Raw genomic sequence first — 72,089 nt, 5'->3', positions numbered from 1 at the left:
ATTCTGTTCCATTGATCTGTGTGTCTGTTTTAGTGCCAGCACCATGCTGTTTTGGTTACTATGGCTTTGTAGTATATTTGGAAACCAGGGAGTGTGATACCTCCAACTTTGTTCTTGTTTCTCAGGAATCCTCTGGCTATTTGGGGTCTTTTGTTGTTCCATATAAATTTTAGGGTCCTTTGTTCTATTTCTGTCTGATATACTTTTTATATCTCATATTTTGGTACTTATGTGCATAGTGAGACCTCTCAAAAAATTTTTGTGACAATTGATAGTACCAGAGGGTAGTTGTAGCATATATACACTGATGCTTAATAAACTTATAGAGCATTGTATAAATATACTGCAATTTATCCATTCTCTGTCAATGATTATTTGGGTTAATAATTGAGGTTACAGAATCTTGTCCAAGTCTCATAAAGCACATGTGCAAGACTTTCTCTATGGTATATTTCTAGATATAGAATGATGGGGTTTTGGAATTATAGAATGTTTAACCACTCAGGCAGCTGTGATGTTATGCAATTGTTGCTGATTATTTTTGACAAATGCCCTGAGAGAAAGGTTGATTGTACTGGGTGTGTCCTCAGCCAGATCAAACAAAGACAAGCCTTGTGACTGGGGATTTTCTAGGGAATTTCAGGCAAGTTAAAAAATTCTTTGGAAATAGGGCTTTGAAAGAGCTCTAACCTGTTCCAATTCAAGTGGCTGCTACATTGCTTGTTTTTACTGTAATTGTGAGCTGTTGGCTTTCAAGGCTACTATGTAAGTGTTCTTAGTGAGATTCAGCTATTTTTTTGAATATATGCTCTCTAGATTGTTGTAAGCTTTGGTTAATTTCAAGAGTTATGAAAAAGTTTATTCTGACATTTTTTTTCCAGTGTTCTTATTGTTTTTATGGAAGAGGATATTTTGGAAGCCCTTACTTCTCCATCCAAGCTGATATCACTCTGGAAATTCTTAATTTTGCTGTAGGCAAATTAATCAGCCTTTTAGTCTGCAATGCCATGTTTAAGAAGTCCTTTCCTATCACAAATCATAAGAATAGTCTTGTATATTTTCTCAAAATATTCAAAATTTTAGTTTTTAAATATCTGCCTTTTAGATATTTTATATATTTAGATATTTTTAGATAGATATTTTTAACTAAACTTTTAGTTATATCTGTTTATTCATTCTTGATATTTGCGCTTTCTCTCCTTTTTCTTGATCAATACCACTAGAAGATTTTCATTTTTATTATTATTTTTCAAAACCAAATCTAGAATTTGTTAATCAATTTTTTGTACCCTTTATTTCTATGTCACTATTTTCACTTACATATATTATCTCCTTCCTTTTACTTTCCTTAAGTTTAGTATGATGACATTTTTCTAAATTCTAAAGTTAGATGCTAAGTTCATTACTATTCAGCTTTTCTTTTTTCAATATAGACCTCTAAGCTACACATTTCACTTAAATCACTCTTTCACTGTCACCTGTAAGTTTTAATATGTAGTATTTTTAGTGTCTTTTGAATGAATGACATGATAATTTTTTTTTTATAAAAAGCGGAGATGCCACTAGCTTACGTGGCATCTTTTTGTGAATCAGAAAAAGACTGCTCTTTGTCAAGACCCTTTATTTCTACCTGATGGAAAATTATTGTAACAAATACGCAAATCTACAATGTCTATTATGCTAATGGAATCTTCTCTATAGAGCCCCCGTGTAGTGTGCAACCTGCACAACAGCATACAGCAGCTTCTGCTTAAAAACGTGATAAAAATTTTCTAAACGTATTATGTTTTTAACGTTTTTCCTTTTGTTATTTATTTCTTACTTAATTACATTGAGTTAGAGAAATGACAACAATTATTTGAAACATTTTAAAAGCCCTATGAAAGGGGTGATTAAGCACATGTATGTGGTGATGGATTGTAATTAGTCTTTGGGTGGTGAACATGATGTAATCTACACAGAAATCGAATATAATGATGGACACCTGAAATTTATATAATGTTCTAAACCAATGTTACCACAATAAAATAAATAAATAAATAAAAGCCCTAGTATGTGGCAAATTTTTATAAATGTACCATGTGTGTTTTAGTGAATCAGGATTCTTAATTGTGAGTGCATAGTTCTATATTGATGTATAATATTAAGCTTATTAATTGTGTTGCCCTAATATTATCTATTTCTTTTTACCATATATTTTATTTTCTGTTCTATCAGTAATTGATAAATGTATGTTGAAATTTGCCACTTGGTGAATTTATTTCTTCCTATAGTTTTATCAATTTTTGCTTTATTTTTTTTAAAGTAATCTCATAAGGAAACAAGTTCAGAAATTTTATATTGTCATCATGAATTGAATATTTCATAATGAAATATTCTGCCCCTATAATTTTTTTCCCCTTCAAGTATATTTTGTCTCCAAAGTAGTTATCTTAGCTTCCTTTTGTTAATTGTTTGCCTGGTATATCTTTTTCTCTCGATTTTTACATGTCTTTAAGTTTTAGATTGAGTTTTAGTTAAAGAGTAAATGGCTGACTCTCTTTATATCTTCCTTTCTTTTTAAAGCATAATCTAGCAGTCTTTCCATCCTATAACTGGTGACTTTAGGGCCGTTACACGTATTGTGATATTGATATGTTTGGACTCGTTTCTACAGTCTTTTCATTCTGTGCTTATTGTTTATATCTATGCATTTTTACTCTTTTTTTGATAGACTACATTTTATGGACATTAATTTTCTTACTCTATATTTATTTCACAGTTCTGGTTTACAAGATTTTAGCTATCTGTCTCTCTCTTTCTCTCTTTTTAGTGATAATCCTTAAATTTCACAGTGCCTATCTAACAAAGTGTAAAGTGTCTTAGCCTCCCTCCTGAACGTGATAAAGGTCTTGAAATATTTTAAGTCCTATTACCATTCTTGAGTTACACGGTATTGTTGTCAAGAATTATAATTCTTTTTAACCACCCCCACAAATTAGAACATTATTATTATTATATACAATATTTAGATTAATCTTCATGTTTTCCTCTCACTCCATTACTTTCTGTATCCCATACCTTGTGTCTGGAGTAATTTTTCTTTTTCCTACGGTACATCCATTAGAGCAGTGGTTCTCAAAAAGTGATTGGGAGACTCCTGGGGGTTCTTTTGACCCTTGCAGAGATCCTGCAAGGTCAAAACTGCTTTCTTAATAATACTAAGAAATTATTTGCTTTTCTCATTTTTATTCTCTCACGATTCCTCTTTCTCGTGGCAACTAAAAGAAACTATCATTTGTTGAGTTTTTGTGTAATATCAAAGAAGAAAATTCTTTTATTTCCCGAATAGGCTGTTAAAGTACTCTTCACTTTTCTAAAGACATTTCTATGTAAGGCTTAGTTTTCTTCACATATTTCAACCAGAACAACAAATCACAACATATCAACTGCAGAAGCGGATATGATAAAATAGCTATCTTCTGTTAAGCCAGACAGAGATTTAAAAGTGTAAAACAATGCCCCTCTTTTCATAAGTATTTTTGGAAAAATATAGTTATTTCTTATTAAAAATATGCCATTTAGGTTAATATTTATTAGTTTATTATTGCTATTTTTAGGAGAATTTATAAATATTTTTTATTTCTCAAATTTAATTTCTAATATGACAAATGTTGATAGATATAACCCAATAAACAAAAGCTCTTCAGAGTCCTCAGTGACTTTTAAGGGTGGAGAGACGTCCTCAGACCAAAAATTTTAAGATTTTTCAAAAGCTTTCGTTAGTGGATTTCTATTGGCCATAAAGTCCTACACTTTTGTTTATTTGAAAATATCTTTAATTTACCACTCATTCTTGAAAAATTATTTTTGCTGAGTATATGTTCTTGATTAACATGAATATTCTCAGGCCTTTGAAGATGTTACACACTTTCAGGCTTCCGTTTTAACTCTTAAGAAGTCTAGCACATTTGTAGATGATTTCTCTTTTCCTGCTGGCTATCGTTAAAAAATTTCTCTTTATGTTGCTTCCCATATATGTAAATTCAGTCTTTCTTCCATTTTGGATAATGTTCAGCTGTTATCCCTCTAATAATATTTCTCTTAATTATTTTTACTTTTTTCTTCTGGGACTCATTAAAAATATTAGCTCCTCTCATTCTAATGCCTGAATCTCTTAACTACTTTTTCACATGTGTGTTTCTGTCTTACTCTGCTGCCCTCTAGGTAGCTTTTTCACATCTATCTTCCAGATTAATAGTTTTCTCTTCAACTGTTTGTAATCAACTCTAATCCGTTCATCAAGTTTTATGTTTGACAAGTAAGTTTTTCATTTCTAAAATTTCCATTTGTTTCATTTTCAAATCAGACTAGTCATTTTTTACTTTCTTGTTGCGTGCTCATTTTTGTGATTCCATCTTTTATTTCTTTATACCTTAAATTCCTTGTTATTATATAGTCTGTATTTGATAATTTAAATATCCAAAGACTTTGTGGGTCTAAACCTATTGTTTGCTTTTTCTATTGACTTTTACTCCTAGAGTTTGCTTCCTTGTGTATTAAGTGAACTTTGATTGAGAGCTCAATTTTTTAAAATCTTAATTTGTGGCAATCTAGAGAGCCTAAAGAGGGTATGCTTTTTTCTTATGAATATTGACGATTGTTTCTATTAGGAAGCAAGAGGATTTTCTCTCATCTGGAACTATGCTGGCCTCTTTCTAGGATTTGTAGCAGGACCCTAGATGCAGTTTCTCCACCTTACAGATTGCTCAAGATTTAGTATCCTTAAAGTCCTTCTGATATCAGCATTTGATCTTGGGGAATTTCTTCCCCTCCCCCCCATTTTTTCCCCATCATTCTTTGTTGGCTACTCAGTCATCTTTAATCTAGCTTCAACTCACTTGTGTGTGTGTGTGAGTGTGTGTGTGTGTGCATGAGTGCATGTTGAAGCACTAGGGAAGGCCCGGAGGGTTCCATTATCTCCTAAAAACCCAGAAATGCCTTGAAAAGTAGATTTTAAGACTGAAGTTGTTTTTACTGTGAAAGGACTCTTTGGAATACATAATCCAATATACTGCAGGAAGTAGAGTTGTGGCTTATCTCTTGACCTGTTGCACACATCTTGGAAGGCAGAATTATGGGCAATGACTGGTTGTACAAAGTCTATGATCGTGATAAGGTAGAAATTTTGCACTCTGACTCACTGTGTGATCTTAGGCAAGTTAGTTGACTTCTTTGAATCCCAGGGCAAAAAATATCTTCCTCTTAGGTTTGTTCTGAGGATTAACATAGGTGAAGCTCCTGGCCTCAGTAGATACTCAACTGAAGCTTGTTTTTTCCCACTCAACTTCCCCTTGACCCAGAATTCCCAAGTTATGCTGCTTTCTTCCCCAACAGGTATGTTCATACTCTAATAATCACGCTGAACTGTAGGGACAGTAGAGAGCCAATGTGGCCTCTCTTCCATTTTCTCAATATTTCCCTCATTTCCAACTACTAAAGACCAACCAAATTTAGAAATATAGTACAATTTTTTGCCACCACTCTAAATATCTGATTGTTCTAAATAATAATATTATGTGCCTAGAAATTTATAATTATTTTCCATTACATATACCAAGTTCATAGGATAGACACTTTTACTGTCATTTTAAGATTGAAGAAAAAAGAGAATAGAGAAGATAAGCAATTTATTTGATGTCACAGAGCTAGTGAGTGCCGAAACTAAGATTCTAACTGAAGGCTATTTAACCTAAATCTCTTGTTCTTTCTGCTATACCACTTTGATTCTTTTGGCTGATAATCTTTTAATCAACAAGAAGCATAATCTGATACTGTTCACCTCAATTATTAGGGACAAGATAAAATGGTTAACTAATTATCGACAACAACAAAAATCCTACTCCTATTCTGTACTTTTTTGAAGCAGTCAAGTTGACAATAAAATCTTAAGGGAGATGTGAATATAAGTGAGGTTTGAGGAGAAGTTTTTCCACTTATGCTCTAAACTCATGACTTGGAACAGCATGTTCTCATCTTATAATTGAATAAAATATGACTTTCAAAAGAAACAACAATTGTGAAATGTTTTGGGCCACAAAGGTACCAAATTGTGCGTTCGTGCTCAGAAACTTAGTGTTGAATTTTTTTGACAAGCACTTAGGAATTCGCAGCAAGATTTTGCTGATATTTTCAGGAATTGGAACATTGACCAACCTTGGTGAATGAGGAGGCTTTGGGAATTCTGAATCTTAATGACACACAGTGACTGCTCACAGGCACGTGTCCTAACTGAGTCACATCTGGGCAGCATGAGTGAAGGATATTGGCCAGGAAAGACTAGGCATGAAAAGGCGAGAGGGAGGATAGAAAGTCAGAAATTGATGAGAGGTGCCCCCCCAAACTGAAGAGTAGTTATCAGGTAGACACTTGGTTAAGAGATGTGTCCAAGATTCCGTTTTCAAGACTGTGAAGATTTGAGAGAGAAAATTTGCAGGAAGGGTTAAGTCCAGGCTAAGAGGGTGTTATAAACAGATGAGATGCAGGGATTGGAATTAGTCTGCAGATGCTGCAAACTTGTTTCTCTTTGTTTGGTTTTGATTGGATGATGTTTGCGTCATCTCTGCTACTTACTGTGTATGTGGACTTGAACAAAAGTTTAACTTTTCTGTGCTTCAATTTTTTCATCTCTAAAATACAGATCTTTACCTTGCAATGTGGGTGTAAAGATTAGACATGTAACATGTTGAGCACACAGTAGATTATCAATATGGAGTGGTTTTCTCCTTTCTTAAAGGACAGTTTGTCTTACCATATTAAGAGTCAGAGGCATCAATTACCTAAAACTATATAAAATAATGAAAGCTCAGAGCCCTGATTCTATTCTCACAGTATAGTTTTCATGGAGGATAAGCTAGCACACCAACACATACAACTCCTACAACCTCTGTGGGGTTGTATGAGTTAGCTGTGCCTTGGGATGAATCCAACTCTAGTTTTCGCTGTTACTACAACACAAAATTTCATTCTGTCATTCTTACATAATGTGATCCATCCAAAAGATGGATCAACATTAACAAATCATGACTCAAAAGAAGATGAGGTGTCTCAGAGCTGTGGCAAAGCAGTGCCTAGGACCATTACCACAGATTTGTCAGGGCAATGAGTATTACTGGGTAAAGGTATTTGACCTAATCCCCAGAATAAAACACTTATAAATTCCAGGGTTTAAGCAAAGAATTTGTGAATAGCAAAAGAAGTCATTCAGCCAAGGGAAAATACTCAAAACTTTCCTCTATTACAGAGGTGCATAAGCCATGGAGCAGAGACAAATTTTCTAGTGAGAGACTGAATTTACAAATGGACAATGGCCAGACCATATATAAAAATACAACTTTGACCCATAACCTGCAGCAACCTTTGCAGGAAACCAATCCTTTTATCTACAATAAATAACTCAGAAAGCCAGCTTGCTATAAGTCTGACTTACAGGAAGCTGAATTGTTATCTCTAGTGACGAGCCAGGAAGCTAAACAGTAACTCCTGTTACAATCTGCCCAAAATAACCAAGACTTGACTAATAACTGACAACTTCTTTGATTTTTGTCCCTGTTTCCAACTGAAGACCAATCAGAAAAAGTCAAATATGCACTCCTAATCAACTTCTAGTTAGCCCACCTGCAGCTTCCCCATGCCAACAGCCTCCAATCAGGATATCTATGAAGGCTTTCCTTTTTTCTGCTATAAAGTTTCCCACTCCTCTGCCTGCTGTTGCGTCTCTGCCAAAACGCTAGTGATGGTGGCTGACTCCCTTGCTATAGCGAGCTCTGAATAAACAGCCATGGCTTGTTCTCATTTGGTTGGTTTTCCTTGATTATGTTCACACCTGTCGAAGATCTGCCAAGTCACAAAGAAAGGAGCTCAACCTTGATTACAGACTAGCTAGTTTCGACTCTTCCCAATTTACAACATTTAATACCATGCCATGCCTCTTTCATCCTGCCTATCCTTTTTCTGTCTGTATCATCTTTCCTTTCTTGATTCTTTTTGCTTATATCTGCAGTCTTTCAGGTGCCCCTTACAACTCACTTGGATAATTATAATAGTCCCTAAACCAGTCAACCTCACTTTCTTCGTGTTCTAATCTGCTTCAATCACCACTACCAGATAAATCTCAGAAAAGAACAGTTTCTATTTTGTCACTGATCTGACCAAAAACATCAAACGGGAAAATTTTCAGTCTAGGAAGACAACTAGCCTAATCAAAATCCCAGCAAGTTGTTTTGTGGATATCAACAAACTGATTCTAAAATTTATACGACTAGGCAAAAGATCCAGAATAGCTAACACAATGTTGAAAGAAAAGAACAAAGTTGGAGAACTGACACTATCCAAGTTTAAGACTTACTATAAAGCTACAGTTATCAAGTCAGTGTAGTATTGTTGAAAGAATACCCAAAAGGATCAATTGAACAGAATAGAGAGCCCAGAAATAGATCCACATATAGTCAACCGATCTTTGACAGAGGAGTAAAGGCAGTACAATGGAGCAAAGACAGTATTTTCAACAAATAGTGTTGGAACACCTGGATGTCTGCATGTAAAACAATGAATTGAGAAACAAATCTTACACGTTCACAAAAATTAACTCAAAATGGATCACAGAACTAAAAAGAAATAAGATAAGTATTTTTTTAGAAAGAAGACACTGGCTAGTAGCCACTGAAACAGGATTTCTCAAACTTGCACTACGGCACATAAAATGAAAAGGAAAAAAGTTATAACATTGAAAATAATGTTGCTTGTTTTAGAATGAATTTTTCCACTGTTTACAGGGACACTAAAGTTATATTGAAAAAAGAACAATTTGGAGGCCCACCAATGTTTGTCTTATGAAACCTCAGGAACTTCTGGTCCTCTGAAAGAACTAGAAAAATATTTTGTTCCTCACATGCCTGCTCAGGGACCAGGATACATATTTTTCTATGAACTAGAAAACATTGAAGCGATATCTCTACTGGATGAGTGTTGATGTTGGAAAAGAGAAAAGAAATTGTGACCCTTGAGTTTTATACCCATCCAAGATATCTCCTCTATGAGCAGTTAAAAAAAATATCCCAGGTATGCTAAAATCAGTAAACTTCTCTTGAACCACCCTTGGAAAAAAAATTCCATGAAGTCATACAATTGCCAACTGATTCAAAATGAACAATTCCAGAACATATAGGTCAGGTTACAGAAAGCTTAATGGAGCAGCCTTTCCTCAGTTTGTTTGACAATGTCGGTTTTCTAATTGCAAGATGCCTTGTCAGGTGGGTTTGGGAGTTCAGGGTCATGCCTGGTCCATGCTGGTTCTCACAGCAGCTCTCCTTCTGCTTCCACTCTAATCCTCATATGAGAAACATTTTTTATGCTACAAACAGATGGAATATACTGCCTGTTGGAGTACCACTAAAAGCTTTGATTTACGTTATTCTGCTTGCACAATAGAAATATTTATGCCAAGAATATTACAAAATGCTGTCCTTCTTTCCATAAAATCAGAGTTGCCTAGAGACACATAAAGGCCATTGTCATTGCCAAGGAATTTGAATAATGGATTTCCACATTTTTACCACTCACGTTGAGTGATCTGAGTCATTGCACTTTTATAAGTAAAAAAAACCTGAGCCATCCACGTGCTGATATTATCTGTTCCTAATACCCTTTTCACCTCTAGTTCGTCTTCCAACTAAAATGGTTGAAAGTTTCTGTGGCAAATAGGCATAAGTATTAGCAAGTATGATCTTATTTCAACTATGAAAAACATGCATTAAAAAACCCAATAAGTAACGTGTTTTATCCTATAATTCAAAGGGAATACATTGCCTTATTAGTACTTCTTTCTGACTGGTAAGATTCAAAATTGTGGAAAAAATAGTAAAATTTTATAAATTTCCCAAGATCAGCATGATGTAGAAAAGAATATACAGATTTTTAAAAATTAGAAGAAAATACAGTGAAGTGTTAATAGCGTTTTTCTCCTTGTGGCATGACTATAAATGATTTGTTTTCGTCTTTCTATCTTTCTTCTATATTTTAAATTTTCTGTAATAAAAATAGAAAACTTTACCAAAATATGAAAAATTATATTTAAAATATTTTGTGGAAACATGGCTTTCCATCACCAGCAGAATAAACTAAACATCTTAGCTACAGACTAATGGCCTTCCACAAACGAGCTCCAACCTACCTTCTCACAATTTTATTTTTCATTTTTCACAACTACCTTTCATGCAATTTTTATTTCATTAAAAAATTAACTCTTTGTCATTTTCCATATAGACTCTTAACTTTCTTGACTCTGCGTAGTTGTTTATTCTGTTCCTGGATTTTTCTCTATGTCCAAATCATTTCAGGCTCCATTCATTTGTAGTTTTATCTATGGAATTTTTCTAAAGTAAACACCTTTCCTTCTGCATAATTCCTGTACAACTTCTTTCTTTATTCCTTATAGAATTCATTAGGCAGTGATCATCTCCTCTACTGGATATATATGTTTCCTTTGTTCTTTCATTCCTTTGTTTTATCCTTCCTTCCTTCCTTCTTTCCTATTTATTTATTTTGAGGAAGATTAGCCCTGAGCTAACATGTGCTGCCAATCCTCCTCTTTTTGCTGAGGAAGACTGGCCCTGAGCTAACATTCATGTCCATCTTCCTCTATGTGTGGGATGCTTACCACAGTATGACTTGATGAGTGGTATGTAGGTCCACACCCAGGATCTGAACCAGCGAACCACAGGCTGCAGAAGCGGAATGTGCGAACTTAATTGTTACGCCACTGGGCGGGCCCCCCTTCTTTCCTATTTTTAAATAACTAATTTAGTCACTTTCCCTCTAAATTTCTCTTTTAAATATTATCTCCAAATCTACGCTCCTAGTTTTGGTATTCTGAAGGATTTAAGACTTAGACACTTGATAAATGAATGTATAGCTGAAAGAATGATTCTATCAGCTGGAGGTAGCAAGGATCCTGTATTATCTTGTCTAATTAGTCATGGAAAAGCATGATAAATATGAGGAAAATGTGAAAAGTTACCAGATAGAATATTACCTGAACTAACTGCCACCTTTGAATCCAAGTTTGAATCAGATTGAACTCAAGTTTATTTCTAGGCTTCTGATGCCTGGAGGTCAAATTTATAAAACCAGCCATTATCTGACCCTTGTGTGTGTTTAGTCATATAACAAATGATTGTTCTGTGGAACAGTGGTCATCAGGCATCCAGACACTTCCAGTTATAGGAATCTTACTACCACTGAGGAATCCTATTATATGTTTTATACATATTGGGTGAAATCTCTCCAATGTTTTTTAATAAACATACAAAAAATAAAACTAAAAAAGAAAATGCAAAAGAGATGCAAATGGGAGGGAGCAAAACTTATTACACGTTCACTAAGTGCACATTTCTGTTCATCATTTTACTTAATTCTCACTCCCAGGATGTTCTGCTCTTTAGTAAACAAAGAAGCAAGAAAAAACAAGGTGTGGTGATGAAGAAAAACGTGGTGCACTTCTTGAATGTTTAGTAAGTGTAAGTTTTGCACCCTTTAATTTGCATCCTTTTTGCATTTTCTTTTTTGCTTTATTTTTGTAAGGGTAAGTAGGTGAGGTTGGTGGGCATGAAGGGTGGGTGGCAAGAGGATTGTAAAAAGTTTAACAAAGTTTCCTTCTCTGGGAATGTTTAGGGTCTTCCCTACAAGCATTTACTATACACAATTGATATGAGCAGTGCTCTACTTGACAGAGAAAAGGAAAGAAAAGGAAACAAAGAGAAGGAAAGAACAGAGAACAGACGAGAAAAGAGAAAAAAGATGAGCAATATAAAGAGAGAATTCAGGGTGGCTTTTCTTTTTTTTTTCTGTTTGATGAGGAAGATTGACCTGAGCTAACATCTGTTGCCAATCTTCCTCTTTTTTCTTGAGGAAGATTGTCACTGAGCTAACTTGTGTGCCAATCTTCCTCTATTTTATGTGGGATGCCTCCACAGCATGGCTTGATGAGCAGTGCTAGGTCCGTGCCCGGGTTCTGAACCTGAGAACCCCAGACTGTGAAGCAGAGCACCTGCACTTAACCACTACACCACCAGGCCGGCCCATAGTGGCTTTTTTTTTTTTTTACTTCAAAGTATCTACTAATTTGAATTTAGGAAAGAGGGAACAAGGTTGAAAAATAAGAGAAGTGCAGAGGAGAAAGACAGAGGAGTACTTCAGTTCAGTGAGCAGTATAATCATTTCAATTTTACTGCTATTTATGGAGCAGCTATGACAGATCCATCACTCATTAATGAATTGGGTACAGAATTAAGACCAGCCAAAGGAGAACGAATACACAGCCTTCTTCTTCACAGTCTTTGTCCTAGCCTGCCCGTGAACATTCCCTCTTCAAGAACTAACAAATCCAACCAGAAAGCTACAGGAGCGATTTCAAATCAAACATTCAAAACATGAACTCTCTCTTCCAATTTTATTCATTATTATTTATCACAGAATCTGAGTGTAAACTATAGCTATAAAAATGTAGCTTTTCGTTTACTTACATCTTATTACATTTGACTTTAAATATGTTCTTTTCAAAATAAAACTTCCTTTAAAAGTTCTGCATAATTCTGACTTTTTTGCCAAGTCAGCCTACTTCAGCCAGAGGAAAAAAAATGCCCTAGTTTTCTCCTTAACAAGACAGGAAGCATTTCCTGGAGATTAATCACTGTTTTGACTTGCAAAATTAGGAAGTTTGAGAGAAGTTAGTAGTAGGTTGTATCACCCTACTTTGGACTTTGAATTTTTGGCAATGGTCCTGCTGCCATTTGGATGAAAGCAATCATGAGTCAAGCTGCGGATGATCTAAACAAACACTGTCACCCTATAAAAGTTGAGCTCCAGAGGATGGGCTAGAAGCTAGGCAAAGAGCAAGGCATTAAGGCAACGTAGAGCTGAGTAAAGCCATCGGAAATGAAGAATCTTCCAATTCTGCTGTTACTATGCGTGGCAGCGTGCTCAGCCTATCCGTTGGACAGATCTGCAAGGGACGAGGATAGCAACATGGACCTTCTTCAGGTAATTAATGGATACAGCCCTCACACTCATTGACAGGAGCATGCAGGGAAACCCTCTCTACTTTGCATTCATAAAACTCACACAGAATGGTTTGAGCTTACTGGGTAGGAATAGTTCAAGGACTGAGAGTTAAAAAGTGTTGGAAGTGGAAAGGGCCCCAGTATCATGCTGTTGGGGTCCTCCTTTCATGTAGGAAGAAACAAAGGCCAGAAACATTAGATGTTTTCCTAACATCACGCAACAGCACTGGGGCTTCAGGAAATTAATAACAAGTGAAGAGTATATAAAACACTTGCATTGGAACTTCTTTAGGTATTTTAATCCAATGTAAGTTTAGCTAGATATTTATATTGCTAGTGTCATGTTTAGACATAGAGATTTGTCCAATTTTTTTCTTAAGCCAGGTCCTTGTGAGAAGCATAATGTAGAAAATTGAAGGAATTGAATAAATTTACCTGAAATATACAATTATGTCCCAAAAAGCTTGATTGTTTTGTTTTTCTCTTTTAAGTTCACTGGATATATATTACAATTTCCCCCTCTTTTTCATTGCTTTGCTAGTAAACTAAGCTGCAGAGATTAATAAGTCACAAAGATAAAACAAAAGTGAGGAGGAGTCTGTAATTAAAGAATTAAACATACATGACATTTACTTTGATTTCAGCAAACTACAGGAATACCTCAAATAGAGGAAGTGAGCAACTACACAAATTTACTATAAAGGCTAAAAATCGTAAGAATGACCTAAAAACTATACTTGTTATTCTATTAGGACTACCTAGAAAAATACTACGACCTTGGAAAAGAAATGAGACAATATGTTAGAAGAAAGGACAGTGGTCCTATTGTTAAAAAAATTCAAGAAATGCAGAAGTTCCTGGGGTTGAAGGTGACAGGAAAGCTGGACTCTGACACTGTGGAGGTGATGCACAAATCCAGATGCGGAGTTCCTGATGTCGGTCACTTCACTACATTTCCTGGCATGCCAAAGTGGAGCAAAACTCACCTTACTTACAGGTAATAGGCCCAAAGAGGTTTTGACATAATATTGAAAGTTTATAAATCACTATCACAGGAGAAAATATCTTCAATCTTTTTTCATACAGGATTGTGAATTATACACAGGATTTGCCAAGAGATGCTGTTGATTCTGACGTTGAGAAAGCTCTGAAAATCTGGGAGGAGGTGACTCCACTTACATTCTCCAGGATTTATGAAGGAGAGGCTGACATAATGATCACTTTTGCAGTTCGAGGTAAAAAACAAACACAAACAAGAAAAACAAGAAATGCATCCATTTATCTGGTGTTGTTTCACTGGAAAATGTTCCAAAGAGATTCTAATTACCTATCTTTCCAATAAAAATATTTTCTCTATTAGAACATGGAGATTTTTTTCCTTTTGATGGACCTGGAAAAGTTTTGGCTCATGCCTATCCACCTGGGCCAGGGATGAATGGAGATGCTCATTTTGATGATGATGAACACTGGACGAAGGATGCATCAGGTTAGTTACACATCTCTCAGAAAGCTTTTGATGTTGATTTTTTTTTTATTTGGAAAACTCTTAATAACTAAGTATATTCAAGAAATGGGATGTTCTGGATTTCCCAATGGGTCAAAGATCAGCAGAATATATTTTTGTTTCAATTATTGTTGAAAACATTTTCAGATGTTTAAAAAGTTTATTCTCAGTCTTGCTAAGCTCAACATAGGAAGCATCATTAAGTATTTCTTTGATGATTGTAGTTCTTGTGCGATCTTGGGACCACCATTAAAAACATTTCTTTGGGCCCTGCCTGGTGGCACAGTGGTTAAGTTCACACGTGCCACTTCAGCACCCCACGGTTCGCCAGTTCAGATCCCGGGTGTGGTCCTATGCAGTGCTTGTCAAGCCATGTTGTGGCAGGCATCCCACATATAAAGTAGAGGAAGATGGGCACAGATGTTAGCTCAGGGCCAGTCTTCCTCAGCAAAAAAAGAGAAGAATTGGCAGCAGATGTTAGCTCAGAGCTAATCTTCCTCAAAAAGAAAATTTCTCATTATGTCAGAGTGCTGATATCTAAGGGATAGTATATTGCATTGAATCTACACTAACATGAATGCTGGATATTGCTTATACCCAAATGGTGGAAATTTCCCCTAATCACTTCTTTACTCTTCAAAATAGAAATGAGATTTAAATTCCAGAAACTGAGATTCCCATTTAGATTTTTCTGGTTAAATCAACATTTTACTCTCTCTAGGTTACGAAGAGTTTTTACAGACTTATTCTGAAGGAAAGGATTAACTTCCAAATACAGTGTCCAAACCACTTATGTAGAAGAGTATTACTCAGCTTGTAACTGTATACTTTGAGAAATGGCTTCCAAAGTTTTCAGACAATTGGCTGAAATGAATAATACCATCTCTGAAATTTAGTCAGGATTTATAGTTAAAATGCAAACAGAATCTCCGTAGAGAGTGCAAATGTGGGGTTAGTGCTAGATAAAATTCTTAGTTTGATTGAATTAACAACTTCTTCTTGCAAAGTCTGAAACGGAAACTTTGCTAGGATCACAAGTTACACAAATAAGCCCTACAAAAGTAAAGTCGACTTACTTGTTATGTCAATTATAATTACCCAATGCCTTCCAATTTCAGCATTATGTTGTTTTAATAATGTGAAGAAAAAAATCTGAATACAGCTAGTGCTTATGTCATTATGCAAAATCTCTTTTGTGACAAATCCTAGACGTGATCCGTCATGTTGTGTTTTAAACCAATCTTGCAAATTCTATGACATCTATTCCTATTAATATTTTTGGACGTAATATGTACTTAATAATGATCATGAGCCTGAAAAATTATCCAGGCAATATTCCAACGAAAAATAACAGGAGTAAGATTGTTTAAGGATTTCCGATTGAGATGAATAAAGTGTGATTCATTTAACTGAGACTGCGACCAGCACATGTGACACATTGAAACACTGTTTAGCTTTCCATTGACAAAGAGAAATATTTACTGACGTGCTAAACAAGCGGGTTCATTCCATTCTAGAGAACAAGAAAAGGGGCGAGTTTCTCATGCTGTTAATAGAATCCGAGGCTGGACAGGGGAGTAGTTGCATATGGCTGGACACTTTGTCTCCAAGATTGATTTCAAGAAAGAGCCTTGAAAAACACTTGGCTTTCCATTAAGGATGTAATCAAAGCAACAAATTGATCAGTTAACGAAAAAGCAAGGCAAAAAAAACCCTTGTGTGCTTCCAGGAAGTAAACAAATATAATACACAGCTGACCTATGTAAAGTCCATGTATTTAAGGTATAAGCAACTACTATTTTTGATTTCTTAAATAGGGATCAATTTTCTCCTTGTTGCTGCTCATGAACTTGGTCATTCCCTGGGTCTCTATCACTCGACCAACACCGAAGCTTTGATGTACCCACTCTACAATACACTCAAAGGCCCGGCCCGGGTCCGCCTTTCTCAAGATGATGTGACTGGCATTCAATCCCTCTATGGTGAGTGATGCTGGAAAAATTAGGCATTGTAGCTTTGCAATGATGGTCTTCAGGAAAGCTCTAAAATGCTGCATAAAGCATTTGCAATTCAACTCAAATCACTTTGAGAATGTTTGGAAAGCACATAAATTGACAGGAGCACCACATTTCTCCTAATGTTTGTGTCCTGGCATCTGTTCCCTTTAGGACCTCCCCCTGCCTCTCCTGATAGCCCCGTGGAGCCCAGTGAACCTGAGCCTCCGGCCCCTGGAACACTAGCCATGTGCGATCCTGCTTTGTCCTTTGATGCAATCAGCACTCTGAGAGGAGAAATTCTGTTCTTTAAAGACAGGTCAGACCAGAAAAATTACATTTTCCCATCTATTCTTTTAATGTACAATGCTTAGAAAGGAAAACAAACAGAAATTTGATAGAGATTTTTGAACGTTTAAAACAAAAATGCTTTCTCTAAACTTGAAATCATTCTAGTGCTGCACGTTCCACATTTTCCTAAAACTGTCAAGTTCACCTCCAAAAAACTTATACAGGATGATTTGATCCTTGTCCTCGAATTGTCATTCCCAAGTGTTGTAAGTCATGCTTGCTTTTCAAAAGGCACATGAATTTAGAATGAGAATTTTATCGTTACCTCCTTTAAAAACGACACCAGGATAGCATTACATTATGAGGGGATGGGGAAAGATGAGTGAGGCAGGACAATGAGGAAAATATGCTAAAAGTGAAAGACTCTTTCTCAATTTTCATTTTTTTTTCACATATATTTCAGATATTTTTGGCGCAAAACCTTCAGGACACTTGTCCCTGAATTTCATCCGATCTCTTCGTTTTGGCCATCTCTTCCTTCAGGCATAGATGCTGCATATGAAGTGACTAGCAGAGACAGTGTTTTCATTTTTAAAGGTAATTATGATGTAATAATTTCTTTAATTGATGAAATAAACCCTCCCACAGGAAAACTAAACAGGACTTTAATTTTCTCTATGACAAATTTTGTCCACTTCATTACTTTAGGTGATGAAGAAATAACTGGGACTGGTATTATTTTATTTATATTTTACAGATGATAAAAGTGAACACAGGAATGCAAATTGCTCAGAGTTGTAAATTCCCTTGTTTGATCTGTGTTCATTCACTCGATCTGCACATTTTTGTCAAATGCCCACTCTGAGATGGTGACTAAATCTAAAATTCTGGCTTCCTCTTTATGATGAAAATCAAAGGTGCTAAAAAGTCTTTCTAAAACCCAAAGGCTTAGCTGTTATAAATTCAATTGTGATTCTACATTATTTTTTTTTAACAGGAAATAAGTTCTGGGCCATCAGAGGAAATGAGGAACAAGCGGGTTACCCGAGAGGCATCCACACTCTGGGTTTCCCTCCAACAGTAAGGAAAATAGACGCAGCCATTTTTGATAAGGAAAAGCAGAAAACATACTTCTTTGTAGAGGACAAATACTGGAGGTAAGATGCGTTTGGAGTGACTTTGTATGAACCTAATTGGGGAAATTATTTTCTTTCTTGAAGGAAATCCCCTGCCTCACTCTTAGTCTTGCTTCTCTCTCAGTAGGAAGGACGGGGCCTTAGACAACTGTGGGAAAGTGCTTACTTTCAAATATAGAAGCATCTGATAACAGGGGTTCTTAAGCGCCCCTGTTTTGAGTCCCACGTGCCACAGGCTAGAGCTTCCCGCTGTGCTATTGCCCTGCTTGCTTGGATAGCCCTCTTTTTCCCTCCCCTTACCCAAATCCCACCCATCCTTCAAGTCCTATATGATTCTCAAGGGCTTCTCTTACCCTCACCCATTCTTTACCTCTGCCTGTTTAAGAGGATGATGAGCAGTAACAGTCCGGTTTCATGGATAGAACCTGGGACTCACAGAGAGACTGATTCCTGGGCCATCTGCCCAGACACTGAGACATCTGGGCAGACCAACCAAGGTCGAGCCAATAAGTCCAAAACACGTTTACTGTGTTTTACTTCTCGTTCCAATCCTTTTTTCCAAGGAGGCTGCCATAGGAAATCCAGATGTGCAGGTTGGGGAGGGCACATATGAGCCAACGAAGATAGAGAAATTGAAATTTGTATTTATTTGAGATGAATGATTCAATTCACTTTAGGTATCTATTCACACCTTAATGACTTTGTGATAGAAAGATGATTAAGGTTCTTTCTGCCCAGGCTTAAGAAATATGATAACAAACAGCATCTGCCAAATCAGGATGTTGCCTCTGTTCCTGGTGGAGATACAGTTTTAAGAGCTAAATTTGCAGTACCATTAAAGTCACATATTTCTGTAGTGCTAAACATGTTTGACATTTATTTGCAGTACTAGGAAAGTTTACTAGAATTCCACGTTAAACCTAATGTAATTTATGAATTTTGGTAACATGGCCTCCATGTAATGCTGAACTGTGTTTCTTTTACTTGGTGCAGATTTGATGAGAAGAGACAATCTATGGAGCCAGGCTATCCCAAGCAAATAGCAGAAGACTTTCCAGGGATTGACTCAAAGCTTGATGCTGCTTTTGAATCATTTGGTAAGAGGATACTTATTTTGTTGTCAATACGGTACTTGAAACATTCTATGGTATCAGAGGGAAGAGGAGAATTGAAATAATTTTTAATAACAGGTTTTCTTTAACCCATTCCCTCCTTCTTTCCCTAAATTTCAACTTACCAATTTTGTACTAATTATAGGACTACTTCATAAAAGTTTTGAGTCATAAAGATAATTAACACAAATTTCCGTACTCTATTTTACACGCGCAGGTAAAACCAAAGTGCTCAAGTGTCACTTCCTTACACTTAGAGTTATTACCTTTCAGATTCCCATGTCGTAATAAAAAATCTCCTCAAGTGGTGCGTCCAAGTTTAGTACTGGCTGGCTGGCCTCTCCTCTGCTCCATCCTATTGCTGCTACCAATTCTCAGGGAGATTTTCTCTGTCTTTCCTGAAGAGTCAGTCATTGCCCACGTTAGTCAATTGCAAATACTTATCTTTCCAAGTGCCCAAAGTTAAAAAAAAAAAAAAAGATTGGTTTTTTTCCTAGTCAAGGATGGGTGGGTGGAGGCTGATGATCTTTACTGAAGGGTAACCTGAGCACCATGATGGCAGAGCCATGGAGGGTCCTCTGGTGTTCTGAAAGACTTACTGTGCTTCTCTGAGAACAGAAATGCCCCTCAGGCTGCAATATAGGGAAAGGGGAGGAGGAGCATTGGGAAGACAGAAAGTAAAGAGATTGTAGATTCCAAAGAAGCAGAAAATTGTATCTGATTGGAAGCAGAATACCTTGATAGCCCGGAGCCTGGCTTTGCTGTCAGATAGAGCTGGAATGGAGCGCTGTCTTCATCCCTTCCTTGTTGAGTGAACTTGGGAAAGCAACTAAATGTGTCCAAATCTCAACTTGCTCATCTGTAAAATCAAGTAGATACACTTACCTCATAGGATTGTTGTAGAAATAAATGGTAAAAAAAAAAAAAAACAACATGTAAAACGCTTATCATAATCCCTGGCACATTAGTAAATCTCTATAAGCACTTCTTTTTTAGTTATCTATTATTCTGAGTTTTGCATGTTGCCAAATTTATTTGTTTGAAAAAATATTTCACTTTCTCTTGTCTGTATTTGCAGGGTTTTTCTATTTCTTCAGTGGATCTTCACAGTTTGAATTTGACCCAAATGCAAAGAAAGTGACACATGTTCTCAAGAGTAATAGCTGGTTTAATTGTTAGCAGAGATGCTTAGCAGGCACAACATGGACATTTTAAATGAAGCTAATAATTCTGCACCTGAGTCTTTGTGAACTGGAATTCGTTTTCTTCTGCATGTGCAGTGACTGAGAACATAAGTGTGAACTGTGTGTCTTGCCAGTCAGCTTCATATATTACAGGGCATTCAGACGGGCTGCCGAGCTTTGTCACATGGAGTCACCTTCCATAGGAGAAAGGAGACACTCGTGTGCAACAGACAAGTAACTGTATATTTATAGACTATTTGCTTGTTATTTAATAAAGAGGACTTAGTTATTTTATTTTATTGTTTTGTTTGTTTGTTTGTTTCAAGAACACATCATCCTCACAATCTTGGGCACATTCTGTACTGAGCAGAAGATAGCCTGAGATCCTCAGACACTGTTAGGATTAGGGTCTCCATGGCTGGGGCCTCACAATGGGCTCTTCTAGAACTGAAGACAATCTACTACTTGCCCTACTTGCTTATTTCCACCACCCAAACATCATACTGTTTCTGAAACCTCCTAAGAGAAAGACTAGGAAAGTTGTCACCTTGTAGGGCAGGCTCTGGAAAAAAATCATGAAGCAGAATCCTATGATTATAGCAAATAACCTGGTCCACACCCCTCATTTTTCAGGTGGGGAGATCAAACCTGTTCTTCTTCTTTTCCTTTGTCTTGTATATTTCCTCAGCGGAACCCCTTTCCCTGCCCTAGGAAACAAACATGCTCATATCCACCCTATTCACACATGACAATATCCTCTTGTACTCTCCATGTATCTGTGCATGCTAGAAGTCCACAGGCAGATGCTTACCCTAAGACAGATACATCACCCCTAAGTAATGTGTCTAGCACATACTTGCTACACAGTAAGAGCTCATTCACTCTTTACTTATTCATTCATTTGAGAATAATTTATTAAGTAGATTCCATGTGCCAGGCATTGTGCTGGGTTGTAGGCACAGGAACCTGAGAAAATGGACACAGCTCCTGCCCTCGCTGAGATTATAATCCAGCAAAAAAGAATATAAGCAAACAGTGACAAATATGTACATGCAATTGTAAAATTAATGAGTTATAAAGGAAAAGAATAGACTTATTTAATAGAATAATAGGAGGATCTACTTTGAATTAGGTGATATTAGAAGAACTTTTGAGGGAGTGGCATTGGAGAAGGTTTTTGAGGGGAGACGTGGAAACTAGGTGAGAGGATGATGGCCTTGGATTAAAGTGGTGACACTGGAGAGTCAAAGACAGAATATATTATATATATATATAATATATATATATATGATAGAAAATAGGACTCTATGATGGATTAGATATGGAGTTTAAGAGAGAGGGAAATGGCCAGAATAATTCCCAGATAGCTTCCTTAAGCATAAGTGTTGATGGTGACAGCATTGACTGAGATGGGAGTAGACTTGGAGAGAAGCAGTTTTGTGAGGAAAGGGTAAGAGTTAGGGAGAAATGTTTAGTTTTGCCAATTTTTGAAATGTCTGTGAGATATCCAAGTAGGACATGAGGTAAACGAGTCTGGAAGTCAAAAGAGAAGATATAGTAACAATGTGTGGTGATGGATGTTAGCTAAATGTATTGTAATCATTTTTCAATATATACATATATCAAATCACTATGTCATACACCTAGAGCAAATACAATGTTATATGTCACTTACATCCTAATTTAAATAAAAGAGAAGATATAAATATGTGGGATTTTTCACATTTAGATTCTTCTTAAAACTATGAACATGAAAGAGAGCATATGGGAGATTTTTAAATGGAATTCTAGTAAATAGCAATATTATGCCAGGAATTGAGCATTTCTTTATTTTAAAAATTACCCCAATTTATTTGGTTTATCTTTTTGGATAGGTACTATGTAGTCAAAACACAAACTCAAAAGGTAAAACACATTATGCAATGAAAAGCTAATTTTCCTCACACCCTTGTCACCACTATCTAGTTTCTTTTCTCAGAGGCCACCAAGTAGATTCTTATGAGTCCTTTCAAAGCTATTTTATACATGCATAAGAATTAATATCATCTTTTCAAGTCAAAATGGTAACATGCAAATTCACACTGCTTTTCTCTTTGCTATTTTCACTTAACTTATCTTGGCCACCATTCCACTTTAGTACACGTGGAATTGCTTCATTCTTTTATTGGCTGCATTCTATGAAAGAAATATGTAATTTACTTATTCAGTCTCCTATTGGTGACTAAATTAGTGATTCAATAAATGCCTACATCAAAGACATAAAACAAAAATAAAAACAATAAAAAACAAATAAAATATATTTGAAATAAATATAAATACTATGTAGAGAAATCAATAATTTAACAATATATAAAATATACATTTGAAATATATATATTTGAAAGAAAAATAATTTCAAAAAATCAAATAGTGCATCAGTAGATTATTTTCAGAGATATATATAGATATATATAACAGAATATTATTAATCCTTAAAAAAAAGGAAATCACACCATTTGGGACAACATGAATGAAAACTGATGGCATTATGCTAAATGAAGTAAGCCAGACAGAGAAAAGAAAATACTGCACGATCTCACTTATAGGGGAAATTTTTAAAAAGTCCAACTCATAAAAGCAAAGAGTAGAATGGTTGTTGCCAGTGGTTGTGGGGGTAGGGGAAATATGGAGATTTTGGTCAAAGGGTACGAAGTTTCAGTTATGCAGAAAGAATAAGTTCTGGAGATCTAATGTACAGCACAGAGACCACAAGTAATAACACTATCCTACCAGGTTCAGACATTTGGTGTATGCTCCTTAGAGGCGCCAATGGGGTGAGGCTACCATCTGTAGGATTATGACTGAACGCCTCTAAGTCAGAACCCCAGCCAGGCTGAATGATGCGGCAGTGCTGGGGCCGGAGCCTAGGTTGGCCTCAGATGGCTTCAGACAGCCAGTCCCCCACTGACTAATTGGAGGGTCCCCAGGAGCCCCGCATGTTGCAACATGCCCCGCCAGCATCGGGACTGGGTCTGATGCGAGAGCCCCTTTCTGGGAAATGGGGCATGATTGGAAAGGAGGCTGCCCCCTTGCTGCTCATGCAACACATATTTGTGGGGAACCTGGTACTAAACCATTCACAGATGACCTGCTTCTGGTTCAGGGGTTCCTATGTAGCAGAGCAGCTCCCTCCTTGAGATCTATTGAAAGTCATCCCTCTCTGGACACAAAAGTTGGTAGAAAAAAACAAGTAGAAAACATAATAGTGTATGGTATACTTGAAATCTGCTGAAGATAGATCTTAAGTGCTCTCACCAAAAGAAAAAAGCAAACTATGTGAGGTGATGGATATGTTAATTAGCTTGATTGAGATGATCATTTCACAGTGTATATGTATATCAAAACATCATGTTGTACACCTTAAATATATACAATTTTTATTTGTCAATTATACCTCAATAAAGCTGGGAAAAAAGTTTTTAAAAAGTAAAAATATAAAAATAAAGGCATTTATTGATTCACATTATTTAAAAGTCCAGGAGTCAGGCAGTTTTCAGGTTCAGTGTGATCACAGTTCTGGCTCCTTCACTCCACTCTTATCTTGACTCTCTCCTCTGTGTCAGTTTTACTGTCAAGCTGGCTTTCCTCACGGCAGCGTGGCATCTATAGCAGTCCAGCCATCATGCCTCCATAAAGCACCACTCCCAACCATCAAACCACACTTCTGAGCCTCCCCTCTTTGTATCATCTCTAATCATGTGGTTGTCCTACCACAACCACTGTGGCAAGGAGGATGGGTCAGCTACACCCCAGCCATGTTGCTGTTACATAGTCAGGTGGGGGAAAAGATGTTGAGGCACCAATCTTTGTCCATCCCCACAAAGAGAATTTGGGAGGTAAGAAAGTGGAAATAATAGATGCAGATAATTCTTAGGAAAGTTGTGCTGGAAAGGAAGCGGAACATATTTTCCTTTGTACTGTCAGATCTGATTCATAGGTCTAATGCATGCCTTTGCTTGATTGGGAAAAGGAAATAAACAGCTTTTTATTTATGGAATATCTGGTTTTTGCCAGGCACTGCACTCCGGGCTTGATGTGTACTGCTTGTTTAGTCCTCGTAATGACTACTGCATTGGTGGTTTGTTTCAATAGTGCAGAAATATAGTTTCGAGTGATTCGGAAACTTTGCCATGGTCACGTAGAACGTAGTATAGTCAGGATCTAATTTTATATTTTCCGTATTTAAAGGTCATGTTCTTATTATGTCCAGGGTAACACACATTAAATCAGCCTGGATGGCCTTATCTTATCTAGTTTTGACTCCGTTCTGAACTAGATGTTCTGCTATGTCCCACTGTGACCACAATGAGAGGGTGCTGATTCTTCCTCAGTCCTGCAATTTAAAACCCTCCAGGGCTAGGGCCAGGGTTCTTCTATCTGCATCTGACATTTGGGCTCTCTAAATTCCTCTGTGCTATCTCTAATTATAACAAACAATGAGGAACTTCATACCTGCTGCTGTTTGTCCTGTAAATTTCCCCAAGCAATCTTGTTCCAGAAAGACCTGAGCGTATTAGTATGCTGACAAGCCATTCAATTGTGTTATCAACACTAACCAGAGATCAGAGATAGAGCACCAGAAGCCCAGACTTGTAGCCCATGTCAGGACTAGTCCAGCCCTAAGGGTGATGTGATGCTGAATCCCAGAATGATGTTCAAGAGCTGGCTCAAGTCCTCTCGCGTTGGAAACACGGAGTACCTTTACATTTACAGGAAGTGATCCAGTGACACTAGTTTAAGGGGGAGGGGGAGGAAAGCAGAAGCTGAGAATCAGGTTGGAACTTGGCAATAAACCAACAGAATGGTGGATTTAACACAGATGAGAAAATGAAAAATAAAGAAGGTACAGAATCTCACCAGTCAGTGAACAAATGGGTTACCATCTCAGAAGTACTTAAGAAGCCCATCACCAAAAACCAAGCAATATGGAGATTTCCTGTCATCCCATTGGGAAGAGAAACAGTGGGAAGAGAATGGTGAATCTACTGAAATCCTGCAGGAATAATTTGTGAAACCAGTTTTCTGTAAAACTGAAGAAGTTGGCATGGCTTAATTATAAGAAAGTGTTCGGTTTTCTAACCTGAGATTTGGGTAGAATGATTCTGGAAGCAGTATAAATGTCCTTTGCCTTCATTTACAATTACTCATAATAATCAGTATGTGTAACTTCATTGGCTGTAGTAGACTTGAAGTACTAATTATCTTCCCTTTGGTTGGGAACAAATAAGTCACTTCTGGAGGAAGGGTATATAAACATGTTTAGAGATGATAATAAATTAAATATTGAGACTTTTATTTACACGGTGTTATTATGCTGTGACATGCCTTGTAGTCATCCTACTATTGTGGATATGATGTTTCTGGGGTTTTTTGTTTGTTTGTTTTTAAAGATTGACACCTGAGCTAACATCTGTTGCAAAGTTTCTTCCTTTTATTTTTCTTCTTCTCCCCAAAACCCTCTAGTACATAGTTTTATATTCTAGTTGTAAGTCCTTCTGGTTGTGCTATGTGGGACGTCACCTCAGCATGGCCTGATGAGCAGTGCTAGGTCCATGCCCAGGATCCAACTGGCAAAATCCTGGGCCATTAGTGGGGAGCATGCGAACTTAACCACTTGGCCACAGGGCTGGCCCCCTTGATATGCCTATTTTTAAGCTGTTTGGAAAGTGTATGAAAATTTTATTTAAGGCATTCAATTCTTTGTGATATTTACAAGAGTTGCTTAAATACTTAGAAATACCCTGTTTGTTGGATTTTAAGTCTGCACAATGGATTTGAATTATTTGAAAGAGATATATTAAAATCAAAACTGTAATTAGAAGTGTTGATGAAAATATTATTTATGAATGCAAACAGTATTAAATCTTTAAGGATAATTCAATATTTTAACCATATGAATCAATTAAATATTAATGAAAGAGCTAGTGAAAGTGACGGTACTTATTTTTATATACATTTGCCAGATTAGTAAACAAAAAAACAAGATTAGAAAGTTGAATTTAAAGTCTCCACAAAACTTAAGATTTAAGTCTTTAATAAATTGAATATCAATTATAATACAAGTAAAACTGTTTTAATAGCCATGCAAAAAAAGCTGCTCTCAGACATTTACAAATCCAGTTGAAAGACTGACATATTATTTGTCCTATTTTGATGCGGAAAGGAAACAAATACTTTACATATATTGTCTCATTTAATTCTCATTTATGAAATAGATGTTATTAAACCAAGTTTACAAATTTAAGGATTGCTCTTGCTCAGAGAGATTAACCGTATCCTCAAGGTCATACAGACAACAAATGGCAGAGCCAGGGATCTAATCCAGCTTGTCTGACACCAACCTTAAGTCTAATCCACTCTGTTGCCTCCCTACTCTTATCGTTGACCTGAATTAATCTGTACATTGATTAATGGTGTGGGGGACTGGAATTGGCCTCCCTAAGATATTTCTCTTGGCATGAGGAATATTTTGGGCTGGTTACTTTAAAAAAACTGCAGACAGGAAAGAAACTCTGAAAAGTAGACTTTACTTACCCTTTGTTAAGCGACATTTACATTTATGAAGGAAATTGCCATCTGTAAAGGTGTCTCCCTCTCTGTACCAGGAAAAGAACGGATGACCTTATCTCTAGAAACTCTTAATCAATGTGGAAGGCAAGGACTTAAACCTGCATGACAATCTTACTCTTGTTTAATGTACTTGTCTGGTAACCTCCCCCAACATCCTCCTTTGTCTTTAGCTGAAGATGATATTTAAGGTGGTGGCTTCAGACATTTTGGTGAGGTGCTCAGGTTGCCTGAGCCTCTCCCATGTATAGATGTTATAAAGCTTTGTTTGATTTCCTCCTGTTATTCTGTCTCATGTGAATTTAATTCGTTCTCCAGCCAGAAGGACCCAGAGTGGGTAAAGGAAATGTCTTCCTCCCCTACCATGGCAAACGGGATAGAGCAAAGGAAAGACTGACAGAGGTAACAGTGCAAGAGAGGAAAAGAAACAGAGGAAAGGGTTAGCTCTTTGTAGCAAGTTAAGTCAAAAGGGGTAGGTTGGAGTGACCTGGGAATGGGCGTGTAATATAGACACTCAAAAGCCAAAGGCTCACAAGTTCCTCTAAGTGTTGCGTTATATTATTTTTCCATTTAGATAAGGAATGTTAAGTCAGGTAATAAAATATTTTATGTGTGTCTAAGTGTATAGGTATATAGTCTGTTATTAACACATAAAGTAGCCATTTTATAATTCAAGAATATCTGATGATTTGTCAGTGGGGATGAATCGATTGAGAAATCACTGTAACATCTGATACGTAGGAAAGGGCATGAGTGACTCACAAAAGAACATTGTGGAGGGCCTCTTTACTCCTGGGACAACATGTCACACCTGAGACCACAACTAGATTTTTAAAGGCATGAAAATATTTTATAGATCAATTACAAAACATCAAATCAACATCCTTGACAAGTTCTACATCTGAAAATGACAATTCAATCCTTAAATTTTTCTGTATGTTAACTCATTTTGAATTTCTTTTCCCACGAAGTCCTAATATGTTACCATTTGACCCTGAGGCAAATGAAAGGGTCTTTTCCTCAATGCTCTTAGCCCACATCAGTCTTGTGATTAAGTAGATTCAAATTGCATCCTTGTGAGTGAGTGATAAATTTATGAGGATAAATTTGTGAGGAGAGCGACAACCACAAGACTAGAGTTTGAAGAAATTTAGGTCAAAATTCTGCTCTGCTAAGAAAGGACAGAAATGCTTCTTACTCTTTTGGAGCTCACCCTTTGGAGATGATACCACTGACATCAAGATAAACATAAAGGGCAGACAGGGTAGGAGATATTTATTTGTTTCTTCATTCATTCACTCCTTAGACAATATTTACTAAGAACTCATTATATGCCAAGCACCCTGCTAAGAGCTTGGATAAAGCAGTGCACAAAACAGACAAAGATTTTTGCCTTCTTAGAACTTAATTCACAAGCAAAGCAGATAAGAAACTGGAATTATAGTCTATAGATACACTATATTGTCTATTAGAAGGAGATAAGCACTATGGGAAAAAGAAAAAGAGTAGAATGAGATAAGGGGCTTGCACATGAAGAGGGCTGGGGGTGGTGATGGGTTGCAGTATAAATGATGTGGTCAAGGTGAGCTTCACGGAGAAGGTGACATCTGAACAAAGATGAAGGAGGCAAAAGAGCTTGCCAAGTGAATCTGGGGGAAAGAAGTCCAGGCAGAGAGAACAGCTAGAGTGAAGCATCCTGAGGTGGCGTGTATTCAGCATATTCAAAGAACAGCAAGAGGACTACTTACAGCAATGAAGTAAGGGAGTGGTAGGGAGTACTAGAAGATAAAGTCAGAGAGGTAAGTGTTGTGGCAGGGAGCAAATCATGAGGAGTTGTATGAACCAATGTAAAGCTTTGGTTTTGGGTATTAGTGAAATGGAGGAGCCATTGGAGGGTGTGGATCAGAAGAACCTCTGGGTGCTCTATCACATTAGATTGCAAGGGGGCAAGGGCAGAAGCACAGAGACCTATCAGGAGGCTATTGCGGTATTCTGCGCAAGATGGGGTGCTGGCTCCAACCACAGTGGTAGCAGCGGAGGTAGAGAGAAGTTATTCTGGGTATATCTGAAAGTAGAACCGACAAGATTTAATGATGGATGGACTGCAAAGTGTGAGAAAAAGAAAAGAGTTTAGAATGACTTCAGTCTTTCGGACTGAGCAACTGGAAGAATGAAGCTTCTGAGCCACCATTATCTGAGATGTGAGGACTGTGGGTGGAGCAGGATTTGGCGGCAAGATGAGAAGTTCCGTTTTGGACATGTTGTGTATTTAAGCTGCCTGTTGGACGTCCAAGCAGAGATCAGATATATGAGTCTGGAGCTAAGGAAAAGATCTGGATTGGAGATATAAATTTGAGAGTCATCAGCCAATAGATGGTTTTAAAGTTTTGAAACTGGATAAGTTTAATAATAGAGTAAGAATGTAGGAGAGAAGTGGCCCCAGAACCAGGCCCCGAGGCACTGCAGTATTGAGATACAGAGCATGTGCAAAATAAATATATATTTGAGCACTTTTCTATAGTACTGAATTGAAGCATCACAGCCATTAAAGAAATAAAGCAGGACAACAGGTGTATCATAGTCTATAATTATAGATTGCCTCTTCTGGCTATTTGTGAGAGTCGAGGATGTGAATTACTATATTTATATAAATGTGTCTGGCATAGAGAAGGGGATGTGATGTGCTGATGGTATGGACAGTTTGGGGCAGGAAGTGTGGACCGTGATAGATAACCCAATGATGAGCAGATGATGAGTGGAGGAGTGTTTCGGCAGGTCGAGGGAGGAAATCAGGGCGAAGCGAGTGAAGAAGGGGAAGGATTAAGATGACGAAATACAGAATCACTTTAGAAAAGTGATCTAGATTAGTCATGTAGAAAGCGGACAGGGAACAAGGAGGAGAGAGCTGTCTGGAGAGAATTTTTATCCAGAGTCCTAGGGTTGAGACCAGAGAACCTGTAGGAGGGCTTTCATTCCTCAGGGACTAGGGTCTAAGAGAGCACCAGCTGGTCGACCTAAGAAGTAAAACCAAAGTTGACCTTCGAGCAAGGAAAGCACTGCTGCTGTGGCTTGACTTCCCTCCATCTCGTTCATTCATTGAGTTATTCATTCCTTAAACAGATATTTACTGAATGTCTAAGATGACCAGGCACCGTGCCTAGGATAAAGATACACTCAGACAAGCTTCCTGCTTATATTCTAGTGGAATAGCCAGAAAAGTGGACAGGCAATCAGAATATAGAGTGGGTTATGAGCACTGCTCAGAGCAAGCACGCAGAGCTGGGAAACACACAGCAACTAACCCAGCTTTAGGAGCTCAGGAAAGAATTTCAAAGGATGTACATCTAAGCTGAAACCCCCAGGGCAGATACCTAGTGAGTAAAGGAGAGGAGGGATGGTGTCCCCTCCAGAGAGAAAGCATATCATGTGTAAAGCCTGAAGGGGAGAGAGCTTGGCTTTTTATCTCCATCAACTCCTTAGCATGGCATTGTGGCCCTTCGTAGTCTCAGCCCTGTTTGGTTCTTTATGTTATTTCTCATTATGTCCCACGCTGAATGCTATACTCTAGCCATACTGAACCACATGAAGTTCCCTATACATGCTAAACTCTCTGTATAGGGAACTATGAGCCTATACCTAAGGTATAACTAAGCCTATACCTCCAGCCCTTCTATCCTCCAGCTAACTCTATCCACTGCCTGGCATATGGTGGATGACATATTTGGTACACCTGCCCAGTTTGTTTTCCCTTCTTTAGACATATCCTCCCAAAGTCTCAGTGGACGTGACAAGCCTAAGCAACTGTGTACCAGCAGTTCAACAGTTGTGCCTGCAGCTGATCGGATTAGAGAGGGACACTAGCATAAAATAAAATAGAGTCTATCTGGTGCTGTCTCCCAGAATTAGAATAAACACACCCAGAACACATGGTCAGACCCTGTTGGGGACAGGATCCATAAGATCATCTGGGCCTGGAACCAGAATTAAAACCACGGGATGTCAAAGTCCTGTACAGGCTGATGTTATGGGGAGCATCATCCTTGAAGCAAAGCTGGTCTACAGAAGGAGAAAGGACAGAAAACATCAGGCTAAGGCTGAGAACATGAGGGAAAGAGAGAGACTGAGAGTGAGAGGCAGAGATAGAGAGAGTCTGTAATCTCCCCATTTCTCAGGAAAACTGTCCTGAGATTGGATTCCATGAGCTTCCCCAAGTTCTTTATTATAAATCCAGCGTAATTAACCTCCAACAAAATGATTTGTGGCTTAGATATAAGTTGGGAGTGGGCTGGCAAGCCACAGACCTTCAGAGAATATGTGGATTGCCTGTGGGGTCCCAGCAGGGCAAAGGAAAATGCCATGTCAAGGTGAAGCCAGCAAGTGAGGAGAGGAGAAAAACCAGTTAGTTCATCCGCTCTCTGTGTTAAACTGTCTCCCAAAACTCAAGCCATGGGCTCCCTGAGGGCAAAGTTTTAGGATGTTGGGATGAAAAGTAAAGGTGTCTGAAGTTGCTGATTACTCCTTGTCATCTAAAGTCTACAAAGAAAGGGACATATTACAGTCCAAATTTCCTTACTGAAAATAAGGAAAACCAGTAGATAACTCTGTTGGCAGAAGACCTTACAGCCTGTTATTCACATTCAGACTATGGAAGTATGCTCAGAAATTAACCATGGACCTGGCTGAACTGCAATAGTTCAATGCTCTGCTCTCCTGGGTGCTGACATGGATTGGTAGTGTTCTCTGAGTGGTGAAAAATGGGATGGGGACAGTGGAGAAAAGCTGGTGGAGAGGTTGGAGGAATCCAACTCTATTTGCCCAACCCATCCCTTCAAACCAATTCTCATTATTGGATTTCAGGAGATTCTTCTGATTCTTTAAAATAAACTTCCCTTTAATTCACTTTGTCATTCTTTCCAATCACATGGCTCCTCATGAAAACAAACATGCCGTTCTCCCAGTTGACTTGCTCTTGAAGACCTAGCTCAGCAATTATCTTCTCTGGGACACTTTCTTTGACCTTCCCACTCTGCCCTCTGGTTGTGTTCACTCTTCCTCTTAGGTGTACCCATTAAAACACAGCGTGCCATATCTGTCCTCTCAAATATGTCCCACATTGGACTGTCCCCAGTGCCCAGTACAATGTGTGACACTTAGTCATTGTTTGTTAAGATTTTATTAAATGGATAAATGAATGAATGAGTTTGGGAAGGAAGCAAGCTTGATCCTAGGTATGAAGAACCAGTAGGAGTCCACCAAGTCAAAAGTGGAGAGGAAGGGAATAGCGCATGCAATGGCATGAAGATATGAGAGAACAACCCATATTTGGGGAATCACAAAGAGTTCATTTGACTACAGTGAAGAGCAGATTTTTTTTCTGAGTCACATTGTAGAAAGAAGAATATGAAGTATTCAACTTGCTAATTATATAATTAAGAACATTAAATTTCATTTAATGAATGTAACAACTGAGAAAATGCTCCCCAAAGCATATTAAGTAATCAATTCAGTCAGTGAATAATTCATCAGTAAATCCATTTTGGCAGAGTAAGGCTATAAATAATAAATTAAACTATTAACTTACTCAGCTAACAGGCATTATCTCCTGCACATAAAGTAGATTTCTTAAGCATCCTTGAAGTCGATTAAAAGTGCTTCAGCGAGGGGCAAAGAATATAGGGGCATAAGCACCCTGGCCTTCCAAGGATTTACCAAAGGAGGTGCTTGAGGATCCATCAGCCATTTAATCCTTCTTGATCAATAGAAAAAAAGCTGCTTTGGGGGAAAGTTCCTCCCTGGGGTATGGCCCTGGTAAGTGACAAGACATAGAACAAAGGCTGTTTCTTAACATAACTATATTTATCAATAAAATTTCCTCAGTATGATTAAGAGGAAAATGAGTTTCACTTTCCTAAGATAAAACTAAAGGTGAGTATGTATGATACACGACTTCCTGGCTGTGATTTATGCAACTAAGACAAGCATGATGGACATCGTATTTGGGGATTTAACTAGCCCCAAAACTGTCATGGCAGGTCTTATTATTATCTCCTTTTTATATGTGAGAAAATGAAATATCAGAGAGGTTAATATGCCTAAGATTACAGATCTAAAAAGTTGCAAAATCAAGTTTTGAATCCAAATCTGCCTTACACAAAAATTAGATTTCTTTCACATCAGAATGTTGTTTCTGGTTCCATATTCTGTTTCTGTGTACATCTAATAATTATACATTTGCAACCAAACTGCCTGGAGGATCAATCAATGGGAGTATATTGAATTTGTAATGTAGGTATTTTGGTTAATATTCTAAGGAAAAATTTACCTTTTTATTTCAAGAAAATACTAACTATAGACCCAGAAAATGAGTTTCATGTCTGTGAACCCTGTTTATCTTGTATTTCTATGTCGTATCTGATCACAGACACAGTCTTAAAGGTCAGAAGGTAAGGGTGGTTACGATACCTAGTCACTCAATTTGCAAAGTACCTGTCAGTTCAATTATATCATAAAAAAGTGGGCTAGGCATTATCATTTCCTTTTTGCAGACAATAACATCCAAGATTGCTCAGCTCTGATTCAAACCTACATCATTTGATTCAAAATTTTCTTCTTTTTCTACCACACCCTTTGGAGGGTACTTGAAAGAAACTCCTCTTGAAGATCCCCTCCCCACATACAAGGTAACTACCCTTGCTCATTACAATTAGAAAGCCAATGTTTTGTGTAGAAAACACTGATAGTGGAATGTGCATTGACTTTGGAAACAGACAGCCCTGGGCTTAAATCTCACTCTGCCATCTACTGGTGCTTTGAAGAAGATATTATCTGCGTTTCAATTTTTTCTCACCTATATTGTGGAAGGATCCAGCCTCCCTAGGTCCACCTCACAGCCACCTCAGGAGCTTCCACGGAGCCGGAAATTGAATAGGCGTCTTTATGCCTGGTGGGAACTGCCCAAATGTTCTGCCTTGCGGTTTAAGAAAACTGCTCCTCTCTCTCATGCTTCCCTCAAAACTGTTTCCTTTCTCTTCTTAGTGAAGACATCTGCCATAATCTCCTCAAATGATCTTAGGTTTCCCCAAGTTTGGAAAAAGATACTGCCTTCAGTCAAGTAAATTTTGATGGCAGCCCTGAAGAAAGCTCTGAGATTAGGGAACAGAGAGTCTTTGGCAAGGTCAGGGGCAATTATGGAGCAAAAAATACAATTTTATATCTCAATATATTATCCTATTATATAGTCTCTATAAAATTATATATATTCTTTTGAAGGCCCTGTATGTATAGTGATCTCAATATGTATCTTTACAGATGAGTCGTGAATATATTATATGTAATATTCAATACACACTGGTCTCTTCTTATATAGAGGCTGTGCTAAACCCTCAGTATCATTGAGTATGTAGATTTGCTCTTACAACCTTGAGAGCAGGGCCCTGGGAGAGATAAGAAACAGAGGACTCTGGGGGATTTGAGGGTGCTCTATGACCTCAGGCTGAGCTCCAAGAAGCTCAAGAAAACAGCCTGATGCTCTAGTTATGTAGCTTTTAGGATAGAGCCTTCTAAGGGGTTCTGGCTCTTATCCTTGGAGATTTCTCTAAAAACCCTTATGCCCTGTTCATTTTCTCTGTACATATTCTCCTGCTCTTTTGAAAGCCAAGTAGCCGAGGAAGCTAGTTTCCTTTCCCAAAACCATGGAGGACAACCAGGCTTGTGCCTAAGGGGAGAGCACTGTCCTTTGTGAGCTTCTGTACAAAAGCCATGCCAGGCCCAGCCCTCCATGGAATCTGATTGGAAGTGATAGGCTAAGCTCTCTCTATACTTTATCTTATGTTGAATTTAGTTGGTAGAGAACAAATAGTAATAAAACCAGTAAACCTAACTCTTCTTTAGCACATACTTGGTTATTCTGTGCCGGAAACTGTTCTAATGGCATGTGGCTTATTTGGAAAAGAGTATTTCATTACCCTAACTTCAAAGACCACTAATATGAAATAGAGAAGCAAAAGTTGGTTTCCTTTTCAATTGAACTCTAAGATTAAACTATTTCATGAAGTAATTCAAAGACTGGCTAACTTGGCCCCCTTTTTGTAATGGAATGAATCTCCAAAATTCTCTGCAATGTAATACAGGATTCTGAAATTGACTAGTTGCATGTCCTTACTGCTATGTCAAATTTCAACTAAATTTATCCACATTTTGGTGTACAGAGTGGCTTGAGAGCCCTTCATTTTCATCAGCTCCCCAGGACCCAACAGAAGACCCTCCAAGGAGGGCTTGTTGAAAGATAGTCCAGACAACTATCTAACCACACAGCTCCTTTAAGACCCCCTCCACTTACCTCTCCAAGAATGCCCAACTGATGGTAATTAAGCCAATATGACAAAATCTGTTACCAGTACTAAGGAGTACCAGAACTAAAAAAGACACGCTTACATGAGTAGCACAAAGAGGCTTTGATTAAATTTGTTTTGGCTATTAATAGATTTCTGGATAAATTGGCTGGAAAGCACATATTTGTATTTTGAATCTTATATTTCCTGTTGCCTTCCATAATAATTTTGGAGATATTTGCCTACAGAAATATTTGTAGGTGTAATATAAATTACACCTAAGATTTTAGCAGCTACTTGAAGAAATGATAATTTATACAATAAGGCTGCATCCATTGCATGAGAGAAGTAACTTCTGAGAGTAAAATTGATGTTTGATTATTTTTACAATTCCTAGTATGTGGCCTGATGCCTCATATATCATACCTATTTAATAAACGGGAGTGAGTTAAGTCTATATGCATTCAATTTTTTATGCAAAATTCAGGGGAATAGTTAACTAATGTGTTCTTGTCCACATAAAGCATGGCAATGGCAACCTGGTAATTATAATTTCTTTAGGAGTTCCCTGTAATTCCTTGGGTTTAACTATTTTAGCCCTCATAGTGACTTGCTTCCTCTTGGGCTTGCCAACTGGAAGAACTCTTTCTGAAAGAAGAGACACTTACCCGCAAAACTGTTAATGTGCCACTTTTTTTATTCTGTTAAATTTAACCTAACATTCTTCATATCAAGCAAATTTATATAAAGTCCTGGAAAATGGACAGGGACACAAACACAAATGACACACCAGCCCTCCTTTCAACAAATTACCTTCCTTCAGGAGACTGAAGTTGAGGTAAGGAAAATATGAAAAGTGCTTTAAGAAAGTGTAATGTTCTGTGAAAATTCAGAGTAGAACTATCTCAGAGAGGGAGGAAAGGGAAAACTTTGTGAATGAAGTAAAGTTTAAACTGGACCTTGAAGAATGGGTAGAATTGTATTAAGTAGAAAGAGAGGGGAATAGAAATTACAACAAGGTAGCAGACAAGGTGCGAGCACATTGAGGGAGCAACGTAAGTCAGTTTGTCTGGAAGAGTGGGAAGTGGAACTCGGAAGTCATTTTTCAACCTGAGCATGGCAGGTCTTGAGTGCTACAATTAGTTTCTATTTGCTTTGGTAGATAATGGAAACCAGGGAATGATTTCATTTACAAAAATAGTTACAAACCTTTATTTTGTGTGTTCACTGTGTCCAGTCATTGTACTAATATATTGTACATGTATTATCTTATATCAGTCTCCGAAAAACCATCTAAGGAAGATGTTATTATTATTTCCATTTTTAGATGAGAAAATCAAGACATAAAAATATTGGCTAATAGGTCATTTAGTTAGTAATCAGCAGAGCTTGTATTTGAACCCAAGTCTGTGGTTTAGGAAGCTCTGTGCTAGATAAGAAGTAGAGAAATGAGGATTAAGAGTTCTGTTTTAAAAGGAAATGATACCAGATATATCCAGGTGGAGATGTTCCAATAGCAGTTGAAACTGAGTTAAGAATTCAGGAAAAAACTTTGGGCAGAGTTTAGGGTGGAATTTTTGTGCGGATGTTGGCTGAAGTCATAGAAGTAGATGACACTGTCCTGGAAAAAAGTGGTGAGAGATTAAAGATGAGGACTCAGAGTAGGACCTTGGTGAATGGCTAGATTCCGGAGGAGGGAAAAGGAAGAGATGCCAGCAAAAGAAAGAAAGTAATCAGAAAGGTATAGGGAGGAAAGCAAAGTGCAGAACCTCCCAAGCCAAGGACAGAAGGATTCTCAAGTCTGAGTGTCAAATGCCAAAAGGAATCAATGAGGACATCAACTGAGAAAAAGCCATTTGACTTGGTGGTGGGAGTTAGTAGTAACTATTGAGAGCGCAGTGCTAGGAGTTAAAGCCAAGGTTAAGCTTAAGTAATAAGATTGATGGTAAAAAGAGGAAAGATGCTCAAGGAATAGTGGGTTGAAATAATAATTATCGTTGTAGTCATCAATCTACTTTACAAGACAGATATGTTCACAGGAGAGAGAAAAGATCTGTACCAAAGGAAACACATATGGAAGAGAGAAGGATTGAAATCACAGTGGGAGACATCAGCTTAAGCAAAAAGGGACTGTGCCATCTCATTAGCTGTTTCAACAATGGTTTTCTACTAGAAGTAAGAAACACATCCCAACATCAAGTATATAAAGATTTCCACATCGATTAATGTTTTGCATTAAGAACTGAATCACCTGATTTTGTAACTAAAGACCCAATTTCAAGTTTCTATCTATACCCCTTGCTAGTGGGACAACCTGAACACAAGACTTAATCATGGAAAGTTGCCACAATTTCTTCATAACAATTTCTTCAGAAATAATAGTACGTGTCCTAACTATTCCGCAGGATTGTTGTGAAGACAAAATAGTCATACATATTAAAGTTGTTGAGGGCCCAGTAAATGTTAAATGCCGTTTCTTTCACCCAGCTCTCATAAGTGTTGACTGATTCAGAAAACCAGCTGACCAGCTCAACTGCCATTGTGATGAATTATAGCTGGGGCATGAGTAGTTGAGAGAAATTAAAAAGAACTGGATAAAAGGTTAGTGGGCTTAGTGAACATTCCACTTTGTCGAAAACACAGAAAAATTGTGCAGCAATAGAACATAAATTGAGACTTGAATCATAGAAAAAGTTCTGAAGGCAGCACAGATATACATCAAAGACTCTCAAACAAGCAAGTCATAGTCTGGGCATTGCCGCGTAATCAAATCGCATAATAAAAATCTCACAGGGAAGTCCTGAGCTTCCTGCCATATCTCAAATCTATATGCACAGACATGAGGGCTGGGAGAGAAGGTTCCAACATGTCTGAACTGAGCCATGGTACAAGCAGCATTATGCCCACCAGGGCCCTTGTTTTGAACTTCCTTAAAAGAGAGCTACAGCTGCAAAAGTCTGTAGGCTGGTCTCAAGGATGTTCTCCCTATAAGCATTTTCCAGAGTGTCTACTAAATTATCCAGAAGAAGAAATATTATTGGCAAACAAATTCATAAAATGCTCAAAATAATCAGAGACTAACTGGTTATAGTGTGTGCAAATAGACAAAAGTAAATGCAGTGTTTCATTCAAAATCTCCACTCAATGGATATATCCAAATTTTTCCTAGGATATTTTAAATAATTTTAATCTTAGGAGAGTAAAAGAAATAAAAATCTAAACATCACCATGAGACTTTTTGCAGACAACTGAGCCTGAGAAACGGCCCTTTTATTTGCGTTGTTTAGTATCTATTTATTCATTCATTAGTTCATTCAACCATCATTTGTAAACACCTACTAAGTGGAGGTAGTAAATATAAACTGCAATTTCATGAATTTCAGTAAAGGAAATAAGGGCGATTGAGTAATAGCTTGAAGGAGAAGTGTCTTTCGGGCCTGAGGGACAGGGTGGCGGCATGCAGACATTGTAGACATGATGAAATTAATGTAAACAGCCTAGTGTCTTACAACATTTTCTCTCTGCTGAGGGGGCAAAATTTCTATACCCACTGTCATGTCTGGTGATAGGAGTACCATGAAGACTGCTAGGAGGTGGACTGGAGTCTCACACACACATGTCAATAAGTGACGCAGAATTGATACATCAATCATTTCTACGTGGAGGGTAACCATGAGGACTGAAGTAACCAATAGGTGCAAAGTGTCTGGCACACAGTGGTTGTTCATAAAGCTACCACGGAGCCGTATGTAGTGAAAATATATGGGGTGGGAGAAATCTTTCCCTCATGGTACTCCCAAAACAAAATGGCATTAAATATTTAAAATTTCTAGTTAAAACTCCATTTCAAGACTTGTAGGACAAAAGGAAAAATTGAAAAAATAGCTGACACTCAAATTGAAGTATAAAATTAAGAACGTTGAATTTCCAAGCATAAAAAAATATGAAGCAAGACGGAAATTCCAAGATTGAGTTTATATTGAAAAATACAAACATATTTGAGTCCTTCCACATAGCAGCCAGTGTGAAGCGACCAAGAAAACCATGGAAATAATTTGCGTATTTGGAAATAGTCAGGAGTCAGTTGACGCAGCCACACTCATGAGAGCCCTCTTAAGGCTGTCATCCTCCCAGGGGATGAAGAGTAAAGGGATAATTTTCAAAAAATTACATCTAGAAGTGATTATGGGGAAAGAAAAAGGTCCCAGAGAAAAAAACATCCAGATGTGAAGAACATTGAAATTTTAACATGTCTTTAGCTTATTGGAAACTACGCAATCCAGGCATTGCTAGGATTTGAGTAGGATTTAATCCCCATCTTTTTGTTCTAGATTTTTATGTTTTATTTTTCACTCTCAAATAGATCACACACTAGCAGTAGCCCAGAAGTAACAAGTGTTCTGCCATGAATACCTAACTGGAAATGTCAAGATTCAAGACCCCACGAATATTTGAGGCTTGCTGCTTAACGGAAACTTCGTTTAAAATTCTTTGTTATTTTAGGAAGAAATTTAACACAAATCTATTTCAAGTAACTAGTTTCCAATCCATGTCAGCATCCCCAAAGTTGAGAGGAAGCACTTAGAGCTTTTAGGTCAAGAGCTCTGGATGCAGACCAGGAGAAAAAGATGTTAGTCCAAGCTGTATCCTCTCTTTTCCCCCACCCCTGTGCTCCCACCCCAACAGAGGTGTGACTCTGGGCCTGTGGGCAACTTCTCTGTCCTTTAGTTTCTTCATCTGGAAAATCAGGATGCTGGACTGATCCGTGGTTTTTGAGCTTCACCGCACTGAGCCCTCACTGTTCCATATAAATTGAGGACTTTACCAGAGAAGGTGGACAGGGAACAAACTGAGAGGTGGGACTCCCAGGCGCCATTCCCCACTTCCAACAGAGCACTTTTGCTTTCATCTGGTTTACAAATTGGTTTTCCAAAAGGGAGATTTTGTTTACAACAGTTTGAAACTTCTAGACTAGATTGTAGGATATATAGACTCTTGCCAGATTGAACATTTCATGAGACTCTTCCAGGGTGACATCTTACATAATTTCTTGCCCAATTCCAGGCGGTCACAATGCTCTTCTCCTGAGTTAAGCTTGTGACCCTCGTTTCCCAGGCTCCAGTGGAGCTGAGGCAACCTATTCACACTGACCAGATTCCCTGATATAAAGGTGTGTCTGCCACCTCTTAACTTTGAAAACACAGTCTGTTGAACCTCTAATATAAAGAGGTGCTTTCAGTATTTTCCTCATCTATGGTGGAGTCACTTCAGTTGCTGGTGTTCTTTGGTCTCTACCCTACTCCCCATCTGATGCCCTTGAGAAGAGAATTTCATCTTCCTGGGAGCTTCCTCCCATTCTGCGTATCATCTTGAACTCACATATTATTCTTCTTAGATGAGGAAGTTGTGGTCAAATGACTGGAGAGGAACTACGTCCTTCACATTAATCCAACATATGTTGAAATAATATTTATGTGCAAGATGTTGTTCTTAGTGTGCCAGGAAAAATAGAAATCACTAAGATGAGAAAAGCCCTGAGAAAGCAAACCTGACATGGTGGCAAAGGCGGGAGGACCACTAGATGCTGAAGTGGAAGAACGTAGCAAGTGTTTCTCAACTTTAGTCTCATTTAAACACTTTCAAGGAAGGAGGGTGGGGTATGAGTAGAGGAAGCTACAAATTTAGATGAACTTATCTCACCAAGAGTGGAATGGATACCACTGGTGGCCCTCAAGACACTTCAATGTGGAACATGAATACACAAATGTTCATTTTTCATTACATAGCCATGTATTTACTTTAATGTGCATACAAAAATAATAATCCATTAAACTATGATTTTACAGATACGATAGCCTATAATGGGGCAAAACTTTTAAAATAAAGAAAAGTACAAAAATAATACTAGCGGTAGCATTAAGATTTGGCAAAAATCATGAAGGAGGTAGGAGGATTAAGGAAGGTCAGGAAACAGGACTTAACCAGCTCGAGAGTCTCTCCTATCACAACACTTTCTGGCAAAACTAATCTTTGTACAACTTTGTACAGACTTCTGTTAAAGCCATCTTAAAATGTCCCATAAGATGTGTATTTACTAATTAGCCCCCTCCCATAGTAACTGGTGCACAGAAGATGCTAAATAAGATCTTTTGAATGAATAAATGCATAAATATATGAATGAATGCTTGCATGAAAGAATAAGCAATTGCTGCCGAGCCCCAAGGAGCAAAGATGCGCTCACATAAATGGGAACAAGGATGATTAAAAATAAGATGCCAGACTCACACATGGTCTTTTGCCAGCCCCTGTCTCACCTGATGCATTCTGACAGGTTTCAGAGAAGGGTCCCATTTGTCCCATGATGCTGATGAGCGGTGTCTACACAGGGTGAGGAGTTATCGCAAACCCCACCTATAGACAGAGGTCTTCTCATCAAGGTTCTGAAATCCTAGGGCTGAATGAAGATTAAGGGAACCATGGTACTATGGAAATAGTGTACCAGGCAGCTTAGCAAAGGCAGAAGGGAACCCCACTTAACCCAGGAGAGCCACCCAAAAGTGAGTGCCTGCGGAGGTAAACTTTACACAGTACAGGAGCTGAAGAGCCACAGAGCATGCAGTGTCAGCAGTGCAGCCCTCTGTCCCGGGAGCAAGGTGTGTGCAAAATCCTGAGCATTTTACGACCAGCAGAAGCAAGTTGCAATTCCTGTTTTCTCAAAAGCTCATGGAGCACTGTGATCTGTGTATATAATAAGGCCTTTTTCAAATAGGATAGAAATGAATTGGAGAAAACAACAGTTTACACAGTGGAGTGTGTCCCCTTCTCGCACGTCCTGTTTGATCTTAATCATTAAGATTACAACAGCAAGCGAACCCAAACAATCTGCTTGGAGTCATCATTTCTGATGATTGCTTAAGCTACTCATTGCTAATCAAGAGGATGTTATGAAACGTGAGTCAGAGAACCTCCAGCCTTCTGTGAGTGCAAGGACTCTATATAAAAAGAGAGAGCTTCCTAGTCGAGGTATTGGAGCACAAGGAAGTAGGGAGCTATCAGACTGCTTTATCGGAGAAGGAAGACAGAGGCCAGCATGCTCAGCCTTCCTCTGCTGCTGCTGCTACTCTGGGGCATGGGCTCTCACAGCTTCCCAACAGTGCCTTCAGAAACACGAGAAGAAGATGTGGAGATGGTCCAGGTAAATGCTGAATTTCACATGCCAGAAATGCAAAAGCCTTTATTTGCATTTCTCCACAGTATAACAGAGTAGCGATAGTATAACGGAGTTTATTTAAGGGTGGATTTCCCACACAGAGAAATTTTTGTCAGAAAGGGCACTCTCCCAAAAAATGCGTCTAGCCAGGCATAGACTCTCTTTTTCCAGTTGGAGGTGAGAAGAAACTAAAAGAAAAATATGCAAATTCGGCTCTATAAATTGTAATTTTGACTTCATAGTAACTAATGGTAGGGAGATTTCTATTCTGAATTTACACTTTCCACCAATAATAAGGATACTAAGGACAATGAAATCTAAACGCAATCTTTAAAAGTAGTTCTCTGTTTCAGCTAAAACTTCATACTGTCAATCTTTAAAAAAATGAGAAAGATTTCCCATCCGATGTTTCAATAATTTTATCTTTCATCAGAAATACCTGGAAAACTACTACAACCTGAAGAGTGATGGAGAGCAAATTGAAAAGCAGAGACACAGGAGCCCAGTCGTTGAAAAGCTGAAGCAAATGCAGGAATTCTTTGGGCTGAAAGTGACTGGGAAGCCAGATGCTGAAACCCTGAATGTGATGAAGCAGCCCAGATGCGGGGTGCCTGATGTGGCTGAGTTTGTCCTCACCGAAGGGAACCCTCGGTGGGAGAACACACACCTGACCTACAGGTAACCAGACTGAGCACCAGAGGGAGAATGCTATTTCCCATCAGACCTGTAAGAAATGAGGTTCGATATGTCTCTATTTTATTTCATTTTAAGGATTGAAAATTACACACCAGATTTACCAAGAGCAGATGTGGACCAGGCCATTGAGAAAGCCTTTCAACTCTGGAGTAATGTCTCACCCCTGACCTTCACTAAAGTCTCTGAGGGTCAAGCGGACATAATGATATCCTTTGTCAGGGGAGGTAAGCTCTTCTGGTGGCATGAAAATATTCTCACCTTAACTTCACCTTGCCCTTAAATCTCTTCACCTTTGCAGCTAGAATTCCTTGTTTAAGAGGAGTGTTGATTTTCTGGGCTTAAGGAAGGAAACTGGTATCACATTTGATGGAAGTCTGCTAGCCTCTAAGCAAAGCTAATGCTTTCCCTCCAGGGTTAGCCTTAAGAAGAACCAAAAGGGACATTTCTTGAATTCTGTCTCTTGCAGATCATCGTGACAATTCTCCCTTTGATGGACCTGGAGGAAACCTCGCCCATGCTTTTCAGCCAGGCCCACGTATTGGAGGGGATGCTCATTTTGATGAAGATGAAACATGGACCAGCAATTTCAGAAGTAAGTCAATTAATCTTGCTTCTCTCAATTCCCCCACCCCTTCTTGGTTCATTGTGGTATTGGTTGATTTGACTGAAAGAGTGCATTAATAGAAGTATATATTTTTCTATTACCACTTACAAAATTAATCATACATTTAGAAAAGTGTAAGAGAAGGATATTTCTGATAGTAACAACATCTTAGTAGCTACAAATAGGTCAGTCAAACTTCTATTAAGAAAATGTTGAAAATCTTAATGTTTTCCTTGTGGGCATCTACCTAGGATCTTTTCCACTAAACACACCAAGATTTGACAGTGTTAGTAAGATTATGTGGAAATTAAGGGAGGAGAGGCTGTATGTGTTGTCCAAAACTTCCAGCATTAGGCAAGTATCCGTTTGTAAACAGGAAAAAAAATACATGAATAGAACTCTATTGCTTCTCGCTGAAATAACATATGTCATCTAATCGTTGACAAGATTGGCTAATCTGTGCTAGATTCTTAGCTAAAAAAGCAAAATCAGCTGAGTCTGCTTTTCAATTGTATCAGTGTCATCGCAGAGTTTAGGTTTTAACGTCTCTCCCTTCACTATTTTTTTTAAATCTTTTTTTCCTGCTTTTTCTCCCCAAATCCCCCCAGTACATAGTTGTATATTTTAGTTGTGGGTCCTTCTAGTTGTGGCATGTGGCACGCCACCTCAGCATGGCCTGACAAGCGGTGCCACGTCTGTGCCTAAGATCCCAACCAGCAAAACCCTGGGCCACGGAGGCAGAGCGTGCAAACTTAACCACTCGGCCACAGGGCTGGCCCATCTCTCTTCATTATTAAAAAATGCATTCCTCCCATCTTCGGAAAAATGCTTTATATATATTTCAAAAACCTATAGAGAAAATATGAGCATCAGTCCTTGTAGACTTGTAGATTACTTCTTAATTAAATGTCTCAAAACTGAAAACATTTCAAGTAATTGCAAATGGATTTATTGGCCCTTTTAGATTACAACTTGTATCGAGTTGCAGCTCATGAATTTGGCCATTCCCTTGGACTCTCTCATTCTACTGATATTGGGGCTTTGATGTACCCCAACTACTTCTTCACTGGTGATGTTCAGCTATCTCAGGATGACATCAATGGCATCCAGGCCATCTATGGTGAGTATAAAGAAAAACATTATGGATAAGAGCCATTAGAACAGCCATTAGCTGTATCCTTTAAGGAGCTGTCTTTCATTGATTATGTAGTTTTCCAATGCCGGGCAGAACTAACTCCAGTTATTGGATGTCTATTTTTTTTAGGGCCTTCCCAAAATCCCATCCAGCCAATTGGCCCACAAACCCCAGAAGTGTGTGATAGTAAGCTAACCTTTGATGCTATAACTACGATTCGGGGAGAAGTGATGTTCTTTAAAGACAGGTAAGACGTCAGTTCTTCTTTGTGTTTTGTATCTGTAATAACAAGAACACTCACTACTATCGGTGTCTATGGGCCACTACTATGCTTCACAATTGTTTATCTCACATTTGTTTATATACATAACTATAATTATAATTAAATGTAAGCAATTGCTTGCTTTTGCACAACCTAATAAATTTATAACAGCTTTTTTCCTCACATGTATTCTGTTATATGATTCTTAGAAAAAATACCATTGAAGTAGAAAATAAGTAAATATAATCCCATTTTACAGATCTGTAAAGTAAGGCAGAGAGTAAGGAAGCGATCCTTTCAGGGCATAGAATTCATTGGTGACTGAGCAGTAATTTAGTCTTCTGAGCCCTACTCCAGGGCTCTTTTCATTTATGCTGCTCTTTATGATGATAAGTGTCTTAGTACTTTATTAGGGGAAATCAGTCCTTTTCATAGCGCCATCATGCTGATGAGGGTTGTGTAGCTACCCCTTATGTATTACACTTTCTATTGTGGAAAAGACAGCTCTTCCAAAGCCTGTGATCATGACAGGCCTCTGTTGCCCCCTGGGAGACCTAGAGAAGGGGAGAAACCATCATGGGGAGAATCCCCAAGATTTCATGAGGACCCTCCCTTAGGGGGATATGGGCAGTCCCAAGGTGCTCCCCTCCTCAGAGGAGGATCCTAGAACTCCCTCTGCAGCATGTGGCCTCAAAAAGGCTAGGGTTCCCTCAGACACAAGGGACAGCCTTACTCTACATATCCTGCTGATTCCTAAAGGATCAGGCAAAATAATAATATAGTCTTTTTTTGAATGATGCAGTCCATGGCACATAGAAAGTAAGGTTGCTCTGAAAGGCTCACTCCTTGGTCACTCTTCTTGGAGTGTTGTTGGTGCTGTTTCACTGCTTCGTGGTCGTATTTACTGCAGAATGCAAGGTCTTGGCTCCTAATGCTTCCCATCCTCTGCTTTACCGTTTTTGAGTGTAAAAGATAAGGCTAGATATAAACTATAAGGGTGTGGGCAACACTGAAGAATGCTAAGGAACTACGTGGTTTTAAAGGAAAGTGCTCAATATAGCAGGACGCACCTTTCAAAGCAAGTCTTTGAGGAATTACTCCAAGAAACAGGACCAAGTCTAGGATTTGCAGGAACTGAAAGGGCCCTGAGATCACTTAATGCTACCAAGACATAAAGACGTGAAAGGCTGGAAACAGTAATACTAACTGACCTTACCAAGGTCTCACAGTCAGGCAGAGGCAGGACTGGATCTAGAAGTGAGATTTCTGACTGCCAAGGCCACAGTCTTCCCTGTGGCCTGGAACCTAGAATACTCTTCTGTCAGCCCACATGACAGTCTAGGCTTTATTGTTATCTCAGTCCATGCGGACTGTAGAATCAGCTTTGTAAACTGCCAACCAAATGAGAATAAAGGGAGTGGCTGCCAGACCTGAGATGAAAATGAACCCTTGCCTCTTCTCAGTTGCACAACCTTAGACACCACTCCGGCCTTCCTGACCTCAATTTCTCATCCGTAAGATGACAGTAGCATTCTCTTGTAGGGTTTTTGTGAGGTAGGGCATGATGTAGGTAAAGGGCCTTTGTGTTGGAATTGTGCACTAAATGTAGGATATTAGCATTGAGTTCCAGCCAAAGGTGTGCTGCACGTGGCTCCTAAGGGTTCGCCAAAGCTCATTGTTACATTTTGAGAATTTTGAAAGCTGATTGTTAAACAAAGCCATTATTAAAAGTTAAATTATATAAACTTACAATTATATTTAAACCAAAGGTAATAAAAATAATCAAAACTCATCTCTTTGTAATTATTTTACCACATTTTACTATTTATTTATATTGTTGAGGTTGTTTATGCCTAATGTATTTGTATGGTGAGAATAAGCAAATGTTACAAACCAGGATTGCTCCCCGCCCACATCTTGGAGAGCCAGATGTTAAACATTTACCAGCACACCACTAGTGCCAGCAATAAGAAGGAGCTGGATGTCAGCCAGAGCTTGCGATCAATTAGATCAAAAATTTTTTTTCTTTTTCTCAAATTAGGTTCTACATGCGCATAAATCCTTACTACCCAGAGGCTGAGCTCAATTTCATTTCTATTTTCTGGCCACAACTGCCAAATGGACTTCAAGCTGCTTATGAGGTTTCCCATAGAGATGAAGTCCGGTTTTTCAAAGGTAATGCTTCCAGTTATTTTCCCGTCTTTATGAATTAATTTTTCACCTGCTTTTGGGCTGATACATAAGAGAGTACTAGCTGCTTTCTCTCTGTGGACTTTCGAAAATCTAACAGTCTCTCTTACCAAATCAATGGGAGTCCACCACCTTAATTAAGAATTGCATAGTGCATTTCTGAGTCATTTTAAATAAAAAGCATATGATTGGAGGTATAAATTTTCTGCCTGTTTATGAATTTGGACTTAGGAAAGCCTTTTTTGTGCAAACTATTGATGTATTTTCAACCTTCTCCACATCCCTGGGGATGCTTAGGAATAAAACTGAGAGACTCAGGCCCATACTATAGAGAGGATGGAACAGAAACATTTGGGTTGGGTGATTTCCTAGACTCTATTTTAAATACAAATGATTCTCTTGAGAGAGAGAGGCCACCATTGGGCAACCAGATAGAGGTGCTGCAGCCTTGCTGTCAAAATGTGGTCCTCAGACCAGCAGCGTTGACATCACCCATGAAGTGTGTTAGAAATATAGAATCTCACTTAGCATAATGCCTATAAGGTCCATCCATGTTGTCAGATCCCAGGCAATTTGTCTGTATGTTAAAGTATGAGAAGTCATGAAATACCATGAATTGAATGGGGCAAACTTCTTTGATTCTATCAGCATGAACTAGAATCCAATGATCAGCTCCTAGTTTTGAAGACACTGTGCCAAACACCAGTATTTCTGCAAATCTGTGTTTGGCATAGTACAGACAAATATTAAGACACTTGACCCAACATACACTCAAGGCAAAGAATTGAATGCAGATCAAATGGGCAAAAACTTTGAAACAGGTTTTCTAGCCCTCATAGCATGAAATTAAACAGGATTTTAGATAGACAAAATTTCAACCTGCTTTTTCCTGAGTGGGAAATAAGCATATTTCTGCAATGAGAACAATCCTGGCTTCAAAATATAAGACCAGTTTTATGTGATGTGGACCTACTAAGTATAAACATAAAGGATCTGGACACAGCATAAATTCAAGTATTTAGAACTATTTTCTAGTCGGATGCAATGAATTTTACCTAGGGTTGGAAGTCATTGCAGATTGTGAGTCATTGCAACACTCTGGCCCTTGGGATACGATTGGTGTGAACTTCCACAGCCCCTCAGCAACCTGGAGAAGTGAACTTTCTATCACTGAGGTGGTGTGATGAACTCTTTAGTCATTTGAACACCTGGCTTTGGAAAGCAACCCCATAAACCAATCATTCTAAAAGCCTGAGCAGATTAAAATCATCTAAGAAACTTTTAAAGATATATAGATTTAATTGGTCCAGGGTAGGATACCAGCAGCAGTATGTTTAAAAAATCTCCCTAGAAGATTTTAGTGTGCAGCCAGGACACTGCTCTAGCATGTGAGATTAAGAATTTAGCTGGAAATCTGCTTACTGTCTACTTATGCCCTGGGCAAGTTTTTTCATCCCTGTTTCTTGATTGACAGGTAATAAGTACTGGGCTGTTAAGGGGCAGGATGTGCTCTACGGATACCCCAAGGACATCCACAGATCCTTCGGCTTTCCTAGCACTGTGAAGAATATCGATGCTGCTGTTTCTGAGGAAGATACTGGGAAAACGTACTTCTTTGTTGCTGACAAGTACTGGAGGTAAAGACTGGGTGCAGAAAATGTTAGGGTACCAGTTCTTTCAACATAGAGAGAAAGTTCTAGATTAAACCATTTTAAAATGAGCTCTCATATTGCCTTGGCTAGCTGCCTTTTCTGTGAATGGCTGTAGCCAGTCCAGCATCCAAGTCCATTGACCAACAATCATCAGGCAATACCTGTCCCAGAAATCCAGGGAGCATGTGGGGCCAAATTTGAAAAAGAAGACGTGAAAAGGAGGGCGTTCCTCTTCAGAGAGTTACTTCAGCCAACAGTAACTTATATATCATGACATTTTACCTTAATAAGACATTGTGTGGCCCCCACTAGAGAATTAGAATTAGACGTTGGAGTTCAGAGGGACCTTACAAATCTTCTAGTCCACCCAACATCCTGCCTCACTTCATGCTACCTCCCCATTTTACACAAGATTTATGGAACTAAAACTTCTTATTACTTTCCTGCTGGTGAATTCCCTGTAATGACTTTGAGAAAGCTACATGTTTAACAAACAGTCTGACTTTTCCAATTATCTTTTGACCAGGTACGATGAATATAAACGATCTATGGATGCAGGTTATCCCAAAATGATAGCAGATGACTTTCCTGGAATTGGCGACAAAGTTGATGCTGTTTTTCAGAAAGATGGTAAGTGAATACATATGTATTTCCTCTATTTTGCTGCCATAGAACAGCAGCAGTATTGTTATTTAGAACAGGAAATGCCAAAAGTATTTGTTCTCACAAATGACTTGGGTTTTTTAAGAATTCAAGTTAAACCTAGAAATTATTTGTATAATGTAGTAAGTCTCTTTTGTTTCATTTCCAGGATTTTTCTATTTCTTTCACGGAACAAGGCAATACAAATTTGATCCTAAAACTAAGAGAATTTTGACTCTCCAGAAAGCCAATAGCTGGTTCAACTGCAGAAAAAATTGACCATTACAAAGTTGAACAGAAAAATATATTTTGAGAACCCAAGGAAGATGTTTTCCTGAAGAGCCATACATTTAAATAAAATACAGAGCTGTTACGTATAATCTTATTTATATCTCATTCTGCAAATATTTTTTACAATTTAGAATGCAATGTTTCACGTACTGCTATAATTTACTTCCACCAATGAGGGTGAAGGAAGGTCAAGTTCTGATTTACGGATTCATATGGGCCAATTTTGCAAAGAGAGAAGCTCTTTTCCAAAGTAGAAGACTCTGACATTGATACTGGAGAGCAGCCTCAGAGATGGAGAGAAAGAAACAAGAGATACGAGTCTTCACCAGAGGAAAAGCAGCTCAAGAACATCTGAGCTGCTACTAGTATTATCCTAATATGCAAGGGATAATTTTTGTTACGGAAAATAAAATCTTTTATGTTTGGAATAAAGCCATCCTTGTCTCTACTGTTTTATAAACTTTCTATTATATTTAAGTTACTATATTGTTATTCCCTGATTATGAAGTCTCACTTGTAGAGATTAATTTTCAAATTTGAAATGGGAAGTAGACAAATACGCAAAATATTCATCTTAGAAATTAGGATATACAAAAAGTTCAAATATTGTCCATTCTCATGGAGTTTATATCATAAAGAAGGAGAAAAAATCTATTTCCCATGTCCCATATACGGATTCCAAAATTGGTTTTAGGTAAAAGCAGGGACAGCATAGTAGAACTTTCTAAGGGTGTATCCCGTTGTCTCCTTCTGAGCGCATGCAACTCAGGGGAGGGTTGTGTTTTCCCACAGTCCAATTCCCTGCAGTTGTTGAGGAGATGGGAGGTAGGCAATGGCATCTGGTTAGTCCTGGCCAGTGGATTGTCCCCAGAAGTGACCAATATCACTTCCAGATGGAATCATGTGCTTGCTGGTGCCAATTTCTCTGTGCTCTCCCTTCTCTGCTGTGGTGATTGTAAAAACACATCTTGAGAGCACTTCCACAAGATGGAAGAAGCCTGATTGCTGGGCCACCACTCCAAACAGTTACCCCAAGCCTCAGTAGATTTTGCCTAAGAAATAAACTTTTCTCGTGCTAAGCCACTAAGATTTTAGATTTTGTTAAAGCTGCATAATCTAGTTTTTCTAAACAAACGTTATCTAGTTCGTCATGCTTAATTTGGGAGGATATTAATGTAGGCAGGAGTCATGCCGATAGTTTCCAAGCCCCACGAGTTTTATGAGAGCTCAGAGGGTGCTCAGGGCATTTGCAGACTTTCCAAGGACATAGAGAGTCTTGAGAATATTTTGAAGTGCTCATCATTCTGAAGCAGGCAGTTAGTTCTCAACTCAAGAATTTGGAGAGAGAGCAGTGTGACTTCTCCTTTGGCCAAGTCTCTCTCTCTCTCTTTCTCTCTAATAAATATTTTTATATTAAAGTATAACATAAATGCAGAAAAATGTACATATTATAAATGTTCGTATCAATGAGTTATCATGAAATTAACAACACCATGTAACCCTCACTCAGCTCAAGAATTAGGACATTACTAGCACCATAGCAGACCCCCTTGAGTCCCTCCCATCACTGCTTAACTCTATCTTAGCTTAGTTCACCGGAATCAGAACGTGAAATAGAAATTCTTTGGTGTGATCATCGGGAGAGGAGTGCTCTCAGGAAAAGAAGAGTGAGAGAAACATTTTAGAGCAAGGAAAAAGCCAAAGAAGGCTAAAAATGTGGTCTCAGACACAGATTGCTGTGATCTCATGAGTGAGGAGCTCTGGAGCAAAAATTGAATCATAGTTAGTTCCACCTTGAGGCAAAAGAACTAGCCTTTTTCACCATTTTGTCAATCAGTCATCAGTTGAGGTCTGGTTTAGGGAGAGGGGTGTAGTCCCCCAGCAAGATGGCTCCCATTTGGCAAAGGAACAGGGGACAACTGTCATAGTAGCCAGGAGTATGGATGAACTGGTGGTGATCGGCTCTGTACGGGTTCAAAACAGCTTCTAAACTAATAGCTGTTTTCATTGGGCCTGTGCAATGTGCTTCTTGCTTCCTGCCCTAGGGCTTTTCTGCCTTTTCTGTTGATGTTGCATCACGCTTTGCTGTGGAACTCCCTCAGAACTCAGGCCTATGCAAACGGGAAGTAAGAAGAGCAATCATTTGTGGAGCAAATAGTTTACCCATGTGAGAGGAATGAATGAGTAAATGCATCTCCCTTTCTTTCCTCAGAAAGATGTCCCTAAGACATATTTCAAGTGGGTCCTCAGACAGCTCCTACTAAGCAAAGCATTTCCCATATCTCTGGCCAGCTGACAATTCATCTTTGTATTGTCTCTCTCAGTTCCCCTGCTTTGCTTTCCCTGGCCCTCAATCCAACTCTTTGGATCACATGCCTCAATAGGTACTTACACTTAAACTTCTGTCTCAGGCTCTGCTTTCTAGGAATACTAGATTAAGTTATTTTGTGCTGGAAGTGGGGTAGTGATAACCCTTGGTATGTAATGGCATCACAGTTACTAAGATCCTCATTTGTGGTTGATTGTGAAGAGATAAAGTTGAATGGTAAGGTGTTGGGTTATCAGGTGACTGTGACACTTCAGTAGTATGAAAAGAATGGTAATTATAGGAAATGTGGAGTGGCCTGGTTAACTGCACTGGGAAATGGATAAAAGAAAATAATCGGCTCAGGACAGCTAAATATCAACTCAAGTCACACTGTGGAAGCCAAAATTAACACCAACATTTTAGGAAGTCCTTGTCTACTATAGACGGGGCTGAAAATCAGTCCCAGACCTAACTGCAAAGTTAGATACTTTCTATCTGGAATAATAGGTGGACAGACTTGGAAATCTTGAACATCTAAATTTCCCTGAGAGCTCCACATGAGTAGAAGTAGTACCTCCTTCTTGCCGGAGGTAAGGAACCTACCCTTGCATAGAGAATCAACAAAAACCTTACCTGAATCAATACCTGACCAGATAACATTTGTCCTCCTCCCAAATCGCTTCCTCCCTCATTGTTTTCAGGCAAATGACTAAGGTCAGGTCTCAGCATAGTTCAAATCCTAGCTATGGGAGCAAATCACCCACAAACCAGAGGAATTAGAGGATCTGCCCCTTAAGTATCATCAGGAACCAGGGGAGCATGTGTGGGAGTGGATCTTAAAGACATTCATCCGGGGTAGGGGAATAAAACGCTGGATAGAGAAGAATTTATTAACACAATGCATCCATTTATGACTCGAGAAGTTGATATTCTGGCAAAGAAAACAAAAGTTTGTCCAATACTCTACTGATGTGGCTTCAAAATCTTGGACACAAAGATGTCCTATCGTATCTGAGGTAGAGATGCCAGACTTCTATGGCGTTGTATTAAGGAAGGAGTCAGAAGGCATAGGGAGATGGAAACCTTAGAATGGATTTATTGTGAGATTGAAGAACCCCCCTACTGGACTCTTCCCTCAGGAGGCCCAGAGGGCACTCCCTTCACTGAGGCTGTAAGGAACACACTAGTGAGGGGACGTACTGGTGTCTCAGAATATACAATGTTGGTTGTTCTCTGTGGGCTGGGGGTGATAGTATGAGGTGTTACTTGGAATTAGGCTCTGTAGTGCATTTGGGATGATGGGATCTCAGAATGTTGAAGGACAAGTGGCAGCACTTAACCATCAGAGGCAAGGAAAATGAAAGCAACTCTAATGAACAGAGAGGCTGGAACAGCTACCAGACGGCCTTGATCTCCATAGATCATGTGTGTCTAGTAGTGAGTAGATGAATGGCCAATAAAGGTACTGCTAAACTTATATTTTAAAAAATTGAGAACTGGCAAGCAGTAAGCTGATATCAGTTACTGCAATAGAAAATCCTCATTTCTCATTTCTTTCCAAATCTAAAAAGATTACAGATTCAAGACCCATTGATTGCAGAGGAATCTAGATCTCCTTGAAGAAGGAACTTTCTTCACGTATACATACACATACACACACACACAAACACACACAAATATATATATGCTACTACATTAGAAAGATCTTTCTTCAAAGGGACTGTATTAGTTTGCTGTGGCTGCTGTAATAAATCCCATAGCCTGGGTGGCTAAAACAACAGAAATTTATTTTCTCATGATTCTGCAGGCTAGAAGTCTGAGATAAGGTGTTAATAGGATTGGGTTTTTCTGGGACCTCTCTCCTTAGCTTGTAGATGGCTTTCTTCTCCCTGCGTCTTCATATGGTCTTCCCTCTGTACGTGTTGGTGTCCTAATCTCCTCTTCTAATAAGGACATGAGTTCTATTGGATTAGGGACACCCAAATGAACTCATTTTAATGTAATTGCCTTTTTAAAGACTCTATCTCCAAATTAAGTCCCATCCTGAGGTACTGGGAGTTAGGATTCCAACATATTAATTTTGGGGGAGACAGAATTTAGCCCATAACAGGCACTTAGCCTCGTGTGCTTGTGTGTGTGTATGTGTGTGTAGTAAATTATCCCCACAAAGAGACCGGTGGCCACTTACCAATGTAACTGTGCTTTGGGGAGAGAGAAGTACCCAGATTTTCGAAAGACAGTTGGATACTAGATCTGGACTGGCATGGATATCAGAGGTCCCAAAATAGCAAGTTGATCTTCTGGTTTGGAAAAGAGCCTATGAAATTCTGACTCAAGATCTGTTCACAGTGGGTCCAATGGGTCCACAAACTGATCCTGTGGCTGTTTTCTTGGTCAGACTCTCCTCTTGTTTCCCTGACTTGTAGAGCAAGAAATTTATGATAGGATGGACCAACTGGAAGCCCCTGAAACTTCTCCTCCTTAAACATCTCTAAACAAGATGCTGCATCAGAAACAACAAAAAACAATACCACATCCTGAAAGGATTTCACAGACTGGTGATACCACCAAAGACTTAAAAGCAACAGGGGAGGTGGTCCTTATCATAACCCCATTCGATTTATCATTCCAGCCCTTGCAGAAACCAAATGGATCATGGTGGATGATGGTAGATTTCTATAAACTCACCCAGCAAGTAGCTCTCATTTCAGTTACTCTGTGACAGACATGACTTTTTTTTGGTGAAGAAGATTCACCCTGATCTAACATCTGTGCCAATCTTCCTCTACATTGTATGTGGGATGCCTCCACAGCATGGCTGACGAGTGGAGTATGTCCACACCCGGGATCCAAACCTGCAAACCCTGGGCCACTGAAACGGAATGCACAGAACTTTAACCACTCAGCCACAGCATGGGCCCTTGGACATGATTTCTTTACTGGAGCAAATCAATACAGACTTAGAATCTTGGTATGGAATGACTGGGGAGCAGTGTTTGGAGATTTCCCTTACTTTCTATGACCCCAGATGCACTGAAAAGTAGAGTATTCATTTATTTGTATTTTGTTTGGTTTTAACCAAAACTCTCGCTTTTCTATTTGGAGGCTATTTGGATAATTTAGCCCCAAACACAACTAGAGAGGGAAGTAGTAGCTTTTTTTTCTAGGCCTGTCCCATGTGTCTTGAAGAGGCAGCATTCTGGCCAGTAAATTGTAGTGCAAAGCCAGATGATGTGCTCTGCCACTCAACTCTCTAAGAAAATAACTTGACCTTTCTCAATCTTAATTTCCTATTTGTGATAAAGGGAAAATAATACTAACTCCCATGGTTGTCATGAGGATGATCAAGGTTAAATCACCAAGCATAAAGCCTGCCACATAGAAAATACTGAATAAATGATAGTTGCCTTTTCTTCCCCACATTCTCCTAAGGCCAGAATTCTTCATCACAGTTATTCTCCTCCCTAACAAGCATCTTCTCACCAAAAATGTCCACCACACTAATGAACCAACCCAAGAATGAACCTTAATCCAAATTGAAAATATAGTAACATTATTTTATGTATCAAACTATTATTAATAATAATGGCTATTTTAGGTTACAATACATAATCATGCTTTCTAAAATTTATAGCAAACACTGAAGCCACGATTCTGAGATATGTCTAACCCTTACTTTGATGCTTTGCCTCCTTCAGCTGATAGTCTTTTTTACAGCAAGGACCAGTGACCTAAAATATTTAGCTAACTTACTGGGAGAGAAATAAAATGGATAAAAACTCAGCAATACACTGTGTTCTCATTCTGAAGCAGTCAAACTGGTATTAAAAATAATGGGAAAATAGGTGGACTCCTCACTTGTTCTTAGTCCGTGATTTGGCACAATAACCCAATGTATAATAAAATCAAGAGTTTCCAATAAAAGAAGAAGTTGCAAAATATTGCAGTTAGTATCCTGTCACAGCTGATCCAGGATCATGTGTGTATATCTACAATCTTAGAATCAGAGGTTGCTGGATGTTGACAATTGATAGCTTGCCAGTTTTCCAAAGAATTGAACTACGTATAAGTGAGGATTTTTGCAGTTAAAGATAATGAAATAAAATATATTCATTTACCTGGTGTGGTCTTATTGAAAAAGGGCGAAAGGAAATTCTAAATACTTATTTTCTGTTAATTTTTTTCTGTACTGGAAAGAGAGAAATGGAGACTTTGAAAATTTTGATGGACTAGGTTCCTGCCCATCGACCAGGGCTGGGTTTTTATGGAGATGTTCACTTTGATGATGATGATGAACTGTGGATGGAGGATACATCAGATGGGTTGTGAACCTCTCTGGATGATTTCAGACGTAATGTCTAACACTATGCAAGAATACTTTGATTCTCCAGAATGAACAGTAAATGGAGCATCCTAATAGCTGAAATTTCTGATTACTCAAGTGATAATAATCAGAAGCCCTCTTTCTTTCAATCATTACTGAAGAACTTTATAAAATGTCTGTATTTCCTTCTTTGCTCCAAGCAAGCACAATATTGTAAGCACCAATCAATCTTGTTTCCTCAACTTAGGATCTTATGGTAGTTTTGGGATGAGCATATTAACAATGCTCTTCGTTACTTTAACTACAGATGATTAAGGCAGGATAAGTTGCATTGAATCAGTTCTGACCCTAAAATGTGCCCTTGGGTTTCTTCTTTTCCTCCCAGTTGCCTCCTTTTCTCTTAAAAGATCAGGAAAAATGCCAGAAAATAAAGAAAATTGCTAGGTCATCTGTTTATTGCTATCTTTAGCTTAGAAGCTTTCTTCCTTTTTTTTTCTAAATTGGTTCTGAAAGACTTTACTAAGTTTAAACACAATGACCAAAATTAACTGTGTTTATTTATTTGTTTTTTCAAGTGACTTCTGAAGTTTGGAAATACACTGTTTGAAACTGTAGGAAAGGAAGAAATATTCCTCTACTCTCCTAGGTTCTTCTGGCTGGTCTAGGAATTAAATGGACATATGAAAGAATAACAAGAGAAAATCAAAAGAAATTTAACCACATGTATAAATGGGAGAAACCCAGGAAAACTGAGTAATTTGCCAAAATGGTAAAGCCACCATCTTAAATACCATTTTCAGCTAAAGACAAAAGAGGATGTTGGGGATAGTGGTTTGGGACTTTAAAGGGGAAGAAGGCAATTCATGTGGAGATGGAAAAGCAAGTGTTTGGTAAACAAATGTTTGCCATGCCCTGTAGAGACAATGGGACATGGAGAGGACTTTGATCAAATGGGCCTTGCTAGGTTCCTCCCTGTCTACTACACCTAGTTCATATTATTCTATAGTTGTCTATGGTGATAGCTCCTTCCTGGAACAGGCCTTCTATCTTAAATATTTTCAGACAGTTAGGGGGAAGGTCAAAGTCTCCTCCTGAGTGTGTTGTTCTTAAATATAATCAATCCAAAGAGATACATTTTGAGGTAGTAAATTCTGCTCCCCTACAAAACAATTGTTATTTTTAAGATTGAGATCTTCAGTGCAAAAGGAAAGAGTATCTTTACTGAGAGTATAAACTTGAAGTTTGTGCTGCATGAAATGATCTTGTTTTATTTGAATGACAATTCTTTTCTGCATAATTGCTTGGATCCTTGGTTAAATAATTTCTATTATTAATTTCAATAAAAACTCTTTTTATAATATAAAAAAAAGCTGAATCCAGCTTTGTTTGTGTTTCAGAAAACTGTTATTGAGTACATTTCTGTCTTAAATTAAAGATTGTGCACACTGAATATCTCCTGTTACCAGGAAGTTTTTTGACAATCAAAACTTACTTGATTACAATGAAGAGGAGGAAGACAACTCAGGCTACATCCCCACAGGAAACAACCAGAGTTTTTGTTGCTTAAGAGTTTGAGGAATAATGTGAGTACTTTGTGATTTATGTCAACTGAGATTACAACTAGTGCATCTTACTAAGTTTGAACAATAACCAACTTTCTATTTATAGAGTTAATAAAGAGTTACATGAATTGACAGGTTACTAGTCTTGGTCCCTCCAAAGAAGTATCTTTTGGAAACAATGTTTATCACTGTCAATATAAGTGACTGAGTTTCCCTGAGCAAAGAGAGAACCAGGAAAGGATATGATAAAAAAAATACCTCTCATATATTGACTTCTAGACAACCTCAAAAAATACATGAATTTCTATGAACTATAGAATATGCCAATCAACGATCGAATCCACAAATAAGGAAAAGACACTGTGTGAGTCCAAAGATGGCATTTATAGCTGGCATGTGTTCTGTACATATACTTATGGAATAAATAGCTGTTAGATCCTGAACATTTATGGTTTTTCAGATAGGGATCAATTTATTCCTTGTTGCTTCTTATGAACTTGGCCATTCCCTGAATCTCTTTGACTCAACCAACACTGAAGCTTTGATGTGCCCATCTTCAACATATTCACAGACTTGGCCAGCTTCCACCCTTCTCAAGATGATATGAATGACATTCAGTCTCTATATGATGAGAGATGATGAAAACAATGCCTATTCATTCTTGATGTTCTTTAGGAAAGCTTCACAATGATGGTCTTCAGGAAAACTTTAAAATGGTACATGTTGCTTCATCTCAAATCACTTTGAGAATGTTTGGAAAGCATATCAATTCAACAGAAGTATCACATTTCTCCTAATGTTTGTATACTCACATCTGTTCCATTTAGGACCTCTCCCTGCCTCTCCTGATGACCCTATGGTGCCCTCCAAGACCTGAGACACCAGCCATGTGTGATCCTACTTTGTCCTTTGATGCAGTCAGCACTCCAAGAGGAGTAATCCTGTTCTTTAAAGAAAACTGCATTTTCCTATCTATTCTTTTGATGTACAATGCTTAGAAAAGAAAACAGAAAATTGACAGAGATTTCTAAATAAAATATTTTCTCTACATTTTAACATCATTCAGATCTGGTTCTAGTTACTTTATCATCTACTTAAAAAGGTCCAGATCAATTTTTATATTATATAGACTTACAAAGGCAGGTTTTTGGACACTAGGATGTAAGCTCAATAAAGGCAGAGAATTTTACCTGTTTTGTTCACTTTTCTATTTCCAGGGCCTAGAATTGGCCTAGCACATGCAATGAATGTGTTGACTAAATGAATGAGTAATTATTGCATTTAAATGGCATAAATTACACAGCTTCCTTAAAGAGCACTGGTGGATCTTTAGAAACAGGTCTGTATCTTTATCCTGGCTAACAAATGCTACTATTTAAATTAATTAATTTTAGAAAAAGTTATATATGCTTATGGCATAATATTAAAACAGCATCAAAAGATAAAAGTAAAAGAAAAATCTCTCTCCCATCTCTGACTTCTACCATCCCCAGCTCTCCCCATAGTGCAACCACTGCTACCCATTTCCTTTATCTCTCTACAAAGATATTCTATTCACATACAAGCATAAATAGGTATATATTTTTTCTGCTAATTTTTTCAAAAATACTAATAGATGCATAATATGCATAGTGTTTTACAGACTTTTAGAATGGACACCAAGGTAAATCATTACATTATTAACACATTTCCTGTCATGGACTCCATAACGGTGGGATCATATAGATGAGGACAGTCCAATACAGACTTCTGAATTAGCATTGATTGAAAGAAAGAGAAGAACATGCTCTTTTTAAAATTCATGTCTAAAAGAGAAAGATAATTATAATTAATTCTTATGTATTACAGATATTTTGGTGCATATTCCACTGGAACCTCGAACCTGAATTTCATTTGATTTCTACATTTTGGCCCTCTCCTCCATCAGACTTGGATGCTACATATGAAGCAAATAGCAAGGATATCATTTTTATTTTTTTAAAGATAAATATTATATAAGAATTTTAACTTGTTGAAATATTGCAGAAATTTCATCAAGACGTGAATTTTCTCCATGTCTTACATTTAATTTTAGATGGTTTATTACTGAAAGACCTAGTGCTAATGTTTAAATAAAAAGTGTACAAAGAACATTACAAGTTTTTTAAATATACAATGAGACTTAAATAATAGATGATAGCCTATACTCATGAATAGAAATTCAATATACTAAAAATGCCAATTTATCTATAGATACAAGGAATTTTCAATTCATATGCTAAAATATATTTTATGAAACTTTGTCAAATTAATTCCATAATTTGCATAGAAGAGCAAAAGCCAAAAATAGCCAAGATACTCCTGGAGAAGAGCAAGATGAGGAGAAATGTCCTGTATTACAAAGCTTTAATAGATAAGATAACGTAGTACCGGTACAGGGCTATTATTATGTCCATATTACAATTGCCCTCATTTTTGCTTTCTTGAATTTATTCTATTATTGTTTTTTTATAACTTAAATTTGATATCTACCTTATTAACATGTAGCCTTTCTTCTTTCCTAATGTAAGCACTGTTGCCTATAAATATCCCTTTTTTCCAGCTTTTGCTTCATCCCACACGTTTTGACGTGCAATATTTTCATTTTGCTCATTTTTAAAGTTTTTTTAATTTTCCATTTTTAATTTTTTTCCTTGACACGTAAGTTATTTGTGAATATTTTTAAATGTCAAGCTGTATGGGGAATTTTTAAAAATATGCATTTCTGACAATCTCCTTTTTATGAAAACTAAGTCAAATAACATGAAGTTGCATTGGAAATTGTAAGGGGTTATATAACTCTACAGTATTTCTATTATTCATTAATTTATCGAACATTTATTTATTGCTTGATATATGTCAGGCATCATGCTCATTAGCGGAAGTCAAAACTAAAAGGGGTTCATATTCTAGAGAGGGCAGCAGAGATGGAGCTGTCAGCATACCATATGATAAGTTCTGGAGTTGAGGGAAGCCAGGATGCCATGGGAGCACAGAAGGAGAGCACTGGACCCATACCTAAGGTTCAGCAAAGATCCCTGAGACGACCTGATGTTTAAGATGAGTGTTAAGGAGAACTTTACTGTGTGGAGAAGGGCTGAGTGTGTAGAGAGTGGAAAAGTCTTTAATGCAGAAGAAATTGTCTATATGAAAGTAAGAGTGTATCTGAACTGCTCAGACAAGTACAAGTCATTTAGCTCAGGTGAAACAAGAAAGAGACACAATAGATTGGCATTTTAGGTTAGTTAACCTGGCAACGATGTGAGGAGGGGATCCAGTGAGGTGGGAAGGGTGGTGTGACAAAGTAAAAGCAGAGAGACTGATAGGATTCTGTTGTCCTAATTCACTCAAATTTGGGTGGACACCTAAGGCATTCAGAAGAAGCACAGACTGGACTAGTGACTATGAGATATCCAAGAGGAAGTGTCCAATAGGTAACTGACTTATTGATTTGAAGCTTAAGAGAGAGTTCTAGGTTAGAAATTTAGATTAAGAATTCACCAGTAATTATAAGAAATAACTAGAACTGGTCAGTCTAATTTATAGATAATAAATATAAGACCCAGAAAGGGCAGTGGACCAGAGTTATCTACTCATTTATTTGTTCACTCATTCATCCATTCACTTATTCAGGAAATATTTATTAAATACCAGCTATCAAGTGGGCATTGGGTTATTGATTTGAATTAAAACCCAGACTCCCTGTTTTCCACAGCAATGTATTAAAATTACTCTAAAACAAAAAAAGCTTCACTCAAAATTTCTTGGGTCTCTTTTCTCAATAGGAAATAAGTTCTGGGCTGTCACAGGAATTGAGGTACAAGGGGGTTATCCAAGAGGTATGCACACCCTGGGTTTTCCTCCAACCATAGGGAAAATTGATGCAGCTGTTTCTGATAAGGAAAAGAAGAAAACATACTTCTTTGTAGAGGACAAATACTGGAGTTAAGATGCACTAGGATGACTTTGTATGAAGCCTAATTAGAAAGCCATTTTCTTTCTTTGAGGATATCCTCCACTCCCACTCTCTAACTTCCTCTAACTACGAACTTTCTCACTATGAGGAAGATGGTTTATAGTTATTCGGCTGTCCAGATATGATAAAGCGCTCTCAGAACAGTTGATCACTGGGTCATATATCCAGACACCAAAGACTATCAGGAGACCAACTGAGGTCCAGACAATGGGCCACCAAAGGAAGCCTAACTGTGTCAGACTGTAGAGATGAGGTCTACAGGGCAAGTGTGATAGAGAAGCAAAAATTTATTTTTAGCCAAGTGATTTAATTCATTTTGCATCTTATGTGTATTCAGTCTTCCTGCATTGTGACAGAAAGGCACTTGGGTTCTATACGTCTAGGCTTAGAAAATTGGCTTCAGACTTACATATGGAATTTCCTAAAATAACATGATGTCCTTGTTTGTGGAGAAAATCTTTCTTTATGTGGTAAGTTTATAAATCGAGGAAAGTCACATATTTTTATAGTCATAAAAATGTTTAACACTTCTTTACACTACTTGAGAGTTTTATCCAGGAACATTAACACTACATCATACTGTTGCATTTAATGGGGCCTCTGCACCATGTTGAGCTGTATTTCTTTCACTTGGTACAGATTTGATGAAAACAGCCAATCTATAGAGCAAGGCTTCCCCAGGCTAATAGCTGTTGACTTTCCAGGAGATGAGCAAAGGTTGACGTTGTATTACAGGTATATAAGAAGAGAACACTCATTTCATTGCCAATGGGGACACTTTGGGGTCATTTTATGGTATTAAAATGGAGAGTCAAAATAGTTTTCAAATCATTCAGTGTTATATCCTTTTTACTCCAAATTCCAGAAATTATTAACTTTCCAACTTATACCAATTGGATTTAAATTTTGATTTTCTTGAATAATTTCTAAGTCTCTGTTTCATGCCTGTATGTAAAATCAAAGGATACTTCCTCACATCATAACCATTATCTTTCAGGTAACACTATGTTGCTATAAAAATACAACCAAGTGTGGGTCACACTTACTAATGGCTGGTTGTCGTTCTCCTCTATCCCATCCTGCTGTCCATTTTCTCCTATCCCAAGGAGAGATAAAAGGAGCCTTGTCTGGCCTTCTGTTGCAGCCTGCAATTGTCTACATTAAATAATTCACTTGTAAATAAATAGCAGTCTTCCTACATGCTCAAAATAGGCAAGATTTGATCCCTGATAATGTACAGATGGGAAAGCAAAACTTGTGCTTGCTCTTAAGGAATTTTGGAGGGAGTTGCCAGGGCTTGACAATCATAATGCTCATGAGGCTGATGATTTTATTACTAAGATAACTAGACCGTAATGTATGCAAAGCAGCAAATGGACCTCTGGTCCATTTTATTGCTGGCCTGATTCACTTGGGTCCAATTGCATCTCAAGCTACCATTTAGGACCTAGCAGAGCAAGAGGAAATTGGGAAGAAGGGGCTAAACTAAGGTTTTAAAATCTCACAGAACTTGATCTATGTGGAGGTAGTATAATCTAATATTTTTACAGCACTGGCTTTGGAGTCAAACAGATGAGATAGAGCTCTCTCTTCATCTTTCATTAGAGATGTTACTTTGGGAAAATTGCAATGTCTTCCTTATTTTGAGTTTTATCCTCATTGGCAATATCTCACATTTATTGTAAGAATAGATGAGTTAAAGCATGTAGAGCATGTAGCACAGTGCCTGGCTTAGAGCAACCACTTAATAAATGCCATTCACTAACATCTCACTCTCATTCTGAGTTAAGCATGTTGGAAAATTGATTTATTTGAAGAATGTCTCATTATTTTCCTCATCTATATTTACAGGGTTTTTCTGTTTCTTCAGTGGATCGTCACAGTTTGAGTTGACCCTAACGCCAGGATGGTGTCACATATATTGAAGAATAACAACTGGATATATTGTTAGGTGAGATATGGAGAAGATTGATTTATTTTATATAAATTTAATAATTATTCACATAATTTATATGAGTCAAAATGATTAATTGGTCCTGCATGCTCAGTGGCCAAAGAAGATGAGCTTAGCAGATATCTTCATGCATCACGGAGCATTTATCTGGACCACTTCACTTGCTTTTGGATTACATTTTATAGAAGTGGGAAATTCTCATGTGCAATAGGCAAGAGAATATACCTCCATGTGTGTTTTATTTACTATTTAATAAAAAATTTTAATTTTGGCAAATTACTTACATTCTGGAATAATTCATTTTCAATACAATGACCACAATGTGGGCTGAGCATTTAACAGATGTTCTGCTAGCAGGTGTATAAGGAACACACACTCCATGGATGGGGCATATGGCTGTCATGTACCCTCTCCCATCTCTCTACCAACAGGATCTTTATTTTCACCTCCCCAATATTGTAAGTGTTCCTTACACACCTAAGGAAGAAGAGCTTAGTCAATAGTTGTCCTGTAGGAATGGTTCTGGACAAAATTGGGAGATAGAATTCTAGAGTGTTGTTGCTTAGAGACCTAGCAAATCATCTAATCCACATCACTTTCTACAAGTGGGAAAACAAAACTAGCTTGGAATCCAGCCACCTCTTTTATAACCCAAATATTTATTCAGTGATGTTTCCTGCCTGCCCTGGGAACCAAATTTCTCATATCCTCCTCACTCCCTCATTAAATATTTTCTTGTTACCATTTCATACCTTGAGGTTCCTGGGTGATAAGAGTTTGTGTGCACATGCCAATTGTATCATAGCTTTATCACTACTAAGTTTTATGCTTTACACCCTACCAGGTACACTATAGAAACTTGTTCAATCTTTTATTGATTCACTTAAAGGACAGGCACTGTCTTGTGTGCAAGGTGTAGGACAGTGAAAAAAAACACATTTATCCCAAGTTCATTGAGTTTTATCTGGTAGAAGAAAGAAATCAAAAAGAAAAGAACACAAGACCTTCAGAGAATGACATCAACATCATGTCTGAGTGAGCTGTTCCCTTAGTCTATACTACCACTATGTTCTGGCAAAAGTCCACCCTATCAAACAGCATGAAGAAACACATTAACACTCCTGACCAGAAGGAAAATGACACGTGTTCAGAAACCAATCCTGCAGTCACAGAAATTTACAACCTAAAGGACAGAGAATTCAAAATAGTTATCACAAAGAGCACTCAGAAAGACAGTTCAATGAATTCAGGAATAATATTAATGAGCAGGATTTCTCCACAAAATAGATTGAAAGTCAAAGAACAAAGCTGACTTTATGGAGGACAGAATTAGTAATTTAGAGGGCAGAAATACAAAAATGTTTCAGGTGGAGGAAGAGAGAGAACTAAGACTAAAAGAAAATGAAGAAATTCTCCAAGAAATATCTGAATAAATTAGGAAATGCAACATAAGGATTATAGGTACTCAAGAGGGAGAAAGGAGAAGAGAGTTTGTTCAAATAATAGCTGAGAACTTCCCAAAGCTGGAGAAGGAGCTGGAATTACATGTAAATGAAGCCAATAGAATTCCTAATTACATCAATGTAAAAAGACCTTCTCCAACACATACACTAGTAAAACTGGCAAAAATCAATGACAAAGAAAAAATCTTACAGGCAGCAGAAGAAAATAACCTACAAAGGAACTTCTATCAGGCTTTCTGCAGATTCCGCAGCAGAAATCTTACAGGCTAGGAGAGAGTAGAATGATATATTCAAAATTCTGAAAGATAAAAACTTTCAGCCAAGAATACTCTATCCAGCAAAACTATACTTCAGATACGATGGAGAAATAAAAATTTTCTCAGATAAACAAAAGCTTTCATCACCATAAGACACCCCCCCCCCAAAAAAAACAAGAAATGATCAATAAGCCTCTTACACCTGAAAGGAAAAAGAAGAGGTTTACAAAGCCTTGAGCAAGGAGATAAATAGACAAAATCAGAAAATTGAAGCTCTCTATCAGAACAGGTTAGCAAACACTTAATTATAACATTAAAGATAAAGGGAAGGAAAGCATCAAAAATAACTATAGTCACTTCATTTTAATCACAAACTCACAGCACAAAATTGAATAAGTTGTGACAACAATAACCTAAACAGGGAAGAGAAAAGGATGGAACCTGCTCAAACTGAGGAAATAAGAGGCTATCAGAAAATGAACTGTCTCATCCACGAGACCTTTCATACAAACCTCACGGTAACAACTAAACAAAAAATCAGAACAAAGACACAAATGATAAAGAGAAAACTGAGAAAATTATCACAGAAAATCACCAAACTGAAATGGCAGTTGGAAATACATGGGATCAGAAACAAGGGAAATAGAGAACTACTAGAAAACAAGAGACAAAATCACAGTATTAAGCCTTCATATATCAGTAATCACTCTAAATGTAAGTGGATTGAATTCTCCAATCAAAAGACACAGTGGCTAGATGGATTAAAAAACAAGACCCAACAATATGCTGTCTCCAGGAAACACATCTCAGCTCTACAGACAAACACAGGCTCCAAGTGAAGGGATGGATGACAATACTCCAAGCTCATGGCAAACAAAAGAAAGCAGGTGTTGCCATACTTGTATCAAACAAAGGAGACTTCAAGATAAAAAGCCAATAAGAGACAAAGAGGGGCAGTGTATAACAATAAAAGGGACATCCCACCAAGAGGACATCACATTTATGAATATATGTACACCTAACACAGGAGCACCAAAGTACACAAAGCAACTATTAACAGAACTAAAGGGAGAAATTAACAGAAACACAGTAATAGTAGGGGATCTCAACAACCCACTTACATCAATGGATAGATCATCCCAACAGAAAGTCACCAGGAAATAGTGGAATTAAACAAAAAACTAGAGCAGAAGAACTTAATATATATAGAACACTCCATCCAAAACCAGAAGAATACGTAATCTTCTCAAGTGTACATGGAACATTCTCAAAGACAGACCATGTGTTGGGAAACAAGGCAAGCCTCAATAAATTTAAGAAGATTGAAGTCACATGAAGCATCTTTTTGGACCATAATGCTATGAAACTAGAAATAAACTACAAGAAAAAAGCTGGAAAATTGACAAATACATGGAGACTAAACAACACGCTACTGAACAACCAATAGATCAATGAAGAAATTAAAGGAGAAATCAGAAAATATCTGAAGACAAATGAAAATGAAAATGAAAATACATAATACTAACTCATATGGGATGCAGCAAAATTGGTTCTAAGAGAGAAATTGATGGCAATACAGGCCCACCTTAACAACAAGAAAAATCTCAAATAAGTAATCTTAAACTACATCTAATGGAACTAGAAAAAGAAGAACAAACAAAGCCTAAAGTCAGCAGAAGGAGGGAAATAATAAAAATTAGTGCAGAAACAAGTGAAACAGAAACAAACAAAAAAAAACAGTAGAAAGGATCAATGAAACAAAGAGCTGACTTTTGAGAAGATAAACAAAATTGACAAACCCTTAGCCAGACTCACTAAGAAAGAAAGAAGCATCAAATAAATAAAATTAGAAATGAAATAGGAGAAATTATAATGGATACCACAGAAATACAAAGGATTATAAAAGAATACTATGAAAAACTATATGCTAACAAATTGGACAATCTAGAATAAATGGAGAAATTCTTAGACTCACACAACCTCCTAAAACTGAATCAAGAAGAAACAGAGAATCTGAATAGACCAATCACAAGTAAAGAAATTCAAACAGTAATCAAAAACCTCCCCAAAATGAAAGTCCAGAACCAGATGGCTTCTCTGGAGAATTCTACCAAACATTCAAAGAAGATTTAATACCTATCCTTCTCTAAGTATTCCAAAATCTTGAACAAGACAGAACACTTCTTATCTCACTTTATGAGGCCTCCATCACCCTGATACCAGAACCAGATAAGGACAACACAAAGAAGGAAAATTACAAGCCGATATCTCTGAGCATAGATGCAAAAATCCTGAACAAAATATTGGCAAATCGAATACAGCAATACATTAAAAGGATCATACACCATGATTAAGTGGGATTTATACCAGGGACATAGGGATGGTTCAACATCTATAAATCAATCCATGTGATATATCATATTAACAAAATGAAGAATAAAAATCACATGATCATCTCAGTAGATGCAGAGAAAGCATTTGACAGGATCAAACATCCATTTATGATAAATCTGAACAACATGGGTATAGAAGGAAATTACCTCAACATAATAAAGGCCATATATGACAAACCCACAGCTAACACCATACTTAACAGTGAAAAACTGAAAGCCATCCCTCTGAGAACAGGAACAAGACAAGTGTGCTCACTCTGGCCACTCCTATTTAACATAGTACTGGAGGTTTGGGCCAGAGCAATTTGGTAAGAAAAAGAAATAAGGTATCCAAATTGGTAAGGAAGAAGTGAAACTCTCACTGTTTGCAGATGACATGATTCTAGACATAGAAAGCCCTAAAGAATATATCAGAAAACTATTAGAAATAATCAACAACTACAGCAAAGTTGCAGGGTACAAAATCAACTTACAAAAATCAGTTGCATTTCTATATTCTAATAAAGAACTAACAGAAAGCGAACTCAAGAATACAATCCCATTTACAATCACAACAAAAAGAATAAAATATCCAGAGTAAATTTAACCAAGGAGGTGAAAGACCTATACAATGAAAACTATAAGACATTATTGAAAGAAATCAATGATGACATAAAGAAATAGAAAGATATTCCATGCACATGGATTGGACAAATAAACAGAGTTAAAATGTCCATATTACCTAAGCAGTCTACAGATTCCATGCCATCCCAATCAGAATCCCAATGACGTTATTCATGGAAATAGAACTAAGAATCCTAAAACTCATGTGGAACAACAAAGGACCCCAAAGAGCTAAAGGAATCCTGAGTAAAAAGGACAAAGCTGGAGGCATCACAATCCCTAACTTCAAAATATTCTACAAGGCTATAGTAATCAAAACAGCATGGTATTGGTACAAACACAGACAAACAGATCAATGGAACAGAATTAAAAGCCGAGAAATAAAACCACAAATCTATGGACAGATAATCTTTGACAAAGGAGCCAGAACATACAGTGGAAAAATGAAAGTCTCTTCAACAAATGGTGTTGGGAAAACTGGACCGCCACAAGCAAAAGAATGAAAGTAGACCATTATCTTACACCGTACACAAAAATGGATGAAAGACTTGAAGGTAAGATGTGAAACCATAAAACTGCAAGAAGAAAATATAGGCAGTACACTCTTTGACATTGGTTGTACCAGCATCTTTCTGAATACAATGTCTTCTCAGGCATGGGAAACAAAAGAAAAAAACAAATGGGACTACATCCTGAGAAAAAAGAACAAAGCTGGAGGCATCACAGGAACAAAGATAACTAGGAACAAAATGAAAAGACAACCCACCAACTGGGAGAAAATATTTGCAAATCATATAGCCAACAAGTGGTTAATCTCCAAAATATATAAAAAACTCATACAACCCAACACCAAAAAGCAAACAACCTGACCAAAAAATGGGGAGAGGATATGAACAGACATTTTACCAAAGAAGATATACAGATGGTGAACAGGCACTGAAAAGATGTTCAACATCACTAATCATCAGGGAAATGCAAATCAAAACTACAATGAGATGTCACCTTACACCTGTTAAAATTTCTATAATTACCAAGATAAAAAATAACAAATATTGGAGAGGAGGTGGAGAAAAGGGAACCCTCATACACTGCTGGTGGGAATGCAAACTGGTGCAGCCACTATGGAAAAGAGTATGGAGACATTTCAAAAAATTAAAAATAGGGCCGGCCCTGTGGCTGAGTGGTTAAGTTGGTGCGCCCTTCTTCCGCGGCCCAGGGTTTCACTGGTTCGGATCCTGGGCACGGACATGGCACAGCTCATCAGGCCACGTTGAGGTGGTGTCCCACGTGCCACAACTAGAGGGACACACAACTAAAAATATACAACTATGTACGGGGGGCTTTGGGGAGAAAGAGTAGGAAAAAAATAAATAAAGACAATTTAAAACTTTTTAAATAGAAATAGCATATGACTCAGCTATCCCACTACTGGGTATGTATTTAAAGAACTTGATATCAACAATTCAAAGAGACTTATGCACCCCTACATTCGCTGCAGCATTATTCACAATAGCCAAGATGTGGAAGCAATCCAAGTGCCCCTTGACAGATGAATGGATAAAGAAGATGTGGTATATATATATATATACAAACACATACATACAATGGAATACTACTGAACCATAAAAAAGACAAAATCATCCCATTTGCAACAACATGGATGGACCTTGAGGGTATTATGTTAAGCAAAATAAGCCAGACAGAAAGACAAACACCACATGACTTCACTCATATGTGGAAGATAAACAAACACGTGGATGAAGAGAACAGTTTAATGGTTACCAAAGTGGAAAGGGGTTGGAGGATGGGAAAAAGGGGTAAAGTGACTAATAAATAATAATGTACACCTGAAATTTCACAATAGTTATAAACTATTATGACCTCACTAAAATAATTAAAAAGAACACAAATTAATATATAATTATAAATTATAAAGACATTATTTGAAAAATAGAGTGGCAATGGAGAATAATGGGAGGGAGGGAGCTGGCTGCTAAAGCTTGCTTGTTAGAGCAAGTCTCTCTGGGACAATAATGAAAAAAAACCATCTGAATTTAATTAACTGGGTGTATGAGTAGGAGGAGATACACCAATCCAGGGAGAGAAAACACAAAATAATGTTGAGGCTCTGACGTGAAAAAATCTCGGCATGTTCAAGAAACTGAAGGAAGATGGGTGCGTGATTAGAGTGTTGGAGGGTGGACATGGAATAAGATGATATTAGATAAGTAGGAAGAATCAAATCATTCAGGGTCTTTCAGGTGTATTAAAGAGCTATCTTTTATTTTAAGTGCGTTATGAATTTGTTGAAGGCATCTTTAAGCAAAGAAGCAACACAAGGTGCTATATATTTCCAATGATTACTCTAGCTGGAGAGAATTGGAACAAAGTGATGTTGAAGGCTGGAAGACAGGTTAAAGACTACAGACAACGGGAGAGGGTGGCAAGGATAGTGGGTCTCAGGGGAGATTGACAGCTATGAGTGGGCTTGAGATATACTTTAGCATCATTCAGATTTAATGATGGACTAGGTGAAGGGTTCTGAGGTAAAGAAAGCTGTTAAGAATAACTCCTGGATTTCTGGCATGAGCACCTTCTTGGATAGCGGTAGCTTTAACATAGTTGGAGAAAGACTGGAAGAGAAAGTTTCATGGGACATGGTTAAGAGCGAGGAGGAATCATCCCATTTTTTAAATTTAGAAATTTCTGTTAGATAATCAAGTAAAGACATCAATAGGCCATTAGATAAAGGAGACTGGAGCTCAAAACAGAGTTAATAAAACTGGGAGATTGGGGGCGTCAGTGAAGTCATGGGAATAGATGAGGATATATGGGACAGACTGCAGAGAGAAAGGAATATGGTTCAGGACTGAACCCTATAAAATTATATGTCAGTCAAGCTAGGCCAGGTTATGCTATAGTAATGCACAACTCCCAAATTTTAGTGAATTAAAACTAAAAGTGCATCATTGTATTGCATTGGGATTTCTACTCCAAGTTGTCCTCACTTCAAGATCCAGGCTGATGGAACAGCCACCACTTCAAGCTCTTTCCTGCACTGTGGTGTAGGGAAAGAGTTATTGGTAAATTTCACACTGACTCCTAAACCTTTCTTGGATGTAACAAAAATCATTCTGTCTACATTTCATTGTCAAAGAAAATTTACATTGCTTCATCTAACTCCACAGATAGGCAAATAATATCCTGTCATATATATGGGAGAAGAATCAGAAATTTTTAGTAGATAACACCAGTCATAACCACAAAGATCTTTTTCTTGCAAAATAAAATGTAA

At 37.8% G+C, this 72,089-nt stretch overlaps 2 protein-coding genes across 2 annotated transcripts; both read left to right on the top strand.

The window, feature by feature from the left end:
- The first annotated feature begins 12,922 nt into the window (after positions 1-12,922).
- On the top strand, positions 12,923-20,611 carry MMP3 (matrix metallopeptidase 3). Its single transcript, NM_001082495.3, is given in 10 exon segments — positions 12,923-13,077; positions 13,850-14,094; positions 14,184-14,332; positions 14,458-14,583; positions 16,419-16,583; positions 16,770-16,914; positions 17,350-17,483; positions 17,884-18,043; positions 19,016-19,119; positions 20,213-20,611. Coding segments are annotated over 10 exon segments (1,434 nt in total). The 5' UTR covers positions 12,923-12,972; the 3' UTR covers positions 20,314-20,611.
- Positions 20,612-42,291: 21,680 nt separating this feature from the next.
- MMP1 (matrix metallopeptidase 1) lies at positions 42,292-50,368 on the top strand. Its single transcript, NM_001081847.2, is given in 10 exon segments — positions 42,292-42,449; positions 42,898-43,142; positions 43,236-43,384; positions 43,627-43,752; positions 44,729-44,884; positions 45,029-45,146; positions 47,203-47,336; positions 48,826-48,988; positions 49,530-49,633; positions 49,815-50,368. Coding segments are annotated over 10 exon segments (1,410 nt in total). The 5' UTR covers positions 42,292-42,344; the 3' UTR covers positions 49,925-50,368.
- The last annotated feature ends 21,721 nt before the right edge of the window (positions 50,369-72,089 follow it).

The sequence above is a fragment of the Equus caballus genome, chromosome 7 (assembly GCF_041296265.1).
Source record: "Equus caballus isolate H_3958 breed thoroughbred chromosome 7, TB-T2T, whole genome shotgun sequence".
NCBI classification, from domain to species: domain Eukaryota; kingdom Metazoa; phylum Chordata; class Mammalia; order Perissodactyla; family Equidae; genus Equus; species Equus caballus.
The sequence above is the reverse complement of the archived record's forward strand: the minus strand, read 5'-3'. Positions and strand labels throughout refer to the sequence as shown.